Source organism: Grus americana, chromosome 24 (assembly GCF_028858705.1).
Source record: "Grus americana isolate bGruAme1 chromosome 24, bGruAme1.mat, whole genome shotgun sequence".
Lineage (NCBI taxonomy): Eukaryota > Metazoa > Chordata > Aves > Gruiformes > Gruidae > Grus > Grus americana.
The window spans coordinates 2,283,093-2,351,742 of NC_072875.1; the positions used below are offsets into that span (position 1 = coordinate 2,283,093).

At 56.1% G+C, this 68,650-nt stretch overlaps 3 long non-coding RNA genes across 3 annotated transcripts; all 3 read left to right on the forward strand.

Annotated features, from left to right (window-relative positions):
• The first annotated feature begins 4,542 nt into the window (after positions 1-4,542).
• Positions 4,543-13,192, forward strand: LOC129196085 (uncharacterized). The gene is made up of 5 exons (XR_008574041.1): positions 4,543-6,411; positions 6,572-8,486; positions 8,647-10,561; positions 10,722-12,637; positions 12,798-13,192. It is a non-coding gene; the product is annotated as an uncharacterized LOC129196085 (long non-coding RNA).
• Positions 13,193-19,430: 6,238 nt separating this feature from the next.
• On the forward strand, positions 19,431-25,320 carry LOC129196086 (uncharacterized). The gene is made up of 4 exons (XR_008574042.1): positions 19,431-20,937; positions 21,094-23,008; positions 23,169-25,083; positions 25,244-25,320. It is a non-coding gene; the product is annotated as an uncharacterized LOC129196086 (long non-coding RNA).
• A 4,481-nt stretch (positions 25,321-29,801) lies between these two features.
• On the forward strand, positions 29,802-34,209 carry LOC129196087 (uncharacterized). The gene is made up of 3 exons (XR_008574043.1): positions 29,802-31,308; positions 31,469-33,383; positions 33,544-34,209. It is a non-coding gene; the product is annotated as an uncharacterized LOC129196087 (long non-coding RNA).
• Positions 34,210-68,650: the final 34,441 nt, after the last annotated feature.

Below are 68,650 nucleotides of genomic sequence, written 5' to 3' on the forward strand. Positions count from 1 at the left end.
ATAGCAGTGATACAATTGCAATTATGGCGATAAAGCTCAAAATTCATTTGCAGTTGCTTGAGTTGTAGTGATTTATAGTTTGGTAATTATCTTGCTGAAGTCTTGAGGATGAAATAATCTCCCCTATTTACATAATCAAGGCATCAAAATCTTTAGAGCAGGGCATGCTATCAGCAGACGGCTCTACCATGTGTGGTAGGATCCCTGAGTTTTTATAGCTCATGTCGCATCCAATCTTGGTATCTAGTTGCCTATAGCAAAAGTTTACTGTCTTCTACTAATTACGAGTAATTTACATTAATATTGAGAGCTCTTCCTGCATTTCTGCCAGGCTGCTAAAGGCCCATTCAGAGGCAGTCCTGACCTGCCTCTGTGGCTGAACAGGTGCTGTGAGAGGCAGGATTTCTGGAGGTGAGACAAAGCCAGAAATCTCCTGCTCTCCGTGGACGTGACCACTGTGGATGCTGCATACCCACACCACACAGAGATGAGAAGGAAAGTCAGAACAATACCTTTGGCAAAAGCTGGCAGAACAAAATGCAGAAAGAACGAACTTCACTGGCAGAACACGTATGTGGAAATTTTTTCTGATGGCTTAGTTTGTCTAACTCCCTGCATTCCCAGAAACCACATGGTAGGTGTTTAGTTTAGAAGGGGTCTGGATGTATCTGTTCCAAACGCCACCAGCTATGAAAATCCTTCCTGACATTCTAAAAAGCTCTTAGACCCTCTCCTTCCCCAGCACAAGCCACGCATTGTGATCAGTTGCAAGAAATGAAAATAAAAGACATCAGAAGGTATTAGGTCACTGCAATAACACAAAATTTGTGAGGCTGCACTACTCAAGTGCTTTGATCTGGGCCTCTTTCCCCTCACAATGTTATTTCTTATTGAAACTCACCATTTTTCACCCAATTATTCCTGTAAAACTTTTCAAATTATTTGGATTTCTCACAACAAACACAGTGAAAAAAATCTCATTTTCACAACATTTTTGTAAAATTAAGTGCATTTTAATACATTTCTTTCAGACAAAAAAACCCCACCAAAACCCACCCCCATCCTAACTTAAAGATACACAGCTGCTGCTCAAATCTCAGCTGTAGTTTTTACCTTGATTGAGCTGTTCGAACAATTCTGTGGGCCCTGTCAAGTGTTCAGAAAATGTAGATTAAACTCTGGGAATAAATTGGTGAAAGATAAAAATCTTTCTGTTGAGTCTTAAGAACAGGCTAGGTGAGAGTCCGTAAGATTACCTGACATTGGGTCTTTTTACCCCTTTTTTCCCATAATGTTTCTGGGTTCAAAAGGGATTTTCCGTGCAGAGGTATTATAAATTACTGCAAGGAATTAATTATTAAAAAAAGTCAATTAATTATGAGGACATCTACTGCAATGTAATGCTTTCATTGACTGAAGCAAACATTTGGGAACCTGAGGCTTTCACATACTGTTTTGTTGGGTGCTGCCAAAGATTACAAAAACAAACGAGCAAAATACAGCTGTTCTCCACTTGATCTCTTAGACACAGCTGAAGCAGAGAAACAGCCTCAAAGGTGATTCCAAACACTTTGCTGGGAAGGGCACTTGGCAAAAACGAAAACACCTCAGCGGACAAAACCAACCCAACCCCAAATCAAACAAGTCAGCCCCCGACAAGCACCTTGGCGCGGCTGCTTCCGCGGGCTGAACCGAAACAAGCTGTGGGGCGGCCGCTGAGGAGGGGACGGGCGGTTGCTGCCGACCCGAGGGGCGATGGCTGCCCCAGCCGGGGGGGGGGGGGGGTGAGGGGGGCGTGCCCGCCAACCAGCCCGCCAACCAGCCCGCCCTAACGGTCGGCCGCGAGATAGGGGGCGCGCGACATATAGGCACGAGGCGGGAGCCTGATCCGGGGCGTGGCGCATCCCCATTGGCTGGCAAGCGAGCGGGCTGCGGCGGGCGCGGATTTTAAGCGGCGCGTGCGCACGCTGAGGGGTGTGTGGGAGATGGCGGTGGGTGGTTGTACTCTTCGTCGGATCACGGCATTAACCTCGATACGGTGAGGAGAAGGTAGCCTACCGGGACAAAAATGAGTGCCTGGGCTACAATGAGAACGCTGGGAGGGACAAAAGGCTTCCTGCTGACTGGGGGGGGGGGAGGTATAAGGGACTTCTCCCTCCAGGTGGAGCTGTGGGGATGAGGGACAAAGCAACCAGTATGAATGAACAGGCAGGGTACAGAATGAACATGGAGACAGCACACATGGTGCGGGAGGAAAGAAATACGAAGACGTATCTGAAAAGAAAGAAAAAAGATGAGGCTAGAATAATGATTTAATGCTGCCTACCTGTAAGATTACAACTCCAATTCCAACTATCTCCTTCACAATACTTCTTGGCATTTTGTGATCTCGGGCCTAACTGCGTCCTCCTTCCTTGGCAGCGGCCGGCGGAGAAGAAAGAAGAGGCTTCGTGTGGAACGGCGAGTCAAGAGCGAGCGAGAAGAGGAGCGGCGTCGGGCTGAAGAGCGGGCAGAGGAGAAAGGCGCTCTGGGCAAAGGGACCTCCCTGTCAGCAGGGCGCGGTCACGTAAGAGCATCGCGGGCACCTTTGGGGTGCCCCGGCTGGCTTTGCGCTGGGCGACCTCCCTGTAACCAGGGCTCGGTCTTTGCTTTTGTTGTCGTCGGCCTTTTGCCGTCGTGCTCCTTTGGCTGCCCGGAGAGAGCGGCGACCCTGTAAGGAGGGTGAGAGCCGCCGTCTCCACACCCGAGGGGGGAAAGGGAGCTCTCTGGACCCCGAGCCCACCCTGTAAGCAGGGGAGGGCTGTTTCCCCGGCCCCCTCCTCCGGCCCCGGCGGCTTTGTGCCTGCCGGCGGCCTGCCCAGCGTGACCCCCTGGAGTCGGGGCGCGTCACAGTCTTTGCCCCTTGGCCACCCGTGAAGCCCCTTGGCGTGTTGAGGCCCCTCTGGCCTCCATGCAGCCCGGGGGGCGGGTCTGAGGCTCTCCTCTCCTGCTCGGCGGTAGGGATGGCGCCCCAGACATTGGCTGCACAGGGCTCGCTCGCCCTTCTGGGAAGTTTTGTTTGTGTGTCCTTGTCCTTGTCTTTGTCCTTGTGGGTGTGAGCGAGCGAGCGAGTGAGCTTGTCCTTTAGGCCCCTCTTAAAAGCGCTGCAGCTTAGCTTAAGCTTCCCAGGAGGGAAAGGGCGGCTCTGTGCAGCAACAGGGGGGTCCCCTCTGAGCCCGCGAGCGGAGGGAGAGTCCGGGCTTGCCCCTCCTTTCTATAAGGACGGAGCGAAGCCGCTTAGCGGTAGAGCGGGCAACGCGACCTGCCTGTAGTCAGGGCCTGGGTGTCTCTGCCTGCGTGGCCGCCTGTCCTGCTGGCGAGCTGCCAGCGTGACAGCCCTGTACTCGGGGCGTGTGTCACGAGCCGTGGAGCCCTCTTGTCCCCAGGAGCAGCCCGACCTCCCCGTAAGCGGGGCTGGGGGGGCCGCTCTAGCCAGCCCACAGGAACGAGCCCTCCCTCGCCCTTTAGCGGGCGCAGGTTGAGGAAGCGCTGCGCCGGAGGGCGCAGTCCCGCCTTTGGCGCTGCTTTTGGCTGGGGCGACCTCCCCGCGGTTGGGGTCGAGGTCGCTCCCTGGGCTCCTGAAGACGTGGCGTTGTGCTGCAGCCAGGCCGGCCGGCCCGTAAGTCGGGCGCAGGTGGGAGCCTCGGGCTCCGCGGGGCTTGTTGGGAGAGCCGAGCCGAGGGGGGCCGCCCTGTAAGCAGGGCTGTGCGTGTCCCCCGCGCTCGGCGGGAGGTGCTTGGAGGGACCCCCTGTAATCAGGCGGGTATCTCCTGGCCCCGGCCTTTCAGAGGCGCGGGGCCAGGATGCGTGGGGGCCGGGCGTGCGCCCCCCCCGTCCTCGGGGCTGGGGCTGCGGCCCCCCGGCCTTTGGCCGTGAAGCTCCGCTGCCTGGCTGTCGAGTCTCGTTCCTGTGGCTGCGGGGGAAGGCCGAGCTCCCCGACTCCCTGGGTGTCGACCTGCCTGTAAGCAGGGTTCCGGGTCTGGGAGCCTTTGTGCTCAGCTGGCAGCCTGCGTGGGGTGACCGGCCCCGTTAGCGGGGTGCGGGTCGGGGTGCCCCTGAATCGGAGAGAAGGAGCCTCCGTGGGCCTTTGGGACCAGGGCTGCCCTGTAAGTCAGGGCCCGGCCAGTGCCCTGCAGTCCCGGGCGCTTTGCGGTCCAGGCAGCGGCTCGAGCCCCCTGTAAGCAGGGACGCGGAGCCTCGTTGGCCGCTGCTTTGCATGCCCAGCTTCGTTTGCCCAGGGTGCCCGCCTCCGAGCCCGGCTCCAGCACCGGCTGGAACTCTGGCCTGCGTCGCTTTGGTGAGACTAGCTGAAGGAGGAGGGTTTTGCGGAGGTGGAGGGGCGGGCGGGCGGGCGGTGCCTTGGGGGGAGCTCCCTCTGGGGGCGCAGGTGTCCCTGTTTGCTTCGTGCGGCGGAGTTGGCGCTTCTCGGGCCTAACTGCGTCCTCCTTCCTTGGCAGCGGCCGGCGGAGAAGAAAGAAGAGGCTTCGTGTGGAACGCCGAGTCAAGAGCGAGCGAGAAGAGGAGCGGCGTCGGGCTGAAGAGCGGGCAGAGGAGAAAGGCGCTCTGGGCAAAGGGACCTCCCTGTCAGCAGGGCGCGGTCACGTAAGAGCATCGCGGGCACCTTTGGGGTGCCCCGGCTGGCTTTGCGCTGGGCGACCTCCCTGTAACCAGGGCTCGGTCTTTGCTTTTGTTGTCGTCGGCCTTTTGCCGTCGTGCTCCTTTGGCTGCCCGGAGAGAGCGGCGACCCTGTAAGGAGGGTGAGAGCCGCCGTCTCCGCACCCGAGGGGGGAAAGGGAGCTCTCTGGACCCCGAGCCCACCCTGTAAGCAGGGGAGGGCTGTTTCCCCGGCCCCCTCCTCCGGCCCCGGCGGCTTTGTGCCTGCCGGCGGCCTGCCCAGCGTGACCCCCTGGAGTCGGGGCGCGTCACAGTCTTTGCCCCTTGGCCACCCGTGAAGCCCCTTGGCGTGTTGAGGCCCCTCTGGCCTCCATGCAGCCCGGGGGGCGGGTCTGAGGCTCTCCTCTCCTGCTCGGCGGTAGGGATGGCGCCCCAGACATTGGCTGCACAGGGCTCGCTCGCCCTTCTGGGAAGTTTTGTTTGTGTGTCCTTGTCCTTGTCTTTGTCCTTGTGGGTGTGAGCGAGCGAGCGAGTGAGCTTGTCCTTTAGGCCCCTCTTAAAAGCGCTGCAGCTTAGCTTAAGCTTCCCAGGAGGGAAAGGGCGGCTCTGTGCAGCAACAGGGGGGTCCCCTCTGAGCCCGCGAGCGGAGGGAGAGTCCGGGCTTGCCCCTCCTTTCTATAAGGACGGAGCGAAGCCGCTTAGCGGTAGAGCGGGCAACGCGACCTGCCTGTAGTCAGGGCCTGGGTGTCTCTGCCTGCGTGGCCGCCTGTCCTGCTGGCGAGCTGCCAGCGTGACAGCCCTGTACTCGGGGCGTGTGTCACGAGCCGTGGAGCCCTCTTGTCCCCAGGAGCAGCCCGACCTCCCCGTAAGCGGGGCTGGGGGGGCCGCTCTAGCCAGCCCACAGGAACGAGCCCTCCCTCGCCCTTTAGCGGGCGCAGGTTGAGGAAGCGCTGCGCCGGAGGGCGCAGTCCCGCCTTTGGCGCTGCTTTTGGCTGGGGCGACCTCCCCGCGGTTGGGGTCGAGGTCGCTCCCTGGGCTCCTGAAGACGTGGCGTTGTGCTGCAGCCAGGCCGGCCGGCCCGTAAGTCGGGCGCAGGTGGGAGCCTCGGGCTCCGCGGGGCTTGTTGGGAGAGCCGAGCCGAGGGGGGCCGCCCTGTAAGCAGGGCTGTGCGTGTCCCCCGCGCTCGGCGGGAGGTGCTTGGAGGGACCCCCTGTAATCAGGCGGGTATCTCCTGGCCCCGGCCTTTCAGAGGCGCGGGGCCAGGATGCGTGGGGGCCGGGCGTGCGCCCCCCCCGTCCTCGGGGCTGGGGCCGCGGCCCCCCGGCCTTTGGCCGTGAAGCTCCGCTGCCTGGCTGTCGAGTCTCGTTCCTGTGGCTGCGGGGGAAGGCCGAGCTCCCCGACTCCCTGGGTGTCGACCTGCCTGTAAGCAGGGTTCCGGGTCTGGGAGCCTTTGTGCTCAGCTGGCAGCCTGCGTGGGGTGACCGGCCCCGTTAGCGGGGTGCGGGTCGGGGTGCCCCTGAATCGGAGAGAAGGAGCCTCCGTGGGCCTTTGGGACCAGGGCTGCCCTGTAAGTCAGGGCCCGGCCAGTGCCCTGCAGTCCCGGGCGCTTTGCGGTCCAGGCAGCGGCTCGAGCCCCCTGTAAGCAGGGACGCGGAGCCTCGTTGGCCGCTGCTTTGCATGCCCAGCTTCGTTTGCCCAGGGTGCCCGCCTCCGAGCCCGGCTCCAGCACCGGCTGGAACTCTGGCCTGCGTCGCTTTGGTGAGACTAGCTGAAGGAGGAGGGTTTTGCGGAGGTGGAGGGGCGGGCGGGCGGGCGGTGCCTTGGGGGGAGCTCCCTCTGGGGGCGCAGGTGTCCCTGTTTGCTTCGTGCGGCGGAGTTGGCGCTTCTCGGGCCTAACTGCGTCCTCCTTCCTTGGCAGCGGCCGGCGGAGAAGAAAGAAGAGGCTTCGTGTGGAACGGCGAGTCAAGAGCGAGCGAGAAGAGGAGCGGCGTCGGGCTGAAGAGCGGGCAGAGGAGAAAGGCGCTCTGGGCAAAGGGACCTCCCTGTCAGCAGGGCGCGGTCACGTAAGAGCATCGCGGGCACCTTTGGGGTGCCCCGGCTGGCTTTGCGCTGGGCGACCTCCCTGTAACCAGGGCTCGGTCTTTGCTTTTGTTGTCGTCGGCCTTTTGCCGTCGTGCTCCTTTGGCTGCCCGGAGAGAGCGGCGACCCTGTAAGGAGGGTGAGAGCCGCCGTCTCCGCACCCGAGGGGGGAAAGGGAGCTCTCTGGACCCCGAGCCCACCCTGTAAGCAGGGGAGGGCTGTTTCCCCGGCCCCCTCCTCTGGCCCCGGCGGCTTTGTGCCTGCCGGCGGCCTGCCCAGCGTGACCCCCTGGAGTCGGGGCGCGTCACAGTCTTTGCCCCTTGGCCACCCGTGAAGCCCCTTGGCGTGTTGAGGCCCCTCTGGCCTCCATGCAGCCCGGGGGGCGGGTCTGAGGCTCTCCTCTCCTGCTCGGCGGTAGGGATGGCGCCCCAGACATTGGCTGCACAGGGCTCGCTCGCCCTTCTGGGAAGTTTTGTTTGTGTGTCCTTGTCCTTGTCTTTGTCCTTGTGGGTGTGAGCGAGCGAGCGAGTGAGCTTGTCCTTTAGGCCCCTCTTAAAAGCGCTGCAGCTTAGCTTAAGCTTCCCAGGAGGGAAAGGGCGGCTCTGTGCAGCAACAGGGGGGTCCCCTCTGAGCCCGCGAGCGGAGGGAGAGTCCGGGCTTGCCCCTCCTTTCTATAAGGACGGAGCGAAGCCGCTTAGCGGTAGAGCGGGCAACGCGACCTGCCTGTAGTCAGGGCCTGGGTGTCTCTGCCTGCGTGGCCGCCTGTCCTGCTGGCGAGCTGCCAGCGTGACAGCCCTGTACTCGGGGCGTGTGTCACGAGCCGTGGAGCCCTCTTGTCCCCAGGAGCAGCCCGACCTCCCCGTAAGCGGGGCTGGGGGGGCCGCTCTAGCCAGCCCACAGGAACGAGCCCTCCCTCGCCCTTTAGCGGGCGCAGGTTGAGGAAGCGCTGCGCCGGAGGGCGCAGTCCCGCCTTTGGCGCTGCTTTTGGCTGGGGCGACCTCCCCGCGGTTGGGGTCGAGGTCGCTCCCTGGGCTCCTGAAGACGTGGCGTTGTGCTGCAGCCAGGCCGGCCGGCCCGTAAGTCGGGCGCAGGTGGGAGCCTCGGGCTCCGCGGGGCTTGTTGGGAGAGCCGAGCCGAGGGGGGCCGCCCTGTAAGCAGGGCTGTGCGTGTCCCCCGCGCTCGGCGGGAGGTGCTTGGAGGGACCCCCTGTAATCAGGCGGGTATCTCCTGGCCCCGGCCTTTCAGAGGCGCGGGGCCAGGATGCGTGGGGGCCGGGCGTGCGCCCCCCCCGTCCTCGGGGCTGGGGCTGCGGCCCCCCGGCCTTTGGCCGTGAAGCTCCGCTGCCTGGCTGTCGAGTCTCGTTCCTGTGGCTGCGGGGGAAGGCCGAGCTCCCCGACTCCCTGGGTGTCGACCTGCCTGTAAGCAGGGTTCCGGGTCTGGGAGCCTTTGTGCTCAGCTGGCAGCCTGCGTGGGGTGACCGGCCCCGTTAGCGGGGTGCGGGTCGGGGTGCCCCTGAATCGGAGAGAAGGAGCCTCCGTGGGCCTTTGGGACCAGGGCTGCCCTGTAAGTCAGGGCCCGGCCAGTGCCCTGCAGTCCCGGGCGCTTTGCGGTCCAGGCAGCGGCTCGAGCCCCCTGTAAGCAGGGACGCGGAGCCTCGTTGGCCGCTGCTTTGCATGCCCAGCTTCGTTTGCCCAGGGTGCCCGCCTCCGAGCCCGGCTCCAGCACCGGCTGGAACTCTGGCCTGCGTCGCTTTGGTGAGACTAGCTGAAGGAGGAGGGTTTTGCGGAGGTGGAGGGGCGGGCGGGCGGGCGGTGCCTTGGGGGGAGCTCCCTCTGGGGGCGCAGGTGTCCCTGTTTGCTTCGTGCGGCGGAGTTGGCGCTTCTCGGGCCTAACTGCGTCCTCCTTCCTTGGCAGCGGCCGGCGGAGAAGAAAGAAGAGGCTTCGTGTGGAACGGCGAGTCAAGAGCGAGCGAGAAGAGGAGCGGCGTCGGGCTGAAGAGCGGGCAGAGGAGAAAGGCGCTCTGGGCAAAGGGACCTCCCTGTCAGCAGGGCGCGGTCACGTAAGAGCATCGCGGGCACCTTTGGGGTGCCCCGGCTGGCTTTGCGCTGGGCGACCTCCCTGTAACCAGGGCTCGGTCTTTGCTTTTGTTGTCGTCGGCCTTTTGCCGTCGTGCTCCTTTGGCTGCCCGGAGAGAGCGGCGACCCTGTAAGGAGGGTGAGAGCCGCCGTCTCCGCACCCGAGGGGGGAAAGGGAGCTCTCTGGACCCCGAGCCCACCCTGTAAGCAGGGGAGGGCTGTTTCCCCGGCCCCCTCCTCTGGCCCCGGCGGCTTTGTGCCTGCCGGCGGCCTGCCCAGCGTGACCCCCTGGAGTCGGGGCGCGTCACAGTCTTTGCCCCTTGGCCACCCGTGAAGCCCCTTGGCGTGTTGAGGCCCCTCTGGCCTCCATGCAGCCCGGGGGGCGGGTCTGAGGCTCTCCTCTCCTGCTCGGCGGTAGGGATGGCGCCCCAGACATTGGCTGCACAGGGCTCGCTCGCCCTTCTGGGAAGTTTTGTTTGTGTGTCCTTGTCCTTGTCTTTGTCCTTGTGGGTGTGAGCGAGCGAGCGAGTGAGCTTGTCCTTTAGGCCCCTCTTAAAAGCGCTGCAGCTTAGCTTAAGCTTCCCAGGAGGGAAAGGGCGGCTCTGTGCAGCAACAGGGGGGTCCCCTCTGAGCCCGCGAGCGGAGGGAGAGTCCGGGCTTGCCCCTCCTTTCTATAAGGACGGAGCGAAGCCGCTTAGCGGTAGAGCGGGCAACGCGACCTGCCTGTAGTCAGGGCCTGGGTGTCTCTGCCTGCGTGGCCGCCTGTCCTGCTGGCGAGCTGCCAGCGTGACAGCCCTGTACTCGGGGCGTGTGTCACGAGCCGTGGAGCCCTCTTGTCCCCAGGAGCAGCCCGACCTCCCCGTAAGCGGGGCTGGGGGGGCCGCTCTAGCCAGCCCACAGGAACGAGCCCTCCCTCGCCCTTTAGCGGGCGCAGGTTGAGGAAGCGCTGCGCCGGAGGGCGCAGTCCCGCCTTTGGCGCTGCTTTTGGCTGGGGCGACCTCCCCGCGGTTGGGGTCGAGGTCGCTCCCTGGGCTCCTGAAGACGTGGCGTTGTGCTGCAGCCAGGCCGGCCGGCCCGTAAGTCGGGCGCAGGTGGGAGCCTCGGGCTCCGCGGGGCTTGTTGGGAGAGCCGAGCCGAGGGGGGCCGCCCTGTAAGCAGGGCTGTGCGTGTCCCCCGCGCTCGGCGGGAGGTGCTTGGAGGGACCCCCTGTAATCAGGCGGGTATCTCCTGGCCCCGGCCTTTCAGAGGCGCGGGGCCAGGATGCGTGGGGGCCGGGCGTGCGCCCCCCCCGTCCTCGGGGCTGGGGCTGCGGCCCCCCGGCCTTTGGCCGTGAAGCTCCGCTGCCTGGCTGTCGAGTCTCGTTCCTGTGGCTGCGGGGGAAGGCCGAGCTCCCCGACTCCCTGGGTGTCGACCTGCCTGTAAGCAGGGTTCCGGGTCTGGGAGCCTTTGTGCTCAGCTGGCAGCCTGCGTGGGGTGACCGGCCCCGTTAGCGGGGTGCGGGTCGGGGTGCCCCTGAATCGGAGAGAAGGAGCCTCCGTGGGCCTTTGGGACCAGGGCTGCCCTGTAAGTCAGGGCCCGGCCAGTGCCCTGCAGTCCCGGGCGCTTTGCGGTCCAGGCAGCGGCTCGAGCCCCCTGTAAGCAGGGACGCGGAGCCTCGTTGGCCGCTGCTTTGCATGCCCAGCTTCGTTTGCCCAGGGTGCCCGCCTCCGAGCCCGGCTCCAGCACCGGCTGGAACTCTGGCCTGCGTCGCTTTGGTGAGACTAGCTGAAGGAGGAGGGTTTTGCGGAGGTGGAGGGGCGGGCGGGCGGGCGGTGCCTTGGGGGGAGCTCCCTCTGGGGGCGCAGGTGTCCCTGTTTGCTTCGTGCGGCGGAGTTGGCGCTTCTCGGGCCTAACTGCGTCCTCCTTCCTTGGCAGCGGCCGGCGGAGAAGAAAGAAGAGGCTTCGTGTGGAACGGCGAGTCAAGAGCGAGCGAGAAGAGGAGCGGCGTCGGGCTGAAGAGCGGGCAGAGGAGAAAGGCGCTCTGGGCAAAGGGACCTCCCTGTCAGCAGGGCGCGGTCACGTAAGAGCATCGCGGGCACCTTTGGGGTGCCCCGGCTGGCTTTGCGCTGGGCGACCTCCCTGTAACCAGGGCTCGGTCTTTGCTTTTGTTGTCGTCGGCCTTTTGCCGTCGTGCTCCTTTGGCTGCCCGGAGAGAGCGGCGACCCTGTAAGGAGGGTGAGAGCCGCCGTCTCCGCACCCGAGGGGGGAAAGGGAGCTCTCTGGACCCCGAGCCCACCCTGTAAGCAGGGGAGGGCTGTTTCCCCGGCCCCCTCCTCTGGCCCCGGCGGCTTTGTGCCTGCCGGCGGCCTGCCCAGCGTGACCCCCTGGAGTCGGGGCGCGTCACAGTCTTTGCCCCTTGGCCACCCGTGAAGCCCCTTGGCGTGTTGAGGCCCCTCTGGCCTCCATGCAGCCCGGGGGGCGGGTCTGAGGCTCTCCTCTCCTGCTCGGCGGTAGGGATGGCGCCCCAGACATTGGCTGCACAGGGCTCGCTCGCCCTTCTGGGAAGTTTTGTTTGTGTGTCCTTGTCCTTGTCTTTGTCCTTGTGGGTGTGAGCGAGCGAGCGAGTGAGCTTGTCCTTTAGGCCCCTCTTAAAAGCGCTGCAGCTTAGCTTAAGCTTCCCAGGAGGGAAAGGGCGGCTCTGTGCAGCAACAGGGGGGTCCCCTCTGAGCCCGCGAGCGGAGGGAGAGTCCGGGCTTGCCCCTCCTTTCTATAAGGACGGAGCGAAGCCGCTTAGCGGTAGAGCGGGCAACGCGACCTGCCTGTAGTCAGGGCCTGGGTGTCTCTGCCTGCGTGGCCGCCTGTCCTGCTGGCGAGCTGCCAGCGTGACAGCCCTGTACTCGGGGCGTGTGTCACGAGCCGTGGAGCCCTCTTGTCCCCAGGAGCAGCCCGACCTCCCCGTAAGCGGGGCTGGGGGGGCCGCTCTAGCCAGCCCACAGGAACGAGCCCTCCCTCGCCCTTTAGCGGGCGCAGGTTGAGGAAGCGCTGCGCCGGAGGGCGCAGTCCCGCCTTTGGCGCTGCTTTTGGCTGGGGCGACCTCCCCGCGGTTGGGGTCGAGGTCGCTCCCTGGGCTCCTGAAGACGTGGCGTTGTGCTGCAGCCAGGCCGGCCGGCCCGTAAGTCGGGCGCAGGTGGGAGCCTCGGGCTCCGCGGGGCTTGTTGGGAGAGCCGAGCCGAGGGGGGCCGCCCTGTAAGCAGGGCTGTGCGTGTCCCCCGCGCTCGGCGGGAGGTGCTTGGAGGGACCCCCTGTAATCAGGCGGGTATCTCCTGGCCCCGGCCTTTCAGAGGCGCGGGGCCAGGATGCGTGGGGGCCGGGCGTGCGCCCCCCCCCGTCCTCGGGGCTGGGGCCGCGGCCCCCCGGCCTTTGGCCGTGAAGCTCCGCTGCCTGGCTGTCGAGTCTCGTTCCTGTGGCTGCGGGGGAAGGCCGAGCTCCCCGACTCCCTGGGTGTCGACCTGCCTGTAAGCAGGGTTCCGGGTCTGGGAGCCTTTGTGCTCAGCTGGCAGCCTGCGTGGGGTGACCGGCCCCGTTAGCGGGGTGCGGGTCGGGGTGCCCCTGAATCGGAGAGAAGGAGCCTCCGTGGGCCTTTGGGACCAGGGCTGCCCTGTAAGTCAGGGCCCGGCCAGTGCCCTGCAGTCCCGGGCGCTTTGCGGTCCAGGCAGCGGCTCGAGCCCCCTGTAAGCAGGGACGCGGAGCCTCGTTGGCCGCTGCTTTGCATGCCCAGCTTCGTTTGCCCAGGGTGCCCGCCTCCGAGCCCGGCTCCAGCACCGGCTGGAACTCTGGCCTGCGTCGCTTTGGTGAGACTAGCTGAAGGAGGAGGGTTTTGCGGAGGTGGAGGGGCGGGCGGGCGGGCGGTGCCTTGGGGGGAGCTCCCTCTGGGGGCGCAGGTGTCCCTGTTTGCTTCGTGCGGCGGAGTTGGCGCTTCTCGGGCCTAACTGCGTCCTCCTTCCTTGGCAGCGGCCGGCGGAGAAGAAAGAAGAGGCTTCGTGTGGAACGGCGAGTCAAGAGCGAGCGAGAAGAGGAGCGGCGTCGGGCTGAAGAGCGGGCAGAGGAGAAAGGCGCTCTGGGCAAAGGGACCTCCCTGTCAGCAGGGCGCGGTCACGTAAGAGCATCGCGGGCACCTTTGGGGTGCCCCGGCTGGCTTTGCGCTGGGCGACCTCCCTGTAACCAGGGCTCGGTCTTTGCTTTTGTTGTCGTCGGCCTTTTGCCGTCGTGCTCCTTTGGCTGCCCGGAGAGAGCGGCGACCCTGTAAGGAGGGTGAGAGCCGCCGTCTCCGCACCCGAGGGGGGAAAGGGAGCTCTCTGGACCCCGAGCCCACCCTGTAAGCAGGGGAGGGCTGTTTCCCCGGCCCCCTCCTCCGGCCCCGGCGGCTTTGTGCCTGCCGGCGGCCTGCCCAGCGTGACCCCCTGGAGTCGGGGCGCGTCACAGTCTTTGCCCCTTGGCCACCCGTGAAGCCCCTTGGCGTGTTGAGGCCCCTCTGGCCTCCATGCAGCCCGGGGGGCGGGTCTGAGGCTCTCCTCTCCTGCTCGGCGGTAGGGATGGCGCCCCAGACATTGGCTGCACAGGGCTCGCTCGCCCTTCTGGGAAGTTTTGTTTGTGTGTCCTTGTCCTTGTCTTTGTCCTTGTGGGTGTGAGCGAGCGAGCGAGTGAGCTTGTCCTTTAGGCCCCTCTTAAAAGCGCTGCAGCTTAGCTTAAGCTTCCCAGGAGGGAAAGGGCGGCTCTGTGCAGCAACAGGGGGGTCCCCTCTGAGCCCGCGAGCGGAGGGAGAGTCCGGGCTTGCCCCTCCTTTCTATAAGGACGGAGCGAAGCCGCTTAGCGGTAGAGCGGGCAACGCGACCTGCCTGTAGTCAGGGCCTGGGTGTCTCTGCCTGCGTGGCCGCCTGTCCTGCTGGCGAGCTGCCAGCGTGACAGCCCTGTACTCGGGGCGTGTGTCACGAGCCGTGGAGCCCTCTTGTCCCCAGGAGCAGCCCGACCTCCCCGTAAGCGGGGCTGGGGGGGCCGCTCTAGCCAGCCCACAGGAACGAGCCCTCCCTCGCCCTTTAGCGGGCGCAGGTTGAGGAAGCGCTGCGCCGGAGGGCGCAGTCCCGCCTTTGGCGCTGCTTTTGGCTGGGGCGACCTCCCCGCGGTTGGGGTCGAGGTCGCTCCCTGGGCTCCTGAAGACGTGGCGTTGTGCTGCAGCCAGGCCGGCCGGCCCGTAAGTCGGGCGCAGGTGGGAGCCTCGGGCTCCGCGGGGCTTGTTGGGAGAGCCGAGCCGAGGGGGGCCGCCCTGTAAGCAGGGCTGTGCGTGTCCCCCGCGCTCGGCGGGAGGTGCTTGGAGGGACCCCCTGTAATCAGGCGGGTATCTCCTGGCCCCGGCCTTTCAGAGGCGCGGGGCCAGGATGCGTGGGGGCCGGGCGTGCGCCCCCCCCGTCCTCGGGGCTGGGGCCGCGGCCCCCCGGCCTTTGGCCGTGAAGCTCCGCTGCCTGGCTGTCGAGTCTCGTTCCTGTGGCTGCGGGGGAAGGCCGAGCTCCCCGACTCCCTGGGTGTCGACCTGCCTGTAAGCAGGGTTCCGGGTCTGGGAGCCTTTGTGCTCAGCTGGCAGCCTGCGTGGGGTGACCGGCCCCGTTAGCGGGGTGCGGGTCGGGGTGCCCCTGAATCGGAGAGAAGGAGCCTCCGTGGGCCTTTGGGACCAGGGCTGCCCTGTAAGTCAGGGCCCGGCCAGTGCCCTGCAGTCCCGGGCGCTTTGCGGTCCAGGCAGCGGCTCGAGCCCCCTGTAAGCAGGGACGCGGAGCCTCGTTGGCCGCTGCTTTGCATGCCCAGCTTCGTTTGCCCAGGGTGCCCGCCTCCGAGCCCGGCTCCAGCACCGGCTGGAACTCTGGCCTGCGTCGCTTTGGTGAGACTAGCTGAAGGAGGAGGGTTTTGCGGAGGTGGAGGGGCGGGCGGGCGGGCGGTGCCTTGGGGGGAGCTCCCTCTGGGGGCGCAGGTGTCCCTGTTTGCTTCGTGCGGCGGAGTTGGCGCTTCTCGGGCCTAACTGCGTCCTCCTTCCTTGGCAGCGGCCGGCGGAGAAGAAAGAAGAGGCTTCGTGTGGAACGGCGAGTCAAGAGCGAGCGAGAAGAGGAGCGGCGTCGGGCTGAAGAGCGGGCAGAGGAGAAAGGCGCTCTGGGCAAAGGGACCTCCCTGTCAGCAGGGCGCGGTCACGTAAGAGCATCGCGGGCACCTTTGGGGTGCCCCGGCTGGCTTTGCGCTGGGCGACCTCCCTGTAACCAGGGCTCGGTCTTTGCTTTTGTTGTCGTCGGCCTTTTGCCGTCGTGCTCCTTTGGCTGCCCGGAGAGAGCGGCGACCCTGTAAGGAGGGTGAGAGCCGCCGTCTCCGCACCCGAGGGGGGAAAGGGAGCTCTCTGGACCCCGAGCCCACCCTGTAAGCAGGGGAGGGCTGTTTCCCCGGCCCCCTCCTCCGGCCCCGGCGGCTTTGTGCCTGCCGGCGGCCTGCCCAGCGTGACCCCCTGGAGTCGGGGCGCGTCACAGTCTTTGCCCCTTGGCCACCCGTGAAGCCCCTTGGCGTGTTGAGGCCCCTCTGGCCTCCATGCAGCCCGGGGGGCGGGTCTGAGGCTCTCCTCTCCTGCTCGGCGGTAGGGATGGCGCCCCAGACATTGGCTGCACAGGGCTCGCTCGCCCTTCTGGGAAGTTTTGTTTGTGTGTCCTTGTCCTTGTCTTTGTCCTTGTGGGTGTGAGCGAGCGAGCGAGTGAGCTTGTCCTTTAGGCCCCTCTTAAAAGCGCTGCAGCTTAGCTTAAGCTTCCCAGGAGGGAAAGGGCGGCTCTGTGCAGCAACAGGGGGGTCCCCTCTGAGCCCGCGAGCGGAGGGAGAGTCCGGGCTTGCCCCTCCTTTCTATAAGGACGGAGCGAAGCCGCTTAGCGGTAGAGCGGGCAACGCGACCTGCCTGTAGTCAGGGCCTGGGTGTCTCTGCCTGCGTGGCCGCCTGTCCTGCTGGCGAGCTGCCAGCGTGACAGCCCTGTACTCGGGGCGTGTGTCACGAGCCGTGGAGCCCTCTTGTCCCCAGGAGCAGCCCGACCTCCCCGTAAGCGGGGCTGGGGGGGCCGCTCTAGCCAGCCCACAGGAACGAGCCCTCCCTCGCCCTTTAGCGGGCGCAGGTTGAGGAAGCGCTGCGCCGGAGGGCGCAGTCCCGCCTTTGGCGCTGCTTTTGGCTGGGGCGACCTCCCCGCGGTTGGGGTCGAGGTCGCTCCCTGGGCTCCTGAAGACGTGGCGTTGTGCTGCAGCCAGGCCGGCCGGCCCGTAAGTCGGGCGCAGGTGGGAGCCTCGGGCTCCGCGGGGCTTGTTGGGAGAGCCGAGCCGAGGGGGGCCGCCCTGTAAGCAGGGCTGTGCGTGTCCCCCGCGCTCGGCGGGAGGTGCTTGGAGGGACCCCCTGTAATCAGGCGGGTATCTCCTGGCCCCGGCCTTTCAGAGGCGCGGGGCCAGGATGCGTGGGGGCCGGGCGTGCGCCCCCCCCGTCCTCGGGGCTGGGGCCGCGGCCCCCCGGCCTTTGGCCGTGAAGCTCCGCTGCCTGGCTGTCGAGTCTCGTTCCTGTGGCTGCGGGGGAAGGCCGAGCTCCCCGACTCCCTGGGTGTCGACCTGCCTGTAAGCAGGGTTCCGGGTCTGGGAGCCTTTGTGCTCAGCTGGCAGCCTGCGTGGGGTGACCGGCCCCGTTAGCGGGGTGCGGGTCGGGGTGCCCCTGAATCGGAGAGAAGGAGCCTCCGTGGGCCTTTGGGACCAGGGCTGCCCTGTAAGTCAGGGCCCGGCCAGTGCCCTGCAGTCCCGGGCGCTTTGCGGTCCAGGCAGCGGCTCGAGCCCCCTGTAAGCAGGGACGCGGAGCCTCGTTGGCCGCTGCTTTGCATGCCCAGCTTCGTTTGCCCAGGGTGCCCGCCTCCGAGCCCGGCTCCAGCACCGGCTGGAACTCTGGCCTGCGTCGCTTTGGTGAGACTAGCTGAAGGAGGAGGGTTTTGCGGAGGTGGAGGGGCGGGCGGGCGGGCGGTGCCTTGGGGGGAGCTCCCTCTGGGGGCGCAGGTGTCCCTGTTTGCTTCGTGCGGCGGAGTTGGCGCTTCTCGGGCCTAACTGCGTCCTCCTTCCTTGGCAGCGGCCGGCGGAGAAGAAAGAAGAGGCTTCGTGTGGAACGGCGAGTCAAGAGCGAGCGAGAAGAGGAGCGGCGTCGGGCTGAAGAGCGGGCAGAGGAGAAAGGCGCTCTGGGCAAAGGGACCTCCCTGTCAGCAGGGCGCGGTCACGTAAGAGCATCGCGGGCACCTTTGGGGTGCCCCGGCTGGCTTTGCGCTGGGCGACCTCCCTGTAACCAGGGCTCGGTCTTTGCTTTTGTTGTCGTCGGCCTTTTGCCGTCGTGCTCCTTTGGCTGCCCGGAGAGAGCGGCGACCCTGTAAGGAGGGTGAGAGCCGCCGTCTCCGCACCCGAGGGGGGAAAGGGAGCTCTCTGGACCCCGAGCCCACCCTGTAAGCAGGGGAGGGCTGTTTCCCCGGCCCCCTCCTCCGGCCCCGGCGGCTTTGTGCCTGCCGGCGGCCTGCCCAGCGTGACCCCCTGGAGTCGGGGCGCGTCACAGTCTTTGCCCCTTGGCCACCCGTGAAGCCCCTTGGCGTGTTGAGGCCCCTCTGGCCTCCATGCAGCCCGGGGGGCGGGTCTGAGGCTCTCCTCTCCTGCTCGGCGGTAGGGATGGCGCCCCAGACATTGGCTGCACAGGGCTCGCTCGCCCTTCTGGGAAGTTTTGTTTGTGTGTCCTTGTCCTTGTCTTTGTCCTTGTGGGTGTGAGCGAGCGAGCGAGTGAGCTTGTCCTTTAGGCCCCTCTTAAAAGCGCTGCAGCTTAGCTTAAGCTTCCCAGGAGGGAAAGGGCGGCTCTGTGCAGCAACAGGGGGGTCCCCTCTGAGCCCGCGAGCGGAGGGAGAGTCCGGGCTTGCCCCTCCTTTCTATAAGGACGGAGCGAAGCCGCTTAGCGGTAGAGCGGGCAACGCGACCTGCCTGTAGTCAGGGCCTGGGTGTCTCTGCCTGCGTGGCCGCCTGTCCTGCTGGCGAGCTGCCAGCGTGACAGCCCTGTACTCGGGGCGTGTGTCACGAGCCGTGGAGCCCTCTTGTCCCCAGGAGCAGCCCGACCTCCCCGTAAGCGGGGCTGGGGGGGCCGCTCTAGCCAGCCCACAGGAACGAGCCCTCCCTCGCCCTTTAGCGGGCGCAGGTTGAGGAAGCGCTGCGCCGGAGGGCGCAGTCCCGCCTTTGGCGCTGCTTTTGGCTGGGGCGACCTCCCCGCGGTTGGGGTCGAGGTCGCTCCCTGGGCTCCTGAAGACGTGGCGTTGTGCTGCAGCCAGGCCGGCCGGCCCGTAAGTCGGGCGCAGGTGGGAGCCTCGGGCTCCGCGGGGCTTGTTGGGAGAGCCGAGCCGAGGGGGGCCGCCCTGTAAGCAGGGCTGTGCGTGTCCCCCGCGCTCGGCGGGAGGTGCTTGGAGGGACCCCCTGTAATCAGGCGGGTATCTCCTGGCCCCGGCCTTTCAGAGGCGCGGGGCCAGGATGCGTGGGGGCCGGGCGTGCGCCCCCCCCGTCCTCGGGGCTGGGGCCGCGGCCCCCCGGCCTTTGGCCGTGAAGCTCCGCTGCCTGGCTGTCGAGTCTCGTTCCTGTGGCTGCGGGGGAAGGCCGAGCTCCCCGACTCCCTGGGTGTCGACCTGCCTGTAAGCAGGGTTCCGGGTCTGGGAGCCTTTGTGCTCAGCTGGCAGCCTGCGTGGGGTGACCGGCCCCGTTAGCGGGGTGCGGGTCGGGGTGCCCCTGAATCGGAGAGAAGGAGCCTCCGTGGGCCTTTGGGACCAGGGCTGCCCTGTAAGTCAGGGCCCGGCCAGTGCCCTGCAGTCCCGGGCGCTTTGCGGTCCAGGCAGCGGCTCGAGCCCCCTGTAAGCAGGGACGCGGAGCCTCGTTGGCCGCTGCTTTGCATGCCCAGCTTCGTTTGCCCAGGGTGCCCGCCTCCGAGCCCGGCTCCAGCACCGGCTGGAACTCTGGCCTGCGTCGCTTTGGTGAGACTAGCTGAAGGAGGAGGGTTTTGCGGAGGTGGAGGGGCGGGCGGGCGGGCGGTGCCTTGGGGGGAGCTCCCTCTGGGGGCGCAGGTGTCCCTGTTTGCTTCGTGCGGCGGAGTTGGCGCTTCTCGGGCCTAACTGCGTCCTCCTTCCTTGGCAGCGGCCGGCGGAGAAGAAAGAAGAGGCTTCGTGTGGAACGGCGAGTCAAGAGCGAGCGAGAAGAGGAGCGGCGTCGGGCTGAAGAGCGGGCAGAGGAGAAAGGCGCTCTGGGCAAAGGGACCTCCCTGTCAGCAGGGCGCGGTCACGTAAGAGCATCGCGGGCACCTTTGGGGTGCCCCGGCTGGCTTTGCGCTGGGCGACCTCCCTGTAACCAGGGCTCGGTCTTTGCTTTTGTTGTCGTCGGCCTTTTGCCGTCGTGCTCCTTTGGCTGCCCGGAGAGAGCGGCGACCCTGTAAGGAGGGTGAGAGCCGCCGTCTCCGCACCCGAGGGGGGAAAGGGAGCTCTCTGGACCCCGAGCCCACCCTGTAAGCAGGGGAGGGCTGTTTCCCCGGCCCCCTCCTCCGGCCCCGGCGGCTTTGTGCCTGCCGGCGGCCTGCCCAGCGTGACCCCCTGGAGTCGGGGCGCGTCACAGTCTTTGCCCCTTGGCCACCCGTGAAGCCCCTTGGCGTGTTGAGGCCCCTCTGGCCTCCATGCAGCCCGGGGGGCGGGTCTGAGGCTCTCCTCTCCTGCTCGGCGGTAGGGATGGCGCCCCAGACATTGGCTGCACAGGGCTCGCTCGCCCTTCTGGGAAGTTTTGTTTGTGTGTCCTTGTCCTTGTCTTTGTCCTTGTGGGTGTGAGCGAGCGAGCGAGTGAGCTTGTCCTTTAGGCCCCTCTTAAAAGCGCTGCAGCTTAGCTTAAGCTTCCCAGGAGGGAAAGGGCGGCTCTGTGCAGCAACAGGGGGGTCCCCTCTGAGCCCGCGAGCGGAGGGAGAGTCCGGGCTTGCCCCTCCTTTCTATAAGGACGGAGCGAAGCCGCTTAGCGGTAGAGCGGGCAACGCGACCTGCCTGTAGTCAGGGCCTGGGTGTCTCTGCCTGCGTGGCCGCCTGTCCTGCTGGCGAGCTGCCAGCGTGACAGCCCTGTACTCGGGGCGTGTGTCACGAGCCGTGGAGCCCTCTTGTCCCCAGGAGCAGCCCGACCTCCCCGTAAGCGGGGCTGGGGGGGCCGCTCTAGCCAGCCCACAGGAACGAGCCCTCCCTCGCCCTTTAGCGGGCGCAGGTTGAGGAAGCGCTGCGCCGGAGGGCGCAGTCCCGCCTTTGGCGCTGCTTTTGGCTGGGGCGACCTCCCCGCGGTTGGGGTCGAGGTCGCTCCCTGGGCTCCTGAAGACGTGGCGTTGTGCTGCAGCCAGGCCGGCCGGCCCGTAAGTCGGGCGCAGGTGGGAGCCTCGGGCTCCGCGGGGCTTGTTGGGAGAGCCGAGCCGAGGGGGGCCGCCCTGTAAGCAGGGCTGTGCGTGTCCCCCGCGCTCGGCGGGAGGTGCTTGGAGGGACCCCCTGTAATCAGGCGGGTATCTCCTGGCCCCGGCCTTTCAGAGGCGCGGGGCCAGGATGCGTGGGGGCCGGGCGTGCGCCCCCCCCGTCCTCGGGGCTGGGGCTGCGGCCCCCCGGCCTTTGGCCGTGAAGCTCCGCTGCCTGGCTGTCGAGTCTCGTTCCTGTGGCTGCGGGGGAAGGCCGAGCTCCCCGACTCCCTGGGTGTCGACCTGCCTGTAAGCAGGGTTCCGGGTCTGGGAGCCTTTGTGCTCAGCTGGCAGCCTGCGTGGGGTGACCGGCCCCGTTAGCGGGGTGCGGGTCGGGGTGCCCCTGAATCGGAGAGAAGGAGCCTCCGTGGGCCTTTGGGACCAGGGCTGCCCTGTAAGTCAGGGCCCGGCCAGTGCCCTGCAGTCCCGGGCGCTTTGCGGTCCAGGCAGCGGCTCGAGCCCCCTGTAAGCAGGGACGCGGAGCCTCGTTGGCCGCTGCTTTGCATGCCCAGCTTCGTTTGCCCAGGGTGCCCGCCTCCGAGCCCGGCTCCAGCACCGGCTGGAACTCTGGCCTGCGTCGCTTTGGTGAGACTAGCTGAAGGAGGAGGGTTTTGCGGAGGTGGAGGGGCGGGCGGGCGGTGCCTTGGGGGGAGCTCCCTCTGGGGGCGCAGGTGTCCCTGTTTGCTTCGTGCGGCGGAGTTGGCGCTTCTCGGGCCTAACTGCGTCCTCCTTCCTTGGCAGCGGCCGGCGGAGAAGAAAGAAGAGGCTTCGTGTGGAACGGCGAGTCAAGAGCGAGCGAGAAGAGGAGCGGCGTCGGGCTGAAGAGCGGGCAGAGGAGAAAGGCGCTCTGGGCAAAGGGACCTCCCTGTCAGCAGGGCGCGGTCACGTAAGAGCATCGCGGGCACCTTTGGGGTGCCCCGGCTGGCTTTGCGCTGGGCGACCTCCCTGTAACCAGGGCTCGGTCTTTGCTTTTGTTGTCGTCGGCCTTTTGCCGTCGTGCTCCTTTGGCTGCCCGGAGAGAGCGGCGACCCTGTAAGGAGGGTGAGAGCCGCCGTCTCCGCACCCGAGGGGGGAAAGGGAGCTCTCTGGACCCCGAGCCCACCCTGTAAGCAGGGGAGGGCTGTTTCCCCGGCCCCCTCCTCTGGCCCCGGCGGCTTTGTGCCTGCCGGCGGCCTGCCCAGCGTGACCCCCTGGAGTCGGGGCGCGTCACAGTCTTTGCCCCTTGGCCACCCGTGAAGCCCCTTGGCGTGTTGAGGCCCCTCTGGCCTCCATGCAGCCCGGGGGGCGGGTCTGAGGCTCTCCTCTCCTGCTCGGCGGTAGGGATGGCGCCCCAGACATTGGCTGCACAGGGCTCGCTCGCCCTTCTGGGAAGTTTTGTTTGTGTGTCCTTGTCCTTGTCTTTGTCCTTGTGGGTGTGAGCGAGCGAGCGAGTGAGCTTGTCCTTTAGGCCCCTCTTAAAAGCGCTGCAGCTTAGCTTAAGCTTCCCAGGAGGGAAAGGGCGGCTCTGTGCAGCAACAGGGGGGTCCCCTCTGAGCCCGCGAGCGGAGGGAGAGTCCGGGCTTGCCCCTCCTTTCTATAAGGACGGAGCGAAGCCGCTTAGCGGTAGAGCGGGCAACGCGACCTGCCTGTAGTCAGGGCCTGGGTGTCTCTGCCTGCGTGGCCGCCTGTCCTGCTGGCGAGCTGCCAGCGTGACAGCCCTGTACTCGGGGCGTGTGTCACGAGCCGTGGAGCCCTCTTGTCCCCAGGAGCAGCCCGACCTCCCCGTAAGCGGGGCTGGGGGGGCCGCTCTAGCCAGCCCACAGGAACGAGCCCTCCCTCGCCCTTTAGCGGGCGCAGGTTGAGGAAGCGCTGCGCCGGAGGGCGCAGTCCCGCCTTTGGCGCTGCTTTTGGCTGGGGCGACCTCCCCGCGGTTGGGGTCGAGGTCGCTCCCTGGGCTCCTGAAGACGTGGCGTTGTGCTGCAGCCAGGCCGGCCGGCCCGTAAGTCGGGCGCAGGTGGGAGCCTCGGGCTCCGCGGGGCTTGTTGGGAGAGCCGAGCCGAGGGGGGCCGCCCTGTAAGCAGGGCTGTGCGTGTCCCCCGCGCTCGGCGGGAGGTGCTTGGAGGGACCCCCTGTAATCAGGCGGGTATCTCCTGGCCCCGGCCTTTCAGAGGCGCGGGGCCAGGATGCGTGGGGGCCGGGCGTGCGCCCCCCCCGTCCTCGGGGCTGGGGCCGCGGCCCCCCGGCCTTTGGCCGTGAAGCTCCGCTGCCTGGCTGTCGAGTCTCGTTCCTGTGGCTGCGGGGGAAGGCCGAGCTCCCCGACTCCCTGGGTGTCGACCTGCCTGTAAGCAGGGTTCCGGGTCTGGGAGCCTTTGTGCTCAGCTGGCAGCCTGCGTGGGGTGACCGGCCCCGTTAGCGGGGTGCGGGTCGGGGTGCCCCTGAATCGGAGAGAAGGAGCCTCCGTGGGCCTTTGGGACCAGGGCTGCCCTGTAAGTCAGGGCCCGGCCAGTGCCCTGCAGTCCCGGGCGCTTTGCGGTCCAGGCAGCGGCTCGAGCCCCCTGTAAGCAGGGACGCGGAGCCTCGTTGGCCGCTGCTTTGCATGCCCAGCTTCGTTTGCCCAGGGTGCCCGCCTCCGAGCCCGGCTCCAGCACCGGCTGGAACTCTGGCCTGCGTCGCTTTGGTGAGACTAGCTGAAGGAGGAGGGTTTTGCGGAGGTGGAGGGGCGGGCGGGCGGGCGGTGCCTTGGGGGGAGCTCCCTCTGGGGGCGCAGGTGTCCCTGTTTGCTTCGTGCGGCGGAGTTGGCGCTTCTCGGGCCTAACTGCGTCCTCCTTCCTTGGCAGCGGCCGGCGGAGAAGAAAGAAGAGGCTTCGTGTGGAACGGCGAGTCAAGAGCGAGCGAGAAGAGGAGCGGCGTCGGGCTGAAGAGCGGGCAGAGGAGAAAGGCGCTCTGGGCAAAGGGACCTCCCTGTCAGCAGGGCGCGGTCACGTAAGAGCATCGCGGGCACCTTTGGGGTGCCCCGGCTGGCTTTGCGCTGGGCGACCTCCCTGTAACCAGGGCTCGGTCTTTGCTTTTGTTGTCGTCGGCCTTTTGCCGTCGTGCTCCTTTGGCTGCCCGGAGAGAGCGGCGACCCTGTAAGGAGGGTGAGAGCCGCCGTCTCCGCACCCGAGGGGGGAAAGGGAGCTCTCTGGACCCCGAGCCCACCCTGTAAGCAGGGGAGGGCTGTTTCCCCGGCCCCCTCCTCCGGCCCCGGCGGCTTTGTGCCTGCCGGCGGCCTGCCCAGCGTGACCCCCTGGAGTCGGGGCGCGTCACAGTCTTTGCCCCTTGGCCACCCGTGAAGCCCCTTGGCGTGTTGAGGCCCCTCTGGCCTCCATGCAGCCCGGGGGGCGGGTCTGAGGCTCTCCTCTCCTGCTCGGCGGTAGGGATGGCGCCCCAGACATTGGCTGCACAGGGCTCGCTCGCCCTTCTGGGAAGTTTTGTTTGTGTGTCCTTGTCCTTGTCTTTGTCCTTGTGGGTGTGAGCGAGCGAGCGAGTGAGCTTGTCCTTTAGGCCCCTCTTAAAAGCGCTGCAGCTTAGCTTAAGCTTCCCAGGAGGGAAAGGGCGGCTCTGTGCAGCAACAGGGGGGTCCCCTCTGAGCCCGCGAGCGGAGGGAGAGTCCGGGCTTGCCCCTCCTTTCTATAAGGACGGAGCGAAGCCGCTTAGCGGTAGAGCGGGCAACGCGACCTGCCTGTAGTCAGGGCCTGGGTGTCTCTGCCTGCGTGGCCGCCTGTCCTGCTGGCGAGCTGCCAGCGTGACAGCCCTGTACTCGGGGCGTGTGTCACGAGCCGTGGAGCCCTCTTGTCCCCAGGAGCAGCCCGACCTCCCCGTAAGCGGGGCTGGGGGGGCCGCTCTAGCCAGCCCACAGGAACGAGCCCTCCCTCGCCCTTTAGCGGGCGCAGGTTGAGGAAGCGCTGCGCCGGAGGGCGCAGTCCCGCCTTTGGCGCTGCTTTTGGCTGGGGCGACCTCCCCGCGGTTGGGGTCGAGGTCGCTCCCTGGGCTCCTGAAGACGTGGCGTTGTGCTGCAGCCAGGCCGGCCGGCCCGTAAGTCGGGCGCAGGTGGGAGCCTCGGGCTCCGCGGGGCTTGTTGGGAGAGCCGAGCCGAGGGGGGCCGCCCTGTAAGCAGGGCTGTGCGTGTCCCCCGCGCTCGGCGGGAGGTGCTTGGAGGGACCCCCTGTAATCAGGCGGGTATCTCCTGGCCCCGGCCTTTCAGAGGCGCGGGGCCAGGATGCGTGGGGGCCGGGCGTGCGCCCCCCCCGTCCTCGGGGCTGGGGCCGCGGCCCCCCGGCCTTTGGCCGTGAAGCTCCGCTGCCTGGCTGTCGAGTCTCGTTCCTGTGGCTGCGGGGGAAGGCCGAGCTCCCCGACTCCCTGGGTGTCGACCTGCCTGTAAGCAGGGTTCCGGGTCTGGGAGCCTTTGTGCTCAGCTGGCAGCCTGCGTGGGGTGACCGGCCCCGTTAGCGGGGTGCGGGTCGGGGTGCCCCTGAATCGGAGAGAAGGAGCCTCCGTGGGCCTTTGGGACCAGGGCTGCCCTGTAAGTCAGGGCCCGGCCAGTGCCCTGCAGTCCCGGGCGCTTTGCGGTCCAGGCAGCGGCTCGAGCCCCCTGTAAGCAGGGACGCGGAGCCTCGTTGGCCGCTGCTTTGCATGCCCAGCTTCGTTTGCCCAGGGTGCCCGCCTCCGAGCCCGGCTCCAGCACCGGCTGGAACTCTGGCCTGCGTCGCTTTGGTGAGACTAGCTGAAGGAGGAGGGTTTTGCGGAGGTGGAGGGGCGGGCGGGCGGGCGGTGCCTTGGGGGGAGCTCCCTCTGGGGGCGCAGGTGTCCCTGTTTGCTTCGTGCGGCGGAGTTGGCGCTTCTCGGGCCTAACTGCGTCCTCCTTCCTTGGCAGCGGCCGGCGGAGAAGAAAGAAGAGGCTTCGTGTGGAACGGCGAGTCAAGAGCGAGCGAGAAGAGGAGCGGCATCGGGCTGAAGAGCGGGCAGAGGAGAAAGGCGCTCTGGGCAAAGGGACCTCCCTGTCAGCAGGGCGCGGTCACGTAAGAGCATCGCGGGCACCTTTGGGGTGCCCCGGCTGGCTTTGCGCTGGGCGACCTCCCTGTAACCCGGGCTCGGTCTTTGCTTTTGTTGTCGTCGGCCTTTTGCCGTCGTGCTCCTTTGGCTGCCCGGAGAGAGCGGCGACCCTGTAAGGAGGGTGAGAGCCGCCGTCTCCGCACCCGAGGGGGGAAAGGGAGCTCTCTGGACCCCGAGCCCACCCTGTAAGCAGGGGAGGGCTGTTTCCCCGGCCCCCTCCTCTGGCCCCGGCGGCTTTGTGCCTGCCGGCGGCCTGCCCAGCGTGACCCCCTGGAGTCGGGGCGCGTCACAGTCTTTGCCCCTTGGCCACCCGTGAAGCCCCTTGGCGTGTTGAGGCCCCTCTGGCCTCCATGCAGCCCGGGGGGCGGGTCTGAGGCTCTCCTCTCCTGCTCGGCGGTAGGGATGGCGCCCCAGACATTGGCTGCACAGGGCTCGCTCGCCCTTCTGGGAAGTTTTGTTTGTGTGTCCTTGTCCTTGTCTTTGTCCTTGTGGGTGTGAGCGAGCGAGCGAGTGAGCTTGTCCTTTAGGCCCCTCTTAAAAGCGCTGCAGCTTAGCTTAAGCTTCCCAGGAGGGAAAGGGCGGCTCTGTGCAGCAACAGGGGGGTCCCCTCTGAGCCCGCGAGCGGAGGGAGAGTCCGGGCTTGCCCCTCCTTTCTATAAGGACGGAGCGAAGCCGCTTAGCGGTAGAGCGGGCAACGCGACCTGCCTGTAGTCAGGGCCTGGGTGTCTCTGCCTGCGTGGCCGCCTGTCCTGCTGGCGAGCTGCCAGCGTGACAGCCCTGTACTCGGGGCGTGTGTCACGAGCCGTGGAGCCCTCTTGTCCCCAGGAGCAGCCCGACCTCCCCGTAAGCGGGGCTGGGGGGGCCGCTCTAGCCAGCCCACAGGAACGAGCCCTCCCTCGCCCTTTAGCGGGCGCAGGTTGAGGAAGCGCTGCGCCGGAGGGCGCAGTCCCGCCTTTGGCGCTGCTTTTGGCTGGGGCGACCTCCCCGCGGTTGGGGTCGAGGTCGCTCCCTGGGCTCCTGAAGACGTGGCGTTGTGCTGCAGCCAGGCCGGCCGGCCCGTAAGTCGGGCGCAGGTGGGAGCCTCGGGCTCCGCGGGGCTTGTTGGGAGAGCCGAGCCGAGGGGGGCCGCCCTGTAAGCAGGGCTGTGCGTGTCCCCCGCGCTCGGCGGGAGGTGCTTGGAGGGACCCCCTGTAATCAGGCGGGTATCTCCTGGCCCCGGCCTTTCAGAGGCGCGGGGCCAGGATGCGTGGGGGCCGGGCGTGCGCCCCCCCCGTCCTCGGGGCTGGGGCCGCGGCCCCCCGGCCTTTGGCCGTGAAGCTCCGCTGCCTGGCTGTCGAGTCTCGTTCCTGTGGCTGCGGGGGAAGGCCGAGCTCCCCGACTCCCTGGGTGTCGACCTGCCTGTAAGCAGGGTTCCGGGTCTGGGAGCCTTTGTGCTCAGCTGGCAGCCTGCGTGGGGTGACCGGCCCCGTTAGCGGGGTGCGGGTCGGGGTGCCCCTGAATCGGAGAGAAGGAGCCTCCGTGGGCCTTTGGGACCAGGGCTGCCCTGTAAGTCAGGGCCCGGCCAGTGCCCTGCAGTCCCGGGCGCTTTGCGGTCCAGGCAGCGGCTCGAGCCCCCTGTAAGCAGGGACGCGGAGCCTCGTTGGCCGCTGCTTTGCATGCCCAGCTTCGTTTGCCCAGGGTGCCCGCCTCCGAGCCCGGCTCCAGCACCGGCTGGAACTCTGGCCTGCGTCGCTTTGGTGAGACTAGCTGAAGGAGGAGGGTTTTGCGGAGGTGGAGGGGCGGGCGGGCGGGCGGTGCCTTGGGGGGAGCTCCCTCTGGGGGCGCAGGTGTCCCTGTTTGCTTCGTGCGGCGGAGTTGGCGCTTCTCGGGCCTAACTGCGTCCTCCTTCCTTGGCAGCGGCCGGCGGAGAAGAAAGAAGAGGCTTCGTGTGGAACGGCGAGTCAAGAGCGAGCGAGAAGAGGAGCGGCGTCGGGCTGAAGAGCGGGCAGAGGAGAAAGGCGCTCTGGGCAAAGGGACCTCCCTGTCAGCAGGGCGCGGTCACGTAAGAGCATCGCGGGCACCTTTGGGGTGCCCCGGCTGGCTTTGCGCTGGGCGACCTCCCTGTAACCAGGGCTCGGTCTTTGCTTTTGTTGTCGTCGGCCTTTTGCCGTCGTGCTCCTTTGGCTGCCCGGAGAGAGCGGCGACCCTGTAAGGAGGGTGAGAGCCGCCGTCTCCGCACCCGAGGGGGGAAAGGGAGCTCTCTGGACCCCGAGCCCACCCTGTAAGCAGGGGAGGGCTGTTTCCCCGGCCCCCTCCTCCGGCCCCGGCGGCTTTGTGCCTGCCGGCGGCCTGCCCAGCGTGACCCCCTGGAGTCGGGGCGCGTCACAGTCTTTGCCCCTTGGCCACCCGTGAAGCCCCTTGGCGTGTTGAGGCCCCTCTGGCCTCCATGCAGCCCGGGGGGCGGGTCTGAGGCTCTCCTCTCCTGCTCGGCGGTAGGGATGGCGCCCCAGACATTGGCTGCACAGGGCTCGCTCGCCCTTCTGGGAAGTTTTGTTTGTGTGTCCTTGTCCTTGTCTTTGTCCTTGTGGGTGTGAGCGAGCGAGCGAGTGAGCTTGTCCTTTAGGCCCCTCTTAAAAGCGCTGCAGCTTAGCTTAAGCTTCCCAGGAGGGAAAGGGCGGCTCTGTGCAGCAACAGGGGGGTCCCCTCTGAGCCCGCGAGCGGAGGGAGAGTCCGGGCTTGCCCCTCCTTTCTATAAGGACGGAGCGAAGCCGCTTAGCGGTAGAGCGGGCAACGCGACCTGCCTGTAGTCAGGGCCTGGGTGTCTCTGCCTGCGTGGCCGCCTGTCCTGCTGGCGAGCTGCCAGCGTGACAGCCCTGTACTCGGGGCGTGTGTCACGAGCCGTGGAGCCCTCTTGTCCCCAGGAGCAGCCCGACCTCCCCGTAAGCGGGGCTGGGGGGGCCGCTCTAGCCAGCCCACAGGAACGAGCCCTCCCTCGCCCTTTAGCGGGCGCAGGTTGAGGAAGCGCTGCGCCGGAGGGCGCAGTCCCGCCTTTGGCGCTGCTTTTGGCTGGGGCGACCTCCCCGCGGTTGGGGTCGAGGTCGCTCCCTGGGCTCCTGAAGACGTGGCGTTGTGCTGCAGCCAGGCCGGCCGGCCCGTAAGTCGGGCGCAGGTGGGAGCCTCGGGCTCCGCGGGGCTTGTTGGGAGAGCCGAGCCGAGGGGGGCCGCCCTGTAAGCAGGGCTGTGCGTGTCCCCCGCGCTCGGCGGGAGGTGCTTGGAGGGACCCCCTGTAATCAGGCGGGTATCTCCTGGCCCCGGCCTTTCAGAGGCGCGGGGCCAGGATGCGTGGGGGCCGGGCGTGCGCCCCCCCCGTCCTCGGGGCTGGGGCCGCGGCCCCCCGGCCTTTGGCCGTGAAGCTCCGCTGCCTGGCTGTCGAGTCTCGTTCCTGTGGCTGCGGGGGAAGGCCGAGCTCCCCGACTCCCTGGGTGTCGACCTGCCTGTAAGCAGGGTTCCGGGTCTGGGAGCCTTTGTGCTCAGCTGGCAGCCTGCGTGGGGTGACCGGCCCCGTTAGCGGGGTGCGGGTCGGGGTGCCCCTGAATCGGAGAGAAGGAGCCTCCGTGGGCCTTTGGGACCAGGGCTGCCCTGTAAGTCAGGGCCCGGCCAGTGCCCTGCAGTCCCGGGCGCTTTGCGGTCCAGGCAGCGGCTCGAGCCCCCTGTAAGCAGGGACGCGGAGCCTCGTTGGCCGCTGCTTTGCATGCCCAGCTTCGTTTGCCCAGGGTGCCCGCCTCCGAGCCCGGCTCCAGCACCGGCTGGAACTCTGGCCTGCGTCGCTTTGGTGAGACTAGCTGAAGGAGGAGGGTTTTGCGGAGGTGGAGGGGCGGGCGGGCGGGCGGTGCCTTGGGGGGAGCTCCCTCTGGGGGCGCAGGTGTCCCTGTTTGCTTCGTGCGGCGGAGTTGGCGCTTCTCGGGCCTAACTGCGTCCTCCTTCCTTGGCAGCGGCCGGCGGAGAAGAAAGAAGAGGCTTCGTGTGGAACGGCGAGTCAAGAGCGAGCGAGAAGAGGAGCGGCGTCGGGCTGAAGAGCGGGCAGAGGAGAAAGGCGCTCTGGGCAAAGGGACCTCCCTGTCAGCAGGGCGCGGTCACGTAAGAGCATCGCGGGCACCTTTGGGGTGCCCCGGCTGGCTTTGCGCTGGGCGACCTCCCTGTAACCAGGGCTCGGTCTTTGCTTTTGTTGTCGTCGGCCTTTTGCCGTCGTGCTCCTTTGGCTGCCCGGAGAGAGCGGCGACCCTGTAAGGAGGGTGAGAGCCGCCGTCTCCGCACCCGAGGGGGGAAAGGGAGCTCTCTGGACCCCGAGCCCACCCTGTAAGCAGGGGAGGGCTGTTTCCCCGGCCCCCTCCTCCGGCCCCGGCGGCTTTGTGCCTGCCGGCGGCCTGCCCAGCGTGACCCCCTGGAGTCGGGGCGCGTCACAGTCTTTGCCCCTTGGCCACCCGTGAAGCCCCTTGGCGTGTTGAGGCCCCTCTGGCCTCCATGCAGCCCGGGGGGCGGGTCTGAGGCTCTCCTCTCCTGCTCGGCGGTAGGGATGGCGCCCCAGACATTGGCTGCACAGGGCTCGCTCGCCCTTCTGGGAAGTTTTGTTTGTGTGTCCTTGTCCTTGTCTTTGTCCTTGTGGGTGTGAGCGAGCGAGCGAGTGAGCTTGTCCTTTAGGCCCCTCTTAAAAGCGCTGCAGCTTAGCTTAAGCTTCCCAGGAGGGAAAGGGCGGCTCTGTGCAGCAACAGGGGGGTCCCCTCTGAGCCCGCGAGCGGAGGGAGAGTCCGGGCTTGCCCCTCCTTTCTATAAGGACGGAGCGAAGCCGCTTAGCGGTAGAGCGGGCAACGCGACCTGCCTGTAGTCAGGGCCTGGGTGTCTCTGCCTGCGTGGCCGCCTGTCCTGCTGGCGAGCTGCCAGCGTGACAGCCCTGTACTCGGGGCGTGTGTCACGAGCCGTGGAGCCCTCTTGTCCCCAGGAGCAGCCCGACCTCCCCGTAAGCGGGGCTGGGGGGGCCGCTCTAGCCAGCCCACAGGAACGAGCCCTCCCTCGCCCTTTAGCGGGCGCAGGTTGAGGAAGCGCTGCGCCGGAGGGCGCAGTCCCGCCTTTGGCGCTGCTTTTGGCTGGGGCGACCTCCCCGCGGTTGGGGTCGAGGTCGCTCCCTGGGCTCCTGAAGACGTGGCGTTGTGCTGCAGCCAGGCCGGCCGGCCCGTAAGTCGGGCGCAGGTGGGAGCCTCGGGCTCCGCGGGGCTTGTTGGGAGAGCCGAGCCGAGGGGGGCCGCCCTGTAAGCAGGGCTGTGCGTGTCCCCCGCGCTCGGCGGGAGGTGCTTGGAGGGACCCCCTGTAATCAGGCGGGTATCTCCTGGCCCCGGCCTTTCAGAGGCGCGGGGCCAGGATGCGTGGGGGCCGGGCGTGCGCCCCCCCCGTCCTCGGGGCTGGGGCCGCGGCCCCCCGGCCTTTGGCCGTGAAGCTCCGCTGCCTGGCTGTCGAGTCTCGTTCCTGTGGCTGCGGGGGAAGGCCGAGCTCCCCGACTCCCTGGGTGTCGACCTGCCTGTAAGCAGGGTTCCGGGTCTGGGAGCCTTTGTGCTCAGCTGGCAGCCTGCGTGGGGTGACCGGCCCCGTTAGCGGGGTGCGGGTCGGGGTGCCCCTGAATCGGAGAGAAGGAGCCTCCGTGGGCCTTTGGGACCAGGGCTGCCCTGTAAGTCAGGGCCCGGCCAGTGCCCTGCAGTCCCGGGCGCTTTGCGGTCCAGGCAGCGGCTCGAGCCCCCTGTAAGCAGGGACGCGGAGCCTCGTTGGCCGCTGCTTTGCATGCCCAGCTTCGTTTGCCCAGGGTGCCCGCCTCCGAGCCCGGCTCCAGCACCGGCTGGAACTCTGGCCTGCGTCGCTTTGGTGAGACTAGCTGAAGGAGGAGGGTTTTGCGGAGGTGGAGGGGCGGGCGGGCGGGCGGTGCCTTGGGGGGAGCTCCCTCTGGGGGCGCAGGTGTCCCTGTTTGCTTCGTGCGGCGGAGTTGGCGCTTCTCGGGCCTAACTGCGTCCTCCTTCCTTGGCAGCGGCCGGCGGAGAAGAAAGAAGAGGCTTCGTGTGGAACGGCGAGTCAAGAGCGAGCGAGAAGAGGAGCGGCGTCGGGCTGAAGAGCGGGCAGAGGAGAAAGGCGCTCTGGGCAAAGGGACCTCCCTGTCAGCAGGGCGCGGTCACGTAAGAGCATCGCGGGCACCTTTGGGGTGCCCCGGCTGGCTTTGCGCTGGGCGACCTCCCTGTAACCAGGGCTCGGTCTTTGCTTTTGTTGTCGTCGGCCTTTTGCCGTCGTGCTCCTTTGGCTGCCCGGAGAGAGCGGCGACCCTGTAAGGAGGGTGAGAGCCGCCGTCTCCGCACCCGAGGGGGGAAAGGGAGCTCTCTGGACCCCGAGCCCACCCTGTAAGCAGGGGAGGGCTGTTTCCCCGGCCCCCTCCTCCGGCCCCGGCGGCTTTGTGCCTGCCGGCGGCCTGCCCAGCGTGACCCCCTGGAGTCGGGGCGCGTCACAGTCTTTGCCCCTTGGCCACCCGTGAAGCCCCTTGGCGTGTTGAGGCCCCTCTGGCCTCCATGCAGCCCGGGGGGCGGGTCTGAGGCTCTCCTCTCCTGCTCGGCGGTAGGGATGGCGCCCCAGACATTGGCTGCACAGGGCTCGCTCGCCCTTCTGGGAAGTTTTGTTTGTGTGTCCTTGTCCTTGTCTTTGTCCTTGTGGGTGTGAGCGAGCGAGCGAGTGAGCTTGTCCTTTAGGCCCCTCTTAAAAGCGCTGCAGCTTAGCTTAAGCTTCCCAGGAGGGAAAGGGCGGCTCTGTGCAGCAACAGGGGGGTCCCCTCTGAGCCCGCGAGCGGAGGGAGAGTCCGGGCTTGCCCCTCCTTTCTATAAGGACGGAGCGAAGCCGCTTAGCGGTAGAGCGGGCAACGCGACCTGCCTGTAGTCAGGGCCTGGGTGTCTCTGCCTGCGTGGCCGCCTGTCCTGCTGGCGAGCTGCCAGCGTGACAGCCCTGTACTCGGGGCGTGTGTCACGAGCCGTGGAGCCCTCTTGTCCCCAGGAGCAGCCCGACCTCCCCGTAAGCGGGGCTGGGGGGGCCGCTCTAGCCAGCCCACAGGAACGAGCCCTCCCTCGCCCTTTAGCGGGCGCAGGTTGAGGAAGCGCTGCGCCGGAGGGCGCAGTCCCGCCTTTGGCGCTGCTTTTGGCTGGGGCGACCTCCCCGCGGTTGGGGTCGAGGTCGCTCCCTGGGCTCCTGAAGACGTGGCGTTGTGCTGCAGCCAGGCCGGCCGGCCCGTAAGTCGGGCGCAGGTGGGAGCCTCGGGCTCCGCGGGGCTTGTTGGGAGAGCCGAGCCGAGGGGGGCCGCCCTGTAAGCAGGGCTGTGCGTGTCCCCCGCGCTCGGCGGGAGGTGCTTGGAGGGACCCCCTGTAATCAGGCGGGTATCTCCTGGCCCCGGCCTTTCAGAGGCGCGGGGCCAGGATGCGTGGGGGCCGGGCGTGCGCCCCCCCCGTCCTCGGGGCTGGGGCCGCGGCCCCCCGGCCTTTGGCCGTGAAGCTCCGCTGCCTGGCTGTCGAGTCTCGTTCCTGTGGCTGCGGGGGAAGGCCGAGCTCCCCGACTCCCTGGGTGTCGACCTGCCTGTAAGCAGGGTTCCGGGTCTGGGAGCCTTTGTGCTCAGCTGGCAGCCTGCGTGGGGTGACCGGCCCCGTTAGCGGGGTGCGGGTCGGGGTGCCCCTGAATCGGAGAGAAGGAGCCTCCGTGGGCCTTTGGGACCAGGGCTGCCCTGTAAGTCAGGGCCCGGCCAGTGCCCTGCAGTCCCGGGCGCTTTGCGGTCCAGGCAGCGGCTCGAGCCCCCTGTAAGCAGGGACGCGGAGCCTCGTTGGCCGCTGCTTTGCATGCCCAGCTTCGTTTGCCCAGGGTGCCCGCCTCCGAGCCCGGCTCCAGCACCGGCTGGAACTCTGGCCTGCGTCGCTTTGGTGAGACTAGCTGAAGGAGGAGGGTTTTGCGGAGGTGGAGGGGCGGGCGGGCGGGCGGTGCCTTGGGGGGAGCTCCCTCTGGGGGCGCAGGTGTCCCTGTTTGCTTCGTGCGGCGGAGTTGGCGCTTCTCGGGCCTAACTGCGTCCTCCTTCCTTGGCAGCGGCCGGCGGAGAAGAAAGAAGAGGCTTCGTGTGGAACGGCGAGTCAAGAGCGAGCGAGAAGAGGAGCGGCGTCGGGCTGAAGAGCGGGCAGAGGAGAAAGGCGCTCTGGGCAAAGGGACCTCCCTGTCAGCAGGGCGCGGTCACGTAAGAGCATCGCGGGCACCTTTGGGGTGCCCCGGCTGGCTTTGCGCTGGGCGACCTCCCTGTAACCAGGGCTCGGTCTTTGCTTTTGTTGTCGTCGGCCTTTTGCCGTCGTGCTCCTTTGGCTGCCCGGAGAGAGCGGCGACCCTGTAAGGAGGGTGAGAGCCGCCGTCTCCGCACCCGATGCAGGGCAAAGGGGGGCAGATCTCTCGACCATGAAGAAGCAACTTGTATGGCATGGATGAAACAGTCGTCTTTTCTGCAAGCATGAGGGAGAAGAGGAGTCCTTAAGTTGGTGCACTTCCAGACTGTGTTGATGGGTGGAATGCCCATCTTTTTGTGCTGGTTGTGATTTGAGTGATCTCCCTGCCATTTAGGTCTATTTTGTTCCCTGGGCTTCTGAATACGTGGTGTTGTGGACATTAGTCTCTGGAAGAACATATTCTAGAGTAGCATGTCTTTGTTCTAGAGCAATGTCTGCTATTGTCCTTTTGCTGTTTGATTAATGTTAAGTTTACTCAATAAAGTATTTTTTTAATTGTTTCAGTTTTAGTTTTTCTTATGTAAAGCTCTACTTACATTGCATACAATTTTAACTTTTTATCAGTCATTGGCGTCTTTGTAGTTTTGATATTAGTTCATGTTTATCTTTAGTGTTTGCAAGGGAAATCCTTGGGGACAGGCTCGTTTTTTTCAGAGAGTAGTTTTGTGTTAGTCATCCATTTTTTGGCGAGGATTGAGTTTTGTAGCTTGTATGGGGCTAGGTTTTTGATTTGTCCTTAAACGCTGTTGATAACATAGGGAGATTTTAGCCGTTTCTGAGCAGAGATTCCACATATGCAGAAAAGGCCTTTTCTGCTTCTCATACTCTCCTGCCAGCCATTAGGCTAGTGATGAGCAAGAAGTTGGGAGAGAATCCAGATGAGACGGCTGACTCCAACTGATAAAAGGGATATTCTGTACTATGTGATGTCAGGCTCAGCAATAAAAGCTGGGGGAAGAAGAAGGAAGGAGGGGGACACATTCAGAGTGATGGCGTTTGTCATCTTGTACAACTGTTACGCATGATGGAGCCTTATTTTCTTGGAGATGGTAAAAACCTGCCTGCTGATGTGAAGTCGCAAACGAATTCCATGTTTTGTTTATGTGTGCAGCTTTTGCTTTACCTATTAAACTGTCTTTATCTCAACCCACAAATTTTCTCACTTTTACCCTTCTGAGTCTCTCTCCTGCCGGTGGGGACTGAGGGAGGAAGCAGCTGTTTGTTGTTTAGCTGCCTACTGGGGTTACCACAGCGATGGTGCAGCATTGCTGTAGGAATAATTTATGTAGTTTGTGCTTGGATTGACTTGTAGCCAGTTCAGGGTGAGTAGGTACAAACGCAAGTAGGTGTGAACACAAGCTGTTAGAGGCAGAGTTGCGGTTGCACGTGTTGTGCAATGGATGTGGTGTGCCGAGCGAATTGGGGCTGGGTTTTTGAAAGCAGCTAAGGCCCGGGCCCTCCCTGGCTGTCTCAGCCTCTGTCCCTCTGGTGCACTGTAGTGTTATTTTTGTTTTGCCCCTGGTAATGGTGGACATTGTTTCTGAAACCTCTCTGCTAATTGGCTTGGACTGTCGATGTGTTTTATTACTCTTTTTATCACACTGGATGAGAGAACGGAAAAATCACCCTCATGTTATAGCATTAGAGAAATATAATTTCTTGTAATATGTATATTATAATCTATGTGTCTTCTTGAAAGCTGTTCTGTTTCCAGTTCATGCAGATTGGCACCTGAGATTCTTGGGTAAGGTTAGTTTAGTAGTTGTGTTTCCTATCCACTGGAGACTTCTTCATATAACGTTTAGTCTTGCGAGTAGTGGAACATCTTATGTCTGAATTTGTTACTTTATTTTGTAACTTATAGTAGTTCAGGTGCGTTCACACTACCAGGTTTATTCCAGTCGGCTGGCAGCTGTGTTGTCCACTCTACTACTCTGTTCATTTTTCTAAAGTTCATCAACGCATGTACTACGTTCCATGTAGTTAGGAGTTTGTCAGTTTTACTTGAAGTTGGGCTGCTGGGGCTATAAGGGTGTTGGGAGATAAAAAGTGGATAAATAAGTATTCTGTTAGTGAAGTTGATAGAGCTGTGCGAAGGGGTTTGTACTGAGGGTTGGGACTTGCAAATATAGGGCTGGGACTATTGGTTTCAAAGTTGCAATAGTAATTTTCATAGCTGTAGAGTGTGCCTGGAAGTGAAAGGGGAGAAAATACCGGAAAAGCTCTTGTTTGCAAAGCTTTGAAAAGTCAAAATAACAGAAAACAGATGACCCTGTTCATTGCCGCGTGTTACAGCCACTGAGCCCTGTGAATATTGAAGTGTGCTGCTTTTAGATGGGCTGCTTTCTGCCTTTTCAACATGACGTCAGGTATCTGCCTCATGATGTCTGCTACGCATGATCTCTGCCACTTCGGGATGCTTTCCTGCCTGAGGTGATAGAGCATAAAGATAGAGCACCAAATTTCAAAAGTATGGCTTGCAAAACATTTTCCTTGGTGTTGCATTGCCTTTGGTATACAGCACTCCTTTCAGTCACCTTACAGTGATTTGTAAAGACAGCAAGAGCTTGCACACCACGCCTCCTGTGTAAAAAAGCTCACTTCTGTGTGCTCTGTGGCTCATTTAGTCACAAGGCAGCAGAGGATATCAATGGTGATGCAGGAAACACAGTGCAGTTCGTGGTTTGTACAAAGCTTAATTGAGCATGTATTTTAATGAACGAACTATGCATTGCCCTTTGAAAAAAGCATTTGTATCTTTCTTGAAGTAAATAAAGCAGAACAATGACTCATAAATTGCAGGAAATTAAGTGATTCCTTTTATTTTGTAAGTTGGCAATGGGGAAAAGGTACAGGAGATTATATCAAAGCAAAATTGCATCCGTGAATTTTCACGAGTCTCCAGTGAGAATGCAGGTTTCTCTGCTGCAGGCACAGGGCAACTGCTTGAAAAGATTCTCCGAGAAAGCTGCAGTAAAACGCAGAATGGAGTACTGGCCCTGGAGTCATACAGAAATTATGAAATAATACAGTATCTACTGTTCCAGAACACCATTCTCTCAGATGCAGAAGTGTCCTCTGTATTGAACTGCTACTGATTCAGAGTGGTTGCATCTGAAATTCTGGGTATTTGCAAACACAGCCTACAGCCACCTGATGATGTACTGGGTAAGACAAGTACAACACTCAAAATCAAACCTTTTTACACATTCAAGTTTTCTCTGCACTGCATATACTTACTAGGACAGTCTCTTCTGTCTGCTTTAGCCCTCATGTTAGTTCTGCACTGTTTCCAGAGAGCCCTGATACTGTCTGAGCATCTTGCTAAGTTAACCTTTGGCCCAGAAGTTTGGCAGCATTCCTTACTGTTTGACAGAGCTGTTATTTTATCTTGTCTCTTTTAAAATCCCACTTTTAGACAGAAGTGATGGTGATCACAGGCTGTGCTGGTTTGGTTTCTTTTGTGGGTTGGTTTGGGGTTTTTTTTAATATCGGAGGGTTTTTTTCCTTTTATATCAAATAATTAAAAAAATCTCCCTTAAAACAGAGGGCTTCTGTCAGAGTGGTAGTCTGATTATACTCCTGTGGAGAAGAAACAAGATACAAAATCCTTATACAATTTATAAAACAAAGCTATTTTCCTGAGTGCAGGATTCCAGGTTGTCATTAGATTAAAAACCATACATATCAAAGGCTTGGAATTGTGTTTCAAAATGACATTTTGACTTGACATTTCTGAGCCTTGTAACTCTGTGCCTAAAAAATGACACCAGCACTTTTCATCTGCCTTTAACGTTGGTTTTATACCAATAATTACCACCACCTTGTAATTAGCTAATTGTTCTGAATCTCTCTCTGCCTGTCATCACATAAATTGGGTTGTTCGCATGAAAGTGTGATCGTTTGTGTGTTCTTATTTGCCTGAAGTCTCTGAGTTTTTCTTTCTTGATTCAAATGGTTGGTAAGACCATTTCATATGAAGCAGCAATCATCAAAAACTTCCTAGGTATCGCCATCTGACCTGTAATTCCTGTTAAACTCGCTCAGGGATATTTAATCTTTATCTTTTATGGAGGAGGGAGAGAAGGGAAGTTAGGTATGAAAATTCAGATTCCTAGACTACATATTTTTATCTGCACTATAGATACAGATTTTTTTTCAGTACAACTTCAGCTGCCTGCGTGTATTTCTTCCCAAGACTCCCCTGTATTTACTATTGCCACCAGCCTGACCTGCCAGGTTCAGTGTTTTGATAGTACAAGATAAGATTAGCAATGAGCAGCAGAAATTGCCTCTCTCCCTGCACCTTTGTGCCTCGTGGTTGGGTTCTTTACTGTCTAATAAGGTTTGTGCTCTGAGAGAGGCTTCCCCTATGACTGAGATTTTGCGCTGACCTCTCCTGAGGGGTGCACTGATGTCCAGCAATACCACTGAATTCATGAAGTACTTTTTTTCTACTGGGATCTTAAATTGGTGCACTCTTCTTTACTCAGCTTCATACTTTCATAAAATTTATAGAAATACACTCTCTTTGAGAACTCTTTGTGTCTGTTGTTTCTTTTAAATTGGCTGAGGGGGTCGGGGATGGCTAGACTGAACTAAAACTCCTTTTTGTGGATGGACTCATGGCCAGCCAGATCATGTTTTCCTTAAAAACTGGGGAGAGGGAAAAAATAAAAGGAAGGAAAGCAATGATAGGCCTTGAAACAAATAGAGTTAACGTCTAGCCACTCTTTTGCCACCCAAATTGGAGGAGTGGGCAAAGCAATATTTGATACGTTTCCAAGGGTGACATGAGCATTAGTTCTTAGAGAACCAAAACTAATTGTCCCTGTCTCCATTGACATCCTAATTGAGTGACATTGTCAAAGATAGGCCACCTGCACTCTTGGTTAGGCAAACTCATCACCTGAATGTGACATAGTAGCTTATACCTCTCATATATCACTGAATGCATTGATTCTTGCTCTGTATTAATTTGCAGCACCTTTCAGGATTCCTTTTGGAGAGAGAGAATCGTGAGCATCTGAGATAAGTCCCAGAATTTCTCAAGAGATTGGAAGATAGATACACATAACTTGGCCTTGAGCGAGGAGTTTACTTAGGTTGTTCGAGATGATGTTAATTCAGCTAGATCTGTTTCCCAAGAACTTACCAGTGTAGTTCCTCTCACACGAGCTTGCTTTTAAACTGATCTGCAAAGGATTTTGTTCCCTTAAATGGGAAAATAGAAAAAAAACCCCTTTTTTCAAGTGTAATTTTTAATTATGCTTCTAATTAGGGGAAAGAACTGTCACACAAATTATGTCTTTGAATTGTCACACAAAATTAAGTGCCAAGTTCATGTTCCTATTGTTACTGCCTTTGCCTTACAATTTGGATAGCTCTTATACATGCAGCATTTTGTTGTGGTAATGTAGTCTGTGAAACGCAAAATATCTGTGCTCAGGATCTGGAGGTGCTGAGTGAGGGAAATTCAAAGCAGGGGGTACAAAACCTCTGACTTCTTTCCACCTAGCCTGCTCCATTATTGAGGAGATAAAAGCTACTTATTGTGCATGTATCTATATTTGAAGGACCTTTGTTAGTGGAAGAAAAACCTAGTCTTAAATACAGCTGAGGCTGTATTTTGGCTCTGCTTATAAGGCCACTCCAGATAGCACCTGGCCTGCAGAGACCTATTGTTCTAAATGTCTCCTCACTTGGCTCTGCTTTCTGAAGCTTTGTGAAAACAAAAGGAAGGGGGTTGTGGTTTGACCTTTCGGCCTCTTCAGAGCTGAACTAAAAGGTTTCTCTTTGACCTTCTCAGTGCTGCTTTTCCATTTAAGGTGCCACTGCAGAGGGCAAATTTTGCTGGTGGGCCTATGGGAAACCTCAGAGTGGGGGGATCACAGCTCTCCATTCTCCCTGCAGGACACAGCCCAGATTAACCAGCAGGATGTCTTTTAAGCCCTCCTGCCATAAAACCAGTGCTTGTTTCAATGAGGAAGAAAAACGTCCTACGGTAGATTTTCGGTGTGAAGTTCTTCATTTGGGATATGGTTGAAATTACGAGCTGATCATACAGCTTTAATTGCCGCGGCAATTTAGACCTGTCTGTGTCAGCTACCCAGTAGCTTCCCAGGCAAAGATGACACTTGTCCAGATCCAGGAAGAATCATTTTGCTGCTTCAAAAACGTCGTTCTGCAGAGAGAGATGCAATTGTGTCTTATGCTAGTATGCCGTATCAGAGAATTTGTATGTACCATAGGGACTCTGAAACCAATAATGGTAGGTTGGGTATGCACTGCAGTAGCCCTTGGTTTTAGCACTCTAGATCCTATTACACGTTTTACCCAGGCCTAAGTAGGTTCCTCTTCAAACCAAAGCTGGTATTGGGGAAGAACATTTCCAGAAGTAGCACCTGCAACATAGATCTGAGATCTTTAAGACCTTAGGGCACCTGAAAGTTAATCTTTAGCTTTGAGTTTAATAGCAAATCAAAGACCTAGGAGGTAAGCTTAAGGACAGTCTGAGTCTTTTTCTGGAGTCTACAGAGCTTTTCACCCTTGCATCTCCATTCATGCTTTGAAGAATGAACAACAGGTTTCAGGATGCCAATGGATCCTTTATACAAGCCTCAAAGTGACAGTGCTGTTGGAAGCTTTTCCTTGGAATCATTCCTAGAGTGGCAGGTAACGTTAAAAGGTGGCTGGGTTTGACTGTTCCTGGGTAGGGCTGCTAAGACAGTCTTCTCCTCACAGTAATCAGCCTTTGCATTTGAAAGGCACTCTAGGGTTGAAGCTGCAGACTATGCTTGTTTTCAGGGCATGCATGAAGGGGTTACAGGGCTGGGATGCTCATCCCTGATATCCGCGTTTGTTTCTCCACTGGGAATCTCTGTAAAGTTCAGTGAGAAACTCGCCTCTGTTTACAGAAAGCTCACCTGCTGTGATGAGCCCAAGCTTCCATCCCTTAGGAGACTCTCGTTCCTGTTAAATAAAAGCTAGTAAAGGTCAATGCTGCATGCCAGATTAGTTAGGTTGGAGCTTGCAGGATTTTGCCCAAGAGTCAGGAGTTGACTTTGTGTCTTGCGTTTGAGGCCAACAGCCCAGAGACAAGGTTTTTCTTTTATTCTCTCCCTTAAATTTTGTTGAAACTCACAGTTAAACTGTAACAACCAGCATATTTAGAGAAAAAAAGAAATCTTCTCAAGAATGTTCCAACCATCTCCATTTACTGATTCCTCCTCCCTCCATCACTAGCAAAGGGTGGTTTCATGAGTTAGTAAATCAGTTTTAATAGGCAAATTGGTGCTTAGAGATTATCTGCACAGTTTTTTCCTTTTATTGCATTCATTTCAGGCTTAACCATCAAGTCTGCAGAATGTATCACTGCTGCAATCAGAATACTTATGTTATTAAAAAAAGACAGGGATTTAACTGCTAACTGCACAGAGATATTCTGCAGCGTGCATCTGGCATGTTATTTAGATTAAATCAGCCAATAAATATGATAACAGGCTGCTTTTTATTAAACCAACAAACAAAAAAACTCTGTCTTTAAGAGCTGGCTGCAAAACTTTATGAGCAGTCAGTACTGACGGGACAAATATTAACCTGGCTGAAAATTTTAGGCAAACCTTCAGAAATTCTACATGAGAGAGAGTGCTATTCCTTACTACTTTGGACGTGTATTTCCAGGCTTGCCAATTTCTCATTGCAGCCAACTTTAATTCTCCATGGTGTTAGTTAGCATTGTTGTTATCAGCTGGGAGTGGTGGAACGGGTGCCAGCAAGAAGTGTTCTTCCTTTAGATCCCATGGGTTTGGCCTGTCTTTAAGTGGAAGCTCTTGGGCTGTTGGTGAAAGTTCAGGATATTTGCCTGCTGCGTGATGTTCCTAGGTGTACTGCTGTGTAGATGTGAAGTCATTTTCTGCTAATCTCTGAAAAGTCTTCCCTCATCTCTTTACAGAAGAGAGCAGCCAGCTTACAGCTACATTAGGTGATAGAGACGTTTGTGGTAGAGAGCTCTTTGGTAGGTGATTTCATATCGTTCATTATCAAGAAGTTAGTGCTTCTGATTAGACAACAGGAGATAGCTGATTGGAAAGTCAGTTCTCAGCTCGGATGCTAGGTCCACATGTGGTCTTGGGAAAATCAGTGTCTCTTCAAACTTTGAGTTCCTGATGTTAAAATAAGACGATGACAATAATGTTTCAGCTCTTCACCACAGGTCTGAGCCTACAGAGACCTAGGCAGGAATAATCCCACTGGAGGTGAATCAATGCTTAGGCGCGGTAGAAGGTTTAGTGCTTTAGACATCTCCAGGAAATGGGGATGTTTTCCATTATGTGTTTGTACAGTACCCCGTAAAATGAGGCTTCAGTTTCAGTTGGGAGCCTGAGTACTGCTGTTGTGCAACAGTCCAAATAGTGCATAAAACATCTGTCTTTGTAAAGAACTCATCTTCCATCCACAAGGGAAGCTGATACCTTTATTTTAATCCTGTTCCTGTATTAAAACTTCCCTGGTGCTCAGTTTGTTCATCATCAGTACGGTTCATCATCACCAGCAGAGTTCCTGTCTGGCTGCTGGGGTGTAATAAGGGAAGCAGGAGATTCTGTCAAGTAATTTTGCAGCACCCAGGATATCTCCAAGTATTTCTCCCTATCTGTAGCCTCTTGGGCTGCCTATCCAGTTCACTTTAAAAAAAAACAAAAACAAACAACAAAACCCCAATCAAAACTCCTTCCCCTGCTTTTTTCTCTCTCTGCTCTGCCTCTCTGTCCTCTTGTCCTGTACCTGGCCTTTGGCTGTCAGAAAATGCTATTGATCCTAGAATTGGTGAGCAAATTAGTCTATACTGATTTCAATACAATTTCCAAAAAGCATACACAGTCTGGGAGAGCAGTTATTCTGTGGGAAGGCAAGTAAAGAGAACGCTGGCAAACACAGAAACTGAAGATTACAGTACCAGAAAAGCCAGCAGGTTGTTACCTGAATGCCTATTCCTGGCCAGGATTTAAGCAGATCTGAAATACTGTGACACGGTATGCACAAACAGTAGCCTTCCGTCTGTGACTCACCACCTAGAGTCTGTATGTGCCCTGCATCTCAACTACGGAATCACCTGATTCTAGCTTTTCTTTAGCACAAGGTCAGTACAAGATAACCTCTCCTCTGCATCCCAGAATGGTCAGGTATCGTTTTCCTTGTTGGCTTTAATAGTCACTTTTGAAATCACTGTTGAAGGCAGAAAAGAGGAACAGAAAGCCAGGCAAATGACTAGGATGAGTATTGCCCTGCCTTCTTGAGCTCATGGAAAAGGAGCTGCAAGGTCATAGAAAGCAAGGGGTGAAGCCCCCTTAGTTTCCCTGATAAAGCTGCACTGGGGCATCAGTCAGTCCTGCTGTCCTACAGATGGAGCAGTAGTACGCATTGCAGGAGTCAGGAGACCTGTCGCTCTTCCCTGAGTGACCGACCCTGGACAGGCAAATATGAGGTGCAAGTGGTCAGCGCTGTTAGATGCAGATTCACGCAGTTCCTAGGCAGGCATCAGAGTTCATTTCTGAAATGGTGGTCCTAGCCCTTATTGCTTCAGTTGCTTCTTGGTTTAATAAGGGGCTAGCAATGCTGCCGTCATGAACTGCTGTGAAAGAAGGAGCCTCCATTAAGCCACAATTTGGGCCAAGTAGGCTTGATGCCCCGCTCTGACACAGGCTTCTTCTGTGTTCTCTGCCCTGTCACTTAGTCCCTCTGTACCTTGGTTCAGCACTGATGAAGTAACAACAACGATCCTTTGTTCCTGCTGTAAATGAATGCTGTGCAGATGACAGACAAGGCTGTGAGGCATTGAGATGCTATGGTAACAGCTGGAAAAGTATCATAGATGAGTGAAAATTGCTTTAGCGCTGCCATTATTTGTTGGGAGATGAGATGCCTGTTTCCACTTTCCAGGTGTCCCTTGCATTAAGATTTGTCCATATATTATAAAAAGAAATCTCAATAACATTAAACAGTGCACCTAACAGGCTACATGAATATTGGTAGCAGGGGCCAATGAGCTTAATTAGAACGGTACTTACCTCTCAGATTAGGACTCTACATGAGGGACTTTTATTAATCCCCGCAGCAGTCCATCTCTGCTCAGCATACTGAGCGGGCCATCAATGAAAAAATATCAGCTTGTTAAACCAATAATGTAACTAGTTCTAATTACAATTGCTGAAATGTGAAGCCATTCTGCAGCAGGACATATGTAATTCGTATGATTTAAAGTCATTACTGACTGCTTAGGGCACATATCTGCAGGCACGTGCCAAACCACAGCGAAAGCAAGGAGTCAGCCATCAAACTGCTATTTACTAAGTGGCTCTTGCTTTTGTCACTGGAATATGGCACTGCAGACTGCTGCAGGCTTACACTCAGACTCACTGGTCTGGCCAGCTGACACAGCAATAAAGCAGGAAAGTTGTCAGATTTCACCACGAAAAATTACACGTGAATGTATTGACACGGATGTCTTCCTATAGGTCCCGCCATTTCAGAGGAAAGCGCAAAGCCCTCTGCAATTGCAGGATTATTTAACCAGGGAAAGTTTTTCCTTGCCCTGAGGGTAGAAGACTGATGCATCTTGAAGCACAGAGGTTGCTATCCCTTTTAAAGCATCCAATTTTTAAATCAATTTTCAGAGTGCTCACCTGGACATACCATGTAATGTTCATTCCACAGCTTTGACGGTTCCTATTTTCTACTTGCTTTACTCATCCTGGACATATATAGTCAAATAATAGTTGCTCATTGTTTCTTTTTCTCCTTTTTCGCTTTCCAGCACCAGGGAAAAATATTAAAATCTACGGCAAGATAGGAAGGGAACTAACAAGACCTAATTAGCAAGGGATTCTCACAGGAAAGTCCTCCCCAAGTAATCGCTACTTATTTTCAGCTGTGAATACAGAAAGACAAAATAGTTTTAAGAAACTTAATCAAGTCCTTGCAAAATACGGCTAGCACCCAGTAGCTGAACCACACGTGATCACAGCTTGAGTGGGGAGGGTGATAAGAAGGAATTCACCAAGAGTTCTTGAAAAGCTTGCTAAGTATCTAATTAGACAGATTTCCACTAGCAGCTCTCCCAAGACCTATTTTCTGGTCCTTTGGTAAACATTCAAAATCCAGCTGAGCAGTTTCAGCCGCTGCATTTTTGGGCAAGTTTCTCTCTTCTCCACTTGGGCAGGAGGATCCTTCTGGACAGCAGACACCACCACGAGAAGCCTTGGGACTGCAACTCAGGAGTCATGGGGAGCAGCCTCCAGTCTGATTGTGGCTGTGGGTAATCCTGAGCACAGAACAGTGCTGGGGGAAAGGACAGGAGTCTGCTCTGCTGTCCTGCGGTAGAAATACATGTATGCATTGCACCTGGAGCATAAATGACACAAGAGCTGTGCACAGAGCTTGAAGGTAGGTTTTGTCTGCTCTAACTCTGGGTCTCAAGTATCTGGTCAAGTTTGTCTAACTTTTGCACACCGCAGCGGCTACTCTGGGGTGCTGGGCAAGGGCTACTGAAGAATTTGCCTCCAGCGTCTCCTGCTTTTTGTCTCCTCATGCAGGTGCCAGATGCTGCTGTGTACAACAGTGTCTCTGGTGTTATAACACAAACCCATTGTCTTTTGAAACATCATCGACTGAATTGAATTAGCAGTAGGACTGCTCCTGACCTAGCACGGACCACCCTCGAAACATAGAGAGGCAATTGTGGGGCTCTATACAGTGTCAGGCATAACAGAGCCACTGTCAGGAGCCAAACCATTCTCGTTTGCTTACTGAGATAACAAGATATCCCGCGTTTAAAATATTTTATTTGTGCTTCTACTCCCTGCAGAACAAACCCAGCAGTGTTACAGCTGCAAAAGGCATGTGTGCTCCTGCAGCTCATGACTCTAACCCTGTGAGCGACTTATTCTGTTAGCATGATAAACACATGCTGTAGAGGAACAGCACTAATTATGACCCTGTCACCTTCATCAGCTCCCCACTAATTGTTTTGGCTTTTTTTAATCTCAGTACTTGGAGATGAAACATGATGTTTGGTTCTGAAAAGGAGTTGAAAAGAAAAGAGAAGAAAGAATCACATTTTAAAATAGAAGCGTCAGGTAGATCTTTCTGTTGGATTTGAAATTCAAATGACAGAAATGATAATTATTTTTTGTGTTATTAAAATAAGGCATGGGAATTTTTTAGAGGACTTTCTGGGACTGTCCATACTGACTCTCAGTCCAGTGGTCCACCTTGTTTTGTGCTCACATAATATTCCCGGCCCGGAAGAAGGGTTCTCTGTGTCGTGTTGCAATAAAACTTTCCCAAATCTCTCCAGGCATTGTCAGGCAGTTCAGAAGCCTTGCCAATAACAACACTTTTCCCAGCTTTTGAGGATGAATGGTGATGTCTCCTTGTCATGAGCTCTGTGGATCTTGGAAGAACAAGGATTAGGATTCAAGCCTGCAGGCTGCAGGAAAAAACCTGTCTTTTGTTCCTCCAGCCCCCCAAAACAGCAAGTGAATGGAATCATATCTGAAATTTCTGCTGGACATTTCTTGAGTGATGTGCAGCTGTTCGAGACTATCTAACACCTATGCACAAGCAAAAGATCAAATACCTCACAAAGTGAAAATCAGTACTAAGTTTTATTTAGGGGTGAGGTTCACACTCGAACATCTTCAGAGGTGCTCTTCGGAAAGATCTGGCTATGAGAACAGTCATGTCCCCACAGTGGGCAGTTTCTGTCGCTGGACCAAGACCAGAGTGTAAACATGCCAGTGGTAGTCATTACATTGACTTTCATGGCTCAGAAATGTTTTGAAAACGATCTCTTATATTTGTATGAAATAAGGGAACTCTGAAAACTGTTAGCAAACCTGGCAGGGTGTTATTCTATCTGGGGATAGCCCTTGAGGCAGAGAGATTTTCAACCACTTGACCATGGCAATGAGAATGCAACTATCACTGCAAGAGCAGCAACGTTTCCAAAGCAGCTGAGTGCAGTATAGATCAGTCTATAATAGCACTCAGCTCTTAATAGAAAGCTTTACACAGAGTGAGGTTGGTTTTATTTTCAGCTGTTCCACGGTTTGCTCATCTGGGAGTTTGTTTCCTTTTTTCCTGGATGAATCTGCGAAGCATTTTATGTCATGTCAAGGTTTTAACTGGTGTTCTGGTTTGTTTATGCAAGTCTCTAAAGGCACATCGAAGCTGCAGTTGGAGAAATCCATTGATATCGCCCAGCGGTCCAAAGAGCTGCTGCGGAAATGCGTAGCGTTTCTAAGAGCTGTACAGCAAGATGCACGTGTAAGGCTTTCAACACCTGCCTTGTCGACACCACTTCCTCAGCCACCTACAAGCTCCCTCTTGCATGACCTCCTTTGTCAGCAGAGGCAGGCATGCAAGGTGCTGTTCTGCCTTCTCCAGGGCAGGCAGAAGGTGCCCACCTGACACAGACCTGCTGTGGGACCTCCTCCACTTCAGCTCTCTGCATCTCTGTTTCTCCTTTAACCTCTCGGTCTGCCTTGACCATTCGGGTTTTAGATCCCCCAGAAGAGGAGCCTGTCTCTCTGCATCTGCCCACCAGAGCAGCATTTCTGCGGTCCCTGTCGTAAGACTTTGTGCGGCACATTGACTCTTCCTTGCTATGGGGCAAGCTGAATGGGGGCATACCTTTCTTCTCCCAGTGCATGGCAAACAAACATTAATTGTGATTTGAAGGTGCCTTGCAAGGCTCCTTACTGACAATTTTGTGTCCTCATCCTTGGTAGCCATTGAGCATTGATTTAATGTATAGGCGTGCACCCCCACGATGGTGCGGTTTCATTTGCAAAGAGCGGCAGAGCAGAAATATCAGAGAAAGGCATGACTCTCTCCACCCCCATGAGATCTAGTGTGGCAAATGAATTGATGACTTAATTGGTATGTTCAAGTCTTGGCACAAACACTTACGCGAAAAAAGTGCTAAGATGCCCATGAAGAAATGAAGCCAACTACATAACTAATGAGGAGAAGCGTAATTGTAATCCTCCTGAATGAAGCCAATCAGTCGAAGGCCTGATTTCCCATGGCTGCCTTGAATAATTTCCACAAGCAGTTGCTTCAGTAGCCTATAAAAGAAAATGAGCTCGGTAAGTGAAGGCAGTGTTATGCAATTGCACACGTTTCTAGTTTACCACATATTTATAATCAAGAGGAAATGTTTATGTCTACTGAACTTTGCTCTGCAAAAACCTCTAGCTGAACTTGTAACAGTTACCATTTTCAGAAACACTTCCCTCAAACGGAGAATGAAGGTGAGCTAGTGCGCATGAAAGAAGAACACGTTTCCTTTCCGATCCGTCTCTCAGTCTACAGCCAGAGGAGCTTTGGCAGTAAGAGGCACAAAGAAGGTGACATGTATCAAAACATGCTCTGCTAGTTCTGCTGCTCTCAGACTGGTTGTTACACGCAGGACTGGGATTTGTAGCTGTGGCGAGGTACGACAACAAAGGAATATCGGGATGTTGACCGGGAATCAGAATGTGGATCCAAATGAAGAGGATCAGCCTGTGCTTCATGTGAATTGGAATGGTTTGGAGGCAGAGTCATGCATATACATGATTTGCTCTGCAACTGACGCACAGCAATCAAACGCAAACTCATTTATATTTTAAAATCCGGACTTTAATTGCCAGCCCACATTTATCTGTGTATGTAGGCAGAAGGGAGAACTCTTCACCCAGCTGCTTTTGGATGCTGGCTTTTGGGAGGAAAAGAATTGCTAAGAGCTGCCTCCATCCAAGGCCGAAGCTTTTCTGCCCAGAGCCTTGTGCAAAAAATCTCAAGGCTAAAGGGAGTTGTTATCTTTCAGGAATCATCTTCCATCTAGCTAATCCCCCTTCTCAGGCCATGAGCTATTTTGTCATGCCTCTAACTTTAAATATAGATTCAGTGGCCTTTCTCGCTCCAGTCACTATTCCAGCCTACCTTATCTTAACGTTTCAGATTCAATTTTCCAATCTTTAAGCCCCGTCACATACACATGCATTGCCTTTCCCAGTCACGTGCTAAAGAGATCTGTCCCCCACGTGTGCGCGCGTGCGCACACACACACTCTTCTTCCTCCAGGCACTCAGACTTCCTGCGCTATGTAGACAAAGCTGGTTTCATGAAGCCATTCTGCTAGCACCTGCATGATGCTGTGTCATCATCACCTTGCACAGGGCAGCTCCAAACCTGTCTGAATCATATTAAACCTCAGGCCCATGGGCTTGAGCTGTGTATCGGTAACAGGAAGGGGAACTTGCAGACCCTGAGAGCAAGGGAGAGATTGAGTCATTCATGACTGACCATAGGGGGAAGCTTTGGCGATGACAGGAAACTGTGATAACTCGGGGAAAGAGCATGTCAAAGACTGATTACTAGAAAAGTGAGAGAAATAGGGCCATTCAGAACATCATCTACATTCTTAGTGCAAGAAGTAGTTTGTTCTGCCTTGGGCCTCAGCTGGTTTTCAGTCTGATAGCAAGAGATGGGTGCATTTATTAAACATGTAAATCCTTCTGGTTTGGTCGGTATTTCATTGGATTAGCAGAAACATGTACACCCTGGGACCACTGGTGTTTGTAGGTAGCCTTTTAACCTTTGTGAGTGTAATATCTCATTTTTCTGTGCAAGAGCCTGCTCTCTCTCTGAGATGCCATCTGGTGCCAGTAGCCTGGCTAATGTGTCTGCTGTGAGGGCACCCAAGGAAATGCAGTAACTGCTCTGCCACTCCAGTGCATTTCTAATCATACATCCCTTTGCCGATGCAGCCTAATAGCCAGACGTTAACACCAGATACTCAGTGGATCTTTCTCTCTCTTGCCACATGTCTGGTTCATAACGGGCCATTTTCTCAGAAGAGCTGAAATACAATTGAGTGAAATCTTCCGGCTGCTTTGGTGCATTTCTACCAGGTGGTGCTGGAGATTTCAGCCTTTTCTTTCCCATACCACAGACAAACTGTTCATGGAGGTTTCTTTTCATTTCCAACTCCAAAGCGTAAGGACCGTCCTTCCACTCGCTTAGCATATACTCGGCACATACTGAAAAGAAACATCAGAACGACATAAAAAATACATATTAAAATTCTCTGCCTGCGTGAAGTTCAGCACTGCTGAGTGCGGCAGAAATGAAAGGAGGGTGATCTCTCTGGTATGGCTCATTAATGAATGGCGATATCCTTACCTTGTTCTTTTCTTTCTGAAATAAAATTAGAAGTGAATAGTTATATAAACTGGCAGAATGGGAAGGACAGATGAACCTCCACACCGAGCAGTCCTGCCACTTACACTGGGCCTGTGCTTTACAGGCAGAAAGTTAGGAGCTCTCCTAAACTGAGCAGGTGCTGCCTGGGAAGCAACCCTGTACAAGCACTCACCTCTTACCGATATACTGGTCAGCCAGTCTTGCATGATTAAACAAAAGAATCTTTAAATCTACAAAGGAGTGAAACAGCAGTCATTCAGGTGCCAGATGTCATCTTTCAGGCTTGTGGGAGCATGTTCATCTAGGCAGTTTTAGCTTTCAGCTCGAAAACCTTCCTTTCATTTTTGATGGGTAATCTGGGCATGGGGAAAGAAAACAGCCGTTCATGGTTTTTTGGCAATCCCAGCCAAAACCAGTACAAATACCAAAAGCAAACTTCCAGGCAAGCAGGGCACTTTGCCGAGATCAGGGAGCTGCTTTCATACAGGGCCTGGTTGGATACACCTCTAGTAAATGAGAAAAAGGGCTTTTGCTATGCGCCATTTTTAGTAAAATTGATCCTCCTTCTTGACAAAGATCAAAGTGATCGAATCTGGACGGGGAGATACTATGAGTCTTGTTCACTCAGATTAATCCCATTCACCTAATTCCCCATGGAACCTGGCAGCACCATTTCATCCATATGGAAAATAATGTCTGGTAAAGTCATCTACAGTTATGTAACTTCATTAATGCAGATGATGGAAGCTAATTCCACATTCCTTATAACTTCTTTTTCATTGCCTTTGGCGGCCAACCAGCAAAGCAAATGAACCGTCCTCTGACTGATTTTCTGAGAATAAACCTGATATTCTGTCTCTGACTAAATCCAGTTTAGTGCCCTGACCTGTGAAGCCATCTAGAGGTAAAGGAGATATACTTCACACTTGCGTGATTTTAGATGAGGGTGGTACAGCACCATTTTTTGCACACATCCACACTGGCAGTAGCCTTTGTCTTTTTGCCAGACTGTGGCCAGGAGTTTTTCTCTGACTGTACTGGGCAGCCCCTTGCTCAACGCACCTGGTCTTGGTCTGGGCTTGGTCTGGCCAAGCTGTAAGAAGGATGTTTAATTTTGAGGTCATATGTTTACATTTTTGAATGCGCTAGAGATTTTGCTGAACTTTATTCTTATGAAATGGCTCCTAATAGCTAGTACCATTACAGTGAGCACCTGAAAATTAACTTCGTAGTCACAGCCTAACCCACAACCCGGACTCCTCTCTGGCTTCTTGTTGATATTTTGGCAAAACGTCTGAGCTGCCTCTTCCCAGCCCGCTTCCCTCTCCCTGTTGGCTCCTGGCAAATTGATGTGGGTCTGTTTAGCACCACAGGCAAGCCTCAGGGGGGAAGGGAAGATTAATCGAGGACTTAATTTCTTCTCTTTTCATTTGATTAGCGAAGTGGAAGAGGCATGAGTCTCTGCTTATGTGCTACTGGAGGCCTGGTGTCAGCCATGAATCACAGCTCCCAGCTGCCACAGTCTGGTTGCATGTCAGGTTAATTATGATGTTGTAGTAAATAGTCTTGCAGGCAGAGCCCATCAATTATAGCCCTCCACATGCAAACCGCACAACTCATTTTCCATCACTTTCCCGAGACGGGACAAAGATGAGAAAAAGGAGCTCAAATAAAACTGGGATAGGTCAGGGGTTTAGAAACGTCTCTGCAGCAGGAGATAGGAAGAGGTCTGAAAGGTCCACTTTTCAACAGGCAGCAGCCAGCTGGAGCCAAAGGAGCCAAACTCATTGGCTAGACTGTCTTGGGTACAGTACATAAAAGTTAGCAAGAAATTGATAAAATGAAATGTACTTGCACAAAGTCTTACAAGAAAGCTAGATAATCCCAAATCTACGAGGACCAGCAAACGAGGAAACAGATTTTCCTTCTCCTCAGTCTTGACAGCCTAACGTCAAACTTTTCTTATTGCCTTGGTACCACAATACCATCTCACTCTCCCAGACTGTTGCAGATCAAAATTTCTTTTTGCAGCTTAATACTGTTCTACGAGTGCTTTGAACTAGTAGCAGCCTAATCAATGCCCAGCTGGGACATCAGACAGCAGAGCAAAACCATAAACATCACTACTGCATGCAGCACATGGTTTTCACTAACTGGGGCTTTACTGAGTGCAACATGAATACCAGAAGCCCTTAAATTTCCCCTTGCCCATGTTCCACAGGCCATTCATTCTCTCTGTTAGCAAGTTTGCTTGGATTTCTTTCTGGCTTTCATCGTTCTTATCTTCATTTTAGAGACTGGTACATCACACAAAATATCTTATTGGTGTTTGCTTAGAGACAGATGGAGGGACAATGAGAAGACGCAGTGAGGAGTTACCATCAGCTTCCCTTTCGTACTTAATCCTGCAACGGAATCAATTAGTCACTAGCACGTTGCTAGCTTTTGACAAACTTCCTGCTGCACTCAGTCTCCTGAGCTGCGTCTCATGCCTGGGGCTGGCACTCTTCAGGAACACTCCCATCGACTTGACTACTTTCATCTTCTGGGCATTGCCCAGAATCTTCTGGCCGTGCTGGCCTGTGTATCCACTCCTGTGAGTGCTAAACAGGTATTTTGGGCCCAGGAGGGAGCACAGGCCAGCCTCGATTGCCTCAGTCTGATGACTGCACACACACACGCACCATATGCCCATAATATCAGCCATCCCTTACACGACTCTTTTAAAATACCAGCCGCCGCAGCTCTCCATACCTCTCCGCCCTCCTGCATTGTGGAGTGCATGAACCGGTCATGCAACCCAGGAAAAAGATTTCCCAAAGATTTACTTAAATCTGGCCACCAGAAGGCCGTATCTGGTAACATTTTGCCCCCTGGAGCTCCCTCCTGCCTCCTCTTTTGTCCGATTGCTTATCTTCCCTATCAGCAGTGGGTACTTCACTGGAAGAGCTGCAACCCTTACTTGAATGCAAATCCTGGGGAGAGGCAATGAGCACATACAGTCTCCATCCCTGACGAAAAGGCAGAGACTCCAGCTGGCAAGAGAAATCCAAGCTGAGAGCTGCCTCAGGCTTTCTTGGAGATTTGGAGTAATTACAGGGAACAAAAAACTTCATACTTCAAAATGTCAAGCAGTGTTTATCTGAAATTCTCCCCAGCTAAGAGGAAATGAGAGAGGATGCAGCAATAAAAAGGAGGAATGTCAAATCCGGCGGCCTGGAAACACATCGGCTGGACTGCCTGCCTGCCAGACTGACCCTCTGGGCCGTAAGCGCCATCCCACCCTCACTGGTGTCACAGAGGGACATTAACACACTGACTTTCAGGGAACATCTTACAGTCAGCACTCTTACAAATCTCTCTCTGCCTCAGTTTCACTTTTCTGTGTGTGTAAGGTCAGAACCCCCATTTATCCACAGACATCAGAAAAATGAAAATCTGCAAAAAAGAGCAGAAGGCCAAAGTGTCCTACTTCCCTCCTCACTCAGAGATGTGTGGTTCAACGCAACGGTGAACTGAGCTTCGGATACTGAGCGAAATGGGATGCGAAGTACCATCGAGTATCTGGACCAAGAAGAAGTTGGGCATTGTGTCTTCCTCACACCGCAGCCAAGCCTCAGCTACCAGCCTGGCTGTGAAACAGAAAAGGGAAGGGTGATACAGAGTGACAGAAGGTAAAGGTATTGCAAAGCTCCTCAGAGTGTTCTGTTTGAAAGATTGTCTCGCACGTCTGAAACGGCCCAGTCGGTATTTGGCAGCTGAGCCTGGTTGCAGGGGGTAGTGGTGGGAGATCGGCTCCCCCAGCCTGGGATGTCTCTTTCTGGACAGTGAGAGCTACCGTGTCTGCACTTACAGAATCCAACAGCACCAGGAATCTGGCTGCTCCTCAGACTGCAGATTCCTTTTATATCCAGGGAATGACATTTGGGCCCATGCTCGGCCACCCTTCTGCACAGGAGAGCCAAACCAGGTGATCAGCTTGCTCCAGCTGCTGGCTGGCAGGTCTGGAAGGACGGTACCCTTACCTGCAGCTGACAACCTGCGCGCAGAGCTTTTCGAATCCTTACTCTGGCCTCAACAAAAACGCCTTTGGTACGTGTTTTCTCCTGAGGCAAACACAAAGGCGTGTAAAGCTGTTTGTAAAAAAATGGACCTGGCCATCTGACTTTTCAAGGCAAAAGCCACATTGATCCGATCGGCTGTGGTTAGGGTCTGCGTGCCTCCTGATGGCTGCAGCACCCGATAGCGTGCAAAGGACGCCAGGGACACGCTCAGCTGCACCCCTCCTGCCCGGCGCTCCTCTCCCCTTGTCAGCTTCTGAGCGAATAAAACCAGCTCTTGGAGGGCAACTGCTGGGTAAAAATGCGGTATTTTGCAGACATCACCTCACTACTGCTACGAAAAGAATCCATGGTGTTTCTAAAAAGCCTATTCACAATTCCCACCCTGCACACACCTTAAATTTGAGGAAGAATTGGGCTATCTGAAACAGACAGCTGAAGTGGGTGAATTCTGCAAACTCTGGCTGTGGCAGACTGAGTATCTGGAAGGTCTCTCAGACCATGAACAGACATTGACTCAGTCAAGTAGCCGCTTGCTTCTGTTCCAAAGCAGCGGGCTTGGCTATGTGTGTGTTCCAGCCCAGACATTTAAAGCAGACAGAGCCACGAGACTGCCTCTCCCCTGCCCAGTTCCACCCCCAGGAGACTGAAGCTCAGGGGCAACCATGCCCAGTGAAGAATACCGTTCCTGAGGAGGGCCGCCTCTCGCCATCCTAGTTCAGGGAACAGCATCTCTGCTGATATGCTGGCAATCCCAGTAGCGTGCACTGAAACCCAGGAGTGCGATACACTCCTCCTTTTTAGGAGGAGTTACCTGGGGTTTGTGATGTGCTTGAGCTCAACGTTGCCCGGAGCATATAGCAAGAAAGTTTTTAAATGGTAGTTTTTTAATTGTGGCAGGGGAGGTGGAGAGGATGTGGTATGTGCGCAACACAAATTTATTAGATTTTGCTTTAGCAAATGTGTTTAGGTGCCATAATTACACGAATACACTTCATATCGCTGTGTTCTACTACATGAGTGCATCTTTGGGAGAACTGTACGTTCCAAATACAGACACTTAGAGAAAGTCACGTTTGCTGCATTAACAAGACCATGAATTTCCAACTTACACAAATAAATGTTGCAGTTAGGATCCCGCATTTATTTTCTTTTATGTGAGTAATCTAAGCACCTGTTGATTGGATTTGCATACACAGTGGTACATTGTGTTTTCAGCAGCTATATTTGCATATGCAATTGAATTAATATGCTCCTATAAGTGCAGTGATTCCTCTCTGAATCTGGCAATGTATTTGTCTCTGACTAGTAGAATTTCAGGCTTTCTGTCTTGTGGAATATATCTCGCTGCTACAAGTCATATGGAAGCAGTAACCAGATAGTAAGATGGAGCTGCGTAACTGCATAATGGCAGCATAAGAGCATCTTGTCGAGTAACAGCCCTGTTTTGGCAGATCCTGCCGACACAGACGTTTTGAGACAGCCTGAGAGACAGCGAAGAGCCGGGCTGAGAAGGGATGCACATGAGTACAGCAATAAGCAGGAATAAACAATGTTTTGCTGTCATACAAAAAGTCTAAGGCAGTGTGTGGAGGAGAGTGGGTCTCTCCTGGCTCCTGTCACGGGAGCTTCCCCACTAAATCTCTTTGCCTTTGCTTGTAACTGCTCCCAGCCCATAATCGTGTCCCTTTACCATTTCCAACTCTGATGAAACAGCAGGTCTTCCTGTTAAAGGCTTTTCTTCGGACACAGAGAAGACAGTCTCAGCGCGGAAGGACAGCGGACAATTCTTTGTCATTTATTTAGCTGTGTTAAGGAGCACAAGGCATTGCTGCCCTGGCCACGCTGTGCTGCTGGTCACAGTACACCAGTATCATAAAAGGCTCTCCTGGTCCCCAAGGGGTTACGCTCTTCCCTGAAGGTCCTTCACCTGTCAGGCCTACCCGAACCCTTGACAAGCCTTGGGTGGGCTGTCAGGTGGCAGAGAAAATGTGTTCTCCCCTCTGGAGAACACTGCAAACGCCCTTGGTGTTTTGCAGGAGCCGAGAGTTGCTCTGTGTCTGACCTTGCAGCAAGCGACCGGTGGGCATTCCCCCCAGGATTCTCTCTCTTTCACTTCCAGCTCTACACAACAGAACAAATTTGCAGCCTCTGCCTTGTCGCATGTTGCCAAGGGATAGCAGTTTATTTTCTCAAAGAAAATAAACACAGAGAAAAACAGACCGTTTAGAGGAGCCCAGAGGAGGTGGCAAACTTCATAAAGACAAACCTAATGAGCTGGAAACTGGCAGAAAGGCAAGACTTTGCCAAGTTACGGTTAAAATACTTTCAAATAAACAAGGTCTCTGCATACTAGGGATAAAAGTCCCATGCAGAGAGAAGAGGCTGCCTTGTTCCGCTGCACAGCAGGAACTTGAAAAAGATTTCTTTTCCTTGTTGTTCAGCAGTTTAACTTTTCCCTGAAGCTTTGGGCTTGGAGACAACCAACTGGTTTTTTATCTATTGGAAACCACTAGCACATCACCCCTTACCTTACTTCTCTTTCCAGAAAACATGCAGCCCCATTACAGCAGACAACTTATTGGTCTTCTCGGTACTTTTCTGCTTTGCACTGCTAAAAACTTTTGGAACGTTATTTGTCCTTAAGTACTTATAATTCTTCCTTTGTGGGAGCATAATCAGTCAGTATTAGCAGCAGTTTCAGACTCTAATCATAAAGCTGTTATTGCTGCTTAATCCTAACCATGCCAAATATTAATTTGATGTTTAATCCCCCTGGTATCTGACAATGTTGTGCTGCTGCTGCTGCTGCTGCTATTATTATTATTATTATTATTATTATTACACAGTGAAAAACTTAGCACTGTAGCAATCATATCCTTATTTATTTACCATTGCCTACACCTTAGTTTCTCTCTCTTGCCACCCTGTGTCACGCAGCCTCTCAGTGCAATGTACCCAAAAGACCATTCCACGTACACAGAGCAGTGGGAGGATGCCTGGACCAAGGGACAGGGTGACACTTTTAAGGAAGGTGCCTGACGGGAAGGCTGGCTGCGCTAGGGAGGGTGTAGGCATATAGTACCACACCATTGCAGCCCCCTGCGTTCTGGTGGCTGCCTCAAAGAGCTGAGGGGACAGAGTGCCAAGAGCTGGTGGGAGAAAACCCATGTCCCTGCTTCACTTTTCTCTCTCTCTCTCCTGAACCATCATCTAAACTGCTAGACTTGAATTCTGATTTAATACCTATGATCATGGTTTGTGTGAAAATATTACTTCAAACTCACTCTGGTTTTCTTCTTCCTCCACTATCCTTAAAAAAAAAAAAAGTGCCCCCACAGCAAACCTGTTAAACTTTCAAACATGAGCCAACAATTTATCAAACGTTGCAAACTTCACCAATAGAGAAGTGACAGAGCCACTGCAGTAAATTTTGTGGTAGGAGCAATTTATCAGGAATGCCATTATTAACAAGTAATTATCTGCTGTGATCAATACAGCTATTTTACAAATGAAACTTAATAACTAGTGAAGGAGTGGGTATCAACCAGCTACTGCAGGCTACATTCATACCTAAGAAATGCCATGATTTGCCCTAAAATGAGAGGCTAAAAAGCTCTTTTTGATGCGCTGAAGATGTGGTCTGGTATGCTGTCCGTTGTTGAAAAGTGAAAGATGGCAGTTGTGCCAGACAGACATTTCTTCACTGAATGCCTTCCCTGCTGCTGCTCTGTGTCATAAACACAGGGAAAGAGAAGGAACCAGCAGGAACGCATTGCATTTCAACTCAAGCCAAACCCTCCTGACCCCTCAGACCCTACAACTCAGTCCGGCCTCTATTTCTGCACATGTATTGACCTAATAGTCCTTTCTAATGAGAGCATCGATAGTCTTTCCTTCTCCAGACACATTTAGTGAGAGATGAGAATCACTGTGACCTCTAAAGTGTAAACACCGAGCCTAGAGGGTGAAAAGACCTCTTAGTGACTGTCCTTGCTTTACTATTTAGCCATGGCTGTTTGCCACAGCCCCTTCCTTCTTTTTGCTCCATGATCACCTCTGAAACGAGTTACGAGCAGACTTAGCCGAGAGAGCAGTGTCAACCCTGGGCAATGAGCAGCCATGCAGATTGATTCCAGCGCCCTTTGGGAGCTGCTGGTCCATGCCTGACCCTCAGCCAGCTACCCTTCTGTAGAGTATCTCTGATGCTCCAGCAAACCACTACAATATTTAATCAGTATCTGAGAGTTGTGCATCCTTGCTGTTATTTTCATTGCTATAACAATGAAAATTGATGCAGGAAATGTACGTGGGGATTTTCACATTTATTTTTACAGTAAAACCTGTGATTTCTACCTGCAGCTGAGAAAGAGCAACCAAGACATACAGAGGTTGGCTCACATGATTTGGACTTTGTTGCAATATTCAGGAGTCTGGTTTCCCTGCTGAGCAGCAATTAATTTACTACTTGGCAGATGTAAGATAAACCACCTGGACCGTGGAAGGAATTTGCTCCTTCCATGGTTGGGAATGAGAATACAGCAGCTTCTAGCACCTCATTTCATTCACTGTTCAGAAAATCGAGCAGCTCTTTGATGGCAGCTCCCTTGACATGTGACGCAGCTGCCTGGGATCCCTCCACCAGCTTTCTGGAGCTTCCGGACAGACCCCTCAGCTTCTCCCCATGTCCTCCTGCATTTACCCTGGTGTAAGTGAGCCTCTGCAACCGAGAACCCACTGCTCATCAGACCCTGATAAAACATTCTGGTAAATGGATCTCTTGCTTCCCTCAATTAAGACGGAAGGGGCAACAGTGCCATTTTGATTATTTTCAGTCTGATGACTTGCTTTTTAGGACATAAAAGAATTGGAATTCTGAGGGGCAGTGGAATATTCATGTGGGCTATTACCCACAAGAATGGTAGCAGAATAGAGGGTACCTGTCCACGGCTAGTACAGATTTCAATCTCTTGGGGTCCGCCAGTGCCATGGATTCAGGCTGGCCCTCTGCACGGGCGTGAAGCATTCCTCCTGCCAGCAGCAGAGGTAAATGTGCAGTTACTGCACCCCACAAGCCAGCCATCCCGCCAGCCGTGGGATGTGCAGAGTGTGTGCCTCATGACACGTGTGCACAGAAATGCACAGATCATGCCGAAGTTGCAGGTGGGCCACTAGTGCTGCAGAGCTGGACACTGGAGAGTAAATGAAAGCCAGCGTGAAGCTTGCAAGCATCGGCTCCCTTTGTATGAATTATTATATAGTCTTTGTTATGCGATTATACAGTAGGGTATTTCTTAACCACAGAAGAAAAAGACCTCATTCCCAGCACTGTCTAAATTTTGAATGTATAACTCTGAAAGCTTAATCATATTCTTTTCACAATGCCTTATGGTTTATATATATTTGGGGGTTTGTTGCTTTTTTGTATTCACTCCTTTCACTGTCAATTTAAGTTTAATATTATTAAAATTGCTCTGATTCGCTCTACTTAAAATTCTCCAGTTACAGTATTTTTTGGAAAGAAGTGCTAAGTCAATTTCTTTCTCCTATTTTTTATTTGTCTTTAATGACTCATTAGATAAACACCTTTGAAATTGCCAGCAGGAAGTGATGAGCCTGCTATCAGGAAAAGTCTTGCAGAAGCCAGTGGCAGGAGGTTTTGCAGGTTCAGGGCCATGCATTGGGCCTCTGGGCCGGGGAGCTGATCTTTTCTCAGGACATGAATACACTCCAGAGACATGTGACGTTATAACGTTCCTGAGGAGATGTTACAGGCTACAGGCAAGAGAGGGTTAAAGACAGTGTCCTGCAGCCTCTCTCCTTGCACAGTGATGGTCAAAGGCTTTTGCTCTCTTTGCAAGGTGAAGGGGGTAAATCATCACTAGAGTCCTGCCCCCTTGCCCAGGCGATCCGCGTGTTACTGGCAGGACAGAATGGAGCCAGTTTGACTTCTGAAGGGAAAACAGGCAGGAGAGAGCAGCACATGCCTGCAAGCGGGGCAGGTGGCAGGGCTGCTGGGATGCTCATTGCCCTCAGCTGGGGCAGGGGCTGCACCAGGGCCCTATAAAAGGCGAGGGGGAAGAGCTCCTCCTCTTTCAGGTGTGGGCTGAGCTGAGGGCAGAGGTGAGTGCAGCGGTCGCGGTGGTGTATGCCCTGCAGGGCTGAGGTGGGCACGGGGTCCTGCCGAGCGGTATGGGGGCAGCCCTGCACCACCCAGGGTGGGGGCCGAGTCCCTGTTGCTGGTCCTCAACTGGGCACTGCACTGGGGAGGGGGGAACAGGGCCTCCTGGCACCCCTTTGGTGCTTCCCACCCGCCTCTGCTACCCCTGCCCTCGAGTTCCTCCCATCCCATGGCCAAAGGCTGCCACTCCTCCGAAGGAGCCCAGCCATGCCCCAGCAGGGTCTGTGCCGCCCGACACGGCGGCTGGGAGCTGCCAGGAGCTGTGCTTTGCTGGGCTAGGGGTCAGCCTCAGCAGTGGTGAGAAAGTGCCTGAACGCTTTAATCAATGCTAAAAGGAAAAACATAAAAAGGCAATAGGTGCCTTATTGGCAGACAAATACCTCCTTGTCAGGAGGCAGAACTGACTTTGCAGAAAGATGTAGTTGTGTGCGCTGTGGTTTCTGGCCTTATGGAAATGTCTTTTTTCAAACAGTGAAAATAATAACGTTCCTGTAACACCAGCTGCTACCCCTTTCCCTGGGGTGCTTGGGACAATAACCAGCTCTAGTCTGTGGAAAACATGACAAATGTCAAAAGTCTTTGTTCGTTGCCTCCCTTTCATTTCACAAAGATTGACAAATCTTGCTTGAGTGAAAAGGAAGGAGACAAATCTGTTTGCAAGTAAAGGCAGCCCTTGACTGCGGTGCTGGAACCTTACTGAATGCAGAGTGCAAAGTCAGAGCTGACCCTTGAGCAGTTACGTTGTGGTAGCACACTGACTTGGGTGGCAAAGGGACATGGCTGTCTGAAATGCTTCTGTGCAGCTGCCTCTTTGCTGCACATAGCCACAGAAAAGAGCAAGTCCCCAAAGTATTTATAAGTACAGATAAATAACTTTTTTCTTCCTTGCCTGCGAACGTGGGGCTGACTCATAATCTCACAGATGACAAAAGCAAAATTTTCCCTGGCATTTGGAAAAATGATGTTTTCTTGCATGTGCAAACCATCTCTTTGTAATACTGGGGATTCAGTAAGAAAAACAATCTTTAGGCTGAAATAACAGCAAATTTGTTCCCGTGTTCTGCCAGGGGTGATCTATTGGCAAGCTGCTTTTCAAAACTTAGTGTCTTTATCGAGTGAGTTAAATATGTGAGTAAATGCTTGCTGTATAATAGGAGTCTGGTAAATCACCCCTTCTCTTGCACAGTTGACATCCATTGCAGAACAAGCATCAGTTGCATTACGGGAGGAGTCAAAATACTCAATACCCTTCATGCAGCTTCGTACTTGCTTTAGCTGAAAGGCAGCTCTGGTAAAGAACAATAAGCTGATAAATACTGTAGCGAAGAAAGATCTTGCGCTGAGCCGCTGTGCGGTGTTTACAGCAGGCAAAAAAGTTCCTGTTCTGTGACTCTGTTGGCTTTTGGACACTTTGCCCTCCGTTTCATTAGCGTTGAATTAGGGGCTATCAGTGCGGCACAGTACTTCAGGGAGTGTCAGGGAGTCCCAGCCCCTGAAGCGCTGCGGAGCTCAAACCGCTGGAACAGCTGAGGGTGCTAGCTGTCAGCCCACCGCTCAAACCCGGCTCTCCAGCTCTGAGCCTGCGGGGGGAGAGCAGATCTTGGCACTGGTCTCTGCTGGGGGAGTGTGGAGCCTGCTGCAGAAGTGGTAGAAGGCACGGGGGGGTGATCCGTGCGAAGGGATGCCCGGTGGCTAGTGCCGACTTACCGGGGCTAGCTTTAGCGCAGCTCCTGCCAGACGGGTCGGACTCCGGAAAGAAACTTAAGCCAGTTGGTTACAGGTGTATTAGCGTGGCACCTGGAGAGCCTTACAGCTACGCTGATGTTTAAACTGTCTTTCGTTCAAAAATTAAAAATATCTGCATTGTTGGCACTTACTAAAATATATGCGTGTTTTTGACTGTTGCAGTGCCTAAAAGGCGAGTCACGGATGGCAAGCCTGTTGAGGCAGGCAAGCTCTTAGCACCGAACAAAAGCTGTCCTCTGCCACAAAGGCTTGCACAATCTAGCCGTACTTCAGTAGCGCCTGAGGGCTCCCATTTAGGATCATTGTTCCTTTCTTATATCAATCAGGAAAAAGAGGGAAGTGGTTGATGCTCACAGGTGTAGCTTAGCTCCCTCCTTAGCTCAGTACTTTCTGGAGAAATTGTATAAGAATTATTTATTAATAGTAAAATATGTCAGGTTTTTATTATAATTGTGGTGTCATTACTAATATTTGTGGAAAATGTCAAATATCCATTGTGGAAATACTAACATTTTATGAGGCGATGCATTCCTTTTCCACATCAGAAAGTGGTGTGAGGAAAGACTACAGAATAATGTGCTATAGTCCGTGCAATAAGCCCTGAACATTTTGCTCCTCCAACTGAATGCTGTCACTTGTGTAGTATTTAAAGCATAAGACTTGTCCTTTCTGTCAGCCCAATGTAGTCTTGACTAATTGCATCTCAAATGGCTTCAAGAAGCAGAACTCAAATCTTGACTGAACTTGGAAAATCGGTGAACTTGGAAACGTTGGAAAATATTTCTCATATGACATTCATGCATTTCCTTAAGAATTAACTGTTACTTATGCTGAACAGCCCTCCCCTGGCTGATAGTTCAGGCTCCAGGAGAGTTAACTGTCTGTGCTCTAGGCTTTGCAAAAGGGATGGGCGCCTCTTCCGCATCCAGTGGCATCACCAGAGATGGCTCCTTGCTCTCAGCAAGACTCTGCTGTCCATCTACTTTGACTGTCCACCAGCAGTGAACCCACCATCACAGGGTGCCAATGGAGCGGTTTGTGTGAGTGTACGCTTGCTGGTGGAAATGCCGCATAGCTTCCTCCTCCCAATCTCCTGGGACTTCAGCACCTGCCTTGGCTGCAAACACCCTCAACGAAGTCACGTAGGGTAATGTTTGCATGTGATTTGTTTCCCCACTGCCCCGCTCCATGCTCACCAACTTTCCCTGCCGATTGCACCTCTGGGCTGAGCAGGAAAGGAAGCAGCGCAAGAGCCTCACCACAGAGAAGGCATTTGCTGAGAAGCCATTAAGCACTTAGAGCTCTATTAGCAATTAGATTTTAACTTTAGACCATTTGCAGAGCTTTGTTACCAAACTGTGCCTAGTGAAACAAACGTGCTAATTAGCCACGTTGGAAATAGGGGAGAAATAATAGCCCATTTTTCTACACTTGTGCTATTTATGCCACAATAACTATACTTTGCTGGCAGAAATGCCAAGGGCGTGTTATTGTGTGCACTGGGGCTTGGTGGTGTGATGGGAAAGGATGTTTAAGAAGATAACAGTGGCTCATGGTGATAAAGCCAAGATGCAGACTGAATGGGATTAGGAGAAGTTTCACCCACCCCCACTGAACTCCAGAGACCCTCCTGACAGTGAAGAACGTGTTTGTTACCAGGGGACTCAGGGAGGGAAGGGGAAAGTTGCTCATTGTTTAGCCAGGGTTGTGGTTTACTGGTAATATTTGCCATCTGCATCTTGACTATTCCCGTCTCACCTAGATGTATTTATTGCTTAATAGCACAAACTCCATTTCAGGAGCTCAGCTGCAATCAAATTCAGCCACATGCCCCAGGTACATTGGAGGTGAGCAATTAGTCACATCCATGAATTAGGTATTTCAACTCCAGACCAATTTGTTGTGTGAACAGTTGCCAGCTGACAGAGTTCAGGTCCTCATCCTTTTCTAGAATTATATGCTTTTTTTATGTCTGAAGGCTCTGTGCGATAATGATTTCCCTTTCCTTTCTTAACTGCGCAGTGAAAGAAAAATCCCCATCTCCCATAGGTATATAAACCAGGTTGTGCCTATGCAGGATTGAGGTGCATTATGTGAAATAAGGTTGATCCTTGCAGAACTGTGTGTCCTGCTTTTTTCCCCAAAGTATTACTGAGCAAGTCACTCTAGGGACTGTCTGGCAGAGCAGAAGGAAGGCAAAGGCGCACTGCTGCTCTGCAAGCGGGATGTCAGCTTTGCTGAAGGGGCAGGGCAGGAGCAGGCTGTGCCCCCAGAGCGTGAGGCTGAGCTGGCTGTGGGTGCCCTCTGGACACTGCCTGAGCAGGAACAGCTTGGCAGGAAACCTCCAGCCACTTCTGAGACCCTGACCAAAGCGGGTCCTGCCAGCTGTCAGAGCCGGACTTGTGTGACACGTGTGGCTGCGGGGCAGGGTTGCAGCAGCCCCTCAGGGCAGGCAGCGGCAACACTGCAGGGTCCAGTGGGCACCTCAGGAAAGAGGAAATACCCAGTACAGAGTCCTTGCTGTAAAACGAGTGCTTAGGAACACGGAAACAGGCAGTTCAGAGGGAGTCTCTGCATCCAGAAGCCATTGAGATGTCTAACAAAAGAAAGATAGCGATAGGAACAGCGAAGGTACAGAGACATAGTCAGGGCCAAGTATGTTTCGTCATGTAGAGAAATGATCTTGTTTCCTTCAAGTCTAGCACTTAATGAGAGCACTGACTTCTGAAGAGTATTTTTTTCTTCTGCAAAACAGCTGAGCCTCTTGTTTTGGGAGACTATATTGGGATGATATGCATCTGATTTAATAATTAGGTACTGTAGCAGTTCCTAAGTGGAACACCCCCCCCCCCTTCTTTTTTTCCCCAATTGGCACCCATTGCTCTGCAAATCTGTTAATTCCGGAGCTGCAGAAAGCCCGCTTGCCCTGAGGAAGGCTGTATTTGCCAAACTGCTTGCATGCAGAAAGAAAATAGCAAGAGACAAGGGAAATCTTTTGTTTGAGTTTTAGGTGATCCTTTAGGAATCAAGGCCACTGCTTTAGAGCAAAGTGCTTAGTAACTGCCTCATATGAATTTATGGGAGGAAATAAGAACAGTGAAGGAAAGGCTACTTTGAAATTTTACTCCCCTAAATATCATGCCTTGGAGCATTGCTGCTGGCCCTAGCATTGGTAAATGCTGGCATAAGGGAGAGTGTATTTCTCTGTCTAGATGCATTAGAGATTTTTCACTTTGGAGAAATGCACGGTAGCTCCTGGTGAGCAAGGGGTGCAAACAAACAAGGGAAAGCAGGCTGCCACAGTTGAGCTGTGCGCACCTGCAAGCTGGTCCGGGGGGGTAAAGAACTTGTAGGGATTTCCGCAGCCCTGTCTTCTCTCTCAGGGCTTGCCATGGCAATGCAACCCATGCCGAACTGGAATTCATAACACTTTGTGGCCATGCCACTGTCGTGTTTGAGAGGCAATTTGCCTGTGCAGCCGTGTGTGGGGCATGCGCCTCTCCCACACACTGCCCCTTCCAGCATCATAGCAGTATGTGTAGAAATGCCTCTATCAGGGAGAACAACTAATTAATTTGTCCCAGAGGCTCCTGTGTGAGCCTGGTTTCACAAACAAATTCACGTGATTCATTCTGTCACACCAAAGTTTTGCCAGGTTGTCTGTCACCCCCAGTAACCCCACGGGTTCAGACCAGAGTAGCAGACTCTGCTGGTGCTGCCAGAAGAAGAGCGAGCATAGTAAGACCTAGCTTCGTGATCTTTGTCCTCATCTTTGCTGCTCGCTGCTTCCCACAATACCGCTTGGCCTGATTCTTAGTTGTGGGAGTATCTTGTGTGTTCTGGCTTGATGGTTTGCTGAGTGGATAGGACCTGGGTAGAAGCTCTCTGAAGTGGTTTTCTCTTTAACTGAATCTATACTTCATAACAGCTTTTCATAATTTTGTAATTACAGTCAGCATGTTTATTTCCGTGAGTAGGGACTGTAATTACATTTAATTAAAAGGTATAATTAATTAGGATCCATAATGTGGACTAAATAGGCTGCTGTATGAGTGAGGTGCAAGGCAGATGTCCTTGGTTAACAGCACTGGCCACGACTTTGTGTCCCTGTGTTGTGGTGGGGAAGGAAGTCATTCTGAGTATACTGCCAGGACATAAGTACTGAAAAATGATGCTGCTGGCTGGGGGAAGTTTGGGGGTTTTTTTATTTCCTAAGAAGGAAGTTGGTTTTAGTAGCCTCTAACTTGAACATCTTGCAAGGCAAGGCTGGCAGAAATATCCACCTACTACCAGATACACCTTTTTCTTGCTGGGTGAGAAGCTGCTGGGCTGAACAATGACAGGTTTACATGGAATACTGTCAAGTTAACTGCGTGGAAAAAGTGAAAGCTCCCCTTGAGTGCACGGAGTTAATTTTATCAGGTGTTTAGCAGGCTCTAATGAGAACCAAAAGACCTATATATCTTTGCAGGTGGATAACTTTCTGGCAGGACCTTGATTGCAAGTAGATTTTATATCTTATAGACCCAAAGCCCTGCCAAGGATATATCCCCAGGGAAGCACACGATGCAAAAAGGTTCTGCAAATGCAACACTTCTCTCCTGGGTCTTTAGAAAGAACCAGAAATGGAAAATTCTGCTGCCCCTGGCACAGACTTCAGTGACCCCTCTGGGAGCTGAAGAACAGACCAGAGTTTGGGCAGCTGCGGATAAGGTTGTGTCCTGCGGAGGAGCGCCATTAGCCTTTGTGGATGCTGTGGAGGGAGAGGAGGGTCAGGTGGGCACAGCCTGGCCTTGGGGAGCTCTGCTGCCCACAAATGGGCAATGTCTTCCTTAGAAAGGCTTATGTTCCCAACAAGGCTGTATTAGAGAGCTATTGCTAGAGGAAATGGGAAACACCACCTGTTTTCTAATGTGGACTGTTCAACAGCTGGGATGAAATCCTGGGAGAAACATCCCCAGCTCAGCCTGTGCAGAACAGAATGAAGGCAGGAGAGCAGGGGCAGAGGTTCAGGAAAAGCATCTGCTGGAACTGCAGGCTCTGACAGCTGATTAATATCTTGCTGACCCTTGCCTCTCCCATGCCCCTTGGGGAGAAGAGACGCTAATGGGGTGGAAGACTCTGTGCCAGAAGGTTGAGGTCTCTGCAGGTCTGGTGGATGCCTGGCTGCTCAATTTGTTCAGGCAGCAGAGTTCCCTGCAGGGGGAAAGCATGTAGGCTGCAGAGTTTGCAAAATATCTGTCTGCCCCCAAGAGCATGCAAGTGGTGGCATGAGCAGACCTACTCTCCCTGGCCTGAGCCAGCTGAGTCGGGCATCCCCTGGTACCCTGAGTTGGGAGCACCTTCAGGCTGCAGAATGAGTGTCTCGTGCGTGACAAGCGGTCACTGCAAGCATGGCCTTCACATTTCCCTCCTTCAGTTTCAGTAGGTCCGATTTACTGTGTACTTGAGTTGTTCTTCCTGCTCCTGCAGCTTCATGGGATGGCCTCGCTACAAAGGTGCACTGTACAGGCAGGACTGGAGCATCTCTCCTCACTGAAAAACCAGCAGCTCTGTAAAGCTTTGGACCCACTGTAGCTAGAACTAGCAGCCAGCACCACATGGAGTACACAGTGAATAACCCAAACCCATGCTCAGCCCACAGGTAATAATGGCAAAAGTAAACGTGTTCTTGGTAGCAAGAAAAAGCCTTTAGCCAAAACTACACTGAACAAACACAAAAGAAAATGCACACACGTCATCTGCTTCTGGTGCTGAGGAGCTGTCTGTAGTCTCAGTATGGGAACAGGACTGCCAGGAGCGGGTTCACTGCCAGCACATAACTGCTGTGGGCTTTGCAGAGCAAAAAAAAAAAAAAAGAAACAAACAAAACAAAACACCACAAAGGAAAGAAAGGGAGAATGAGAAGAGTAGTTCAGGATGGGATTGCTTTGGAAAGACTAAAATCTGCTTACTAGTATTGCATTCTACATCTCACTGCCACTGACTGGAGAAGCAGTGAGTTGTGTTAATTAAAATCCAGTTAACTGGCAAAGAGAACTTTAGCCTAGTGACACTGAACTGCAGCACCTCTTACACTGGGAAAGATGTTTAGCCAGTTACAGCCCACAAATGTGCAATGCAATTGGCACAGTGGGCATCATCTGTCTGTCAAGTGCTTGTGTCCATCTTCAAGCATGGAATTTAGGATGTCCGAAAAGAGTAAAGAGTTGAGTAATGACATGGAAGAAGCTGGAAATGGAGACGTGCAGCTACTGCTCCTGTGGGATTTGCTTCTTTAAAGTTGCTTAGATTTCATGACCTTTCTGCTTAGGATGAACTCGCTGTGGAAAGAAGAGAGTGGGAATTCACAGTGGAGAATCAGTGTGGAAAAATTAATGTGCTGTCAAGGGCTGGACTTTGAAGCAATGGAATTAGTAGTTGTATAATTGCACTGAACAAATGTGGCCTAAAAGGAGAGTTTTCAAAGCAGGTTTAACATATGGTGTCAGAGTCCAGGGATATAATTTATCAGACTACTGCACACTCTGACTTTGTGAAGGGCATCTCTTCCACTGTTAAAGAAACTGCGGGGGAAAATAGAGCCAGAATTAGTGATTTAAACAAATACTAAGTGCTCCCTCCTTCTCCTTGCCAAAAAATTGAGCTTGAGGAGGAAATTAAGCTATTTACAAATCCTGATC